Source organism: Lactuca saligna, chromosome 8, assembly GCF_052625555.1.
Source record: "Lactuca saligna cultivar CGN05327 chromosome 8, ASM5262555v1, whole genome shotgun sequence".
Lineage (NCBI taxonomy): Eukaryota > Viridiplantae > Streptophyta > Magnoliopsida > Asterales > Asteraceae > Lactuca > Lactuca saligna.
In genome coordinates, this window is record NC_136424.1 from 1664169 (window position 1) to 1736257 (window position 72089).

The 72089-nt window shown below is 38.2% G+C and overlaps 3 protein-coding genes and 1 long non-coding RNA gene across 4 annotated transcripts; all 4 read left to right on the plus strand.

The window, feature by feature from the left end:
• The first annotated feature begins 8746 nt into the window (after positions 1–8746).
• Positions 8747–12125, plus strand: TOC64-III (translocon at the outer membrane of chloroplasts 64-III). Its single transcript, XM_078970148.1, has 13 exons — positions 8747–9133; positions 9316–9468; positions 9547–9671; positions 9730–9855; positions 9960–10142; positions 10230–10374; positions 10527–10695; positions 10796–10930; positions 11029–11229; positions 11306–11433; positions 11539–11590; positions 11690–11759; positions 11830–12125. The coding sequence occupies exons 1-13, from the start codon at positions 8931–8933 to the stop codon at positions 11910–11912; spliced, it is 1773 nt and encodes a 590-aa protein (XP_078826274.1). The 5' UTR covers positions 8747–8930; the 3' UTR covers positions 11913–12125.
• A 2590-nt stretch (positions 12126–14715) lies between these two features.
• On the plus strand, positions 14716–15555 carry LOC145013031 (uncharacterized). Its single transcript, XR_013664799.1, has 3 exons — positions 14716–14896; positions 15163–15232; positions 15305–15555. It is a non-coding gene; the product is annotated as an uncharacterized LOC145013031 (long non-coding RNA).
• A 7172-nt stretch (positions 15556–22727) lies between these two features.
• LOC145012848 (putative inactive receptor kinase At1g48480) lies at positions 22728–25919 on the plus strand. Its single transcript, XM_078971650.1, has 2 exons — positions 22728–24361; positions 25090–25919. Exons 1-2 carry the CDS (start codon positions 22993–22995, stop codon positions 25725–25727), a joined length of 2007 nt encoding a protein of 668 aa, XP_078827776.1. The 5' UTR covers positions 22728–22992; the 3' UTR covers positions 25728–25919.
• A 26258-nt stretch (positions 25920–52177) lies between these two features.
• On the plus strand, positions 52178–57809 carry LOC145008583 (nuclear poly(A) polymerase 1-like). Its single transcript, XM_078967173.1, has 13 exons — positions 52178–52420; positions 52759–53356; positions 53456–53533; positions 53625–53732; positions 55118–55180; positions 55274–55435; positions 55513–55626; positions 55696–55758; positions 55838–56167; positions 56242–56406; positions 56477–57268; positions 57390–57463; positions 57554–57809. The coding sequence occupies exons 2-13, from the start codon at positions 53240–53242 to the stop codon at positions 57597–57599; spliced, it is 2112 nt and encodes a 703-aa protein (XP_078823299.1). The 5' UTR covers positions 52178–52420; positions 52759–53239; the 3' UTR covers positions 57600–57809.
• Positions 57810–72089: the final 14280 nt, after the last annotated feature.

Genomic DNA, 72089 nt, shown 5'->3' on the forward strand with positions numbered 1-72089 from the left:
ATTAAATACGGGATTTTATGTTTTATCAAGTAGGCAGAGAGATAAAAGGTTCTTCATTCTAAGAAGAAGAGAGAGTACCTTTTATGTTTTATGATAGGTCTTAATGATTAAGAACCATATCTCAAATGATCCTCTAAGTGAGTCTTAGTACAATTGTATGTTTAAGAAGAGGAATCAATAATTGAATAAATGGTTAAATCAAGAAGTCAATCATACTTCGTTCCAAAAACAAGTCTTAGAGTTGAGATTGTGACAATGAGTGACAAGTATTAAAAGGTTTATAACGTTCATCAAATGTGGAAAGTTGTGATGTCTTGGATAAGACAAAGACCAACTAGGACCAATTTATGAAGTGTTTTGATAAAAAATACACTAACTCTTGAATATTTGTTTGTCAAGAAATGTTTATTGACAAGAGAATCTTATATGTCAAGGAGTCAGTGGGAGTCTTAATGGTCTTGAAAGGTTTTAAGAACAAATCAAATAAACCTTATCGATCATCACTAGCACACGAGTTGAGGTTAACAACCTATCGCGTTGACATTATTTTGTTTATGTGTTGTTCCAATTGAGTTAATTATGCATGTGAGTTCTATGAGTTCTCATTTTGAACGAATAGAAGGCAAGGCACCTTAATCAATGAAAGGTACATTGATAGGAAAGGGTGAGCTGCTTAACTACTTGGAAGACATGGTGGGCAGCTATGCTACCATAAGGCAAGAAAGCAAGATTAAGAAAGTTCGGTCCATATGAGTTTGAATTTATCGTAAACTTTGGGTTTAACAAATTCACATGGATAGAAACACATACACCGTTTAAATCTAAGTGTTATAAGATTTCCTCCTTCATGAAAATGATTGTGAGGAAATGCTTTCACTAAGAAAGATTTTAAGAAGATAGTGATTGTAAAATTGCATTCTCGAATTCGATTATGGTTATGGTATCCCTTTCCATAATTTGAATTGTGAGGTTTGGCAAATAGTCTTAATTGTCTAGACACACATATGAACTGTCTAAGGCAAATGTGTATAAGTTCAAGAAGCCTTGATAAAAGATTATCAAAGCATTAAGTATTAGAAACATGGACTTAAGAAATTCAATATGTATTGTTTTTCTGAAAGTTAAGATGTTTATGAATACATTTCGAAGCTAGTGGGAGCATAAGTGTTATGTTTATAATAATCATCATGACAGTGGGAGCATAAATGTTGTGATTGTATGATTATTATGGAAAGTATTGCAAGTTAGCAATATTAATTATAGAAAACAAGAGTTATACATTACAAAGTCGTAAGGGTTATAAAGTTGTTTTGATATAATTAAGGGAGAGAATATTATGCTTCATTTCAAATCTAAAGGCTTAGGTTGAGAAATGTTGATAAATTTAGTCAAAGGTACATAGTGTGTTCTTAAAATTTCGATTATGATTACGCCATTCCTCTTCACAATTCGAATTTTGAGAACATAGCAAATAAAACATTATGCATCGTGTCCCATACGCTTCGGGTATAGGATCGATTGCAAATGCTTTAATATTTGACCATTCTAAAATTTTCCAAATGTCTAGCGCATTTGGAGGGAAAAGGGACTATAATCGGTTTTGACTAAAATAATTAAACAACTATCAAAGGACAATCTAAAGTTCGACGAGGATTGGTTGCTTGTGAGTAGTTGGAAGCATGGTATTGGATGGACCATATCGACATTATTATGAATAAAAAAGATTCTTTTAAAAATGAGTTGTCATATGGAAAATATGGAAATGTTTCCATATTGGATGGACCATGTCGACATTATTACGAATAGATAAGATTCTATTAAGAATAAGTTGTCATATAGAAAATATGGAAACGTGTCCATATTGGGAATTGAATATTGAAAATCTATGTCTTGATTATAAACTTTTATGCAAAAGGATGTTCAAAGGAATGTACTTTGAGTGAGAGACATCATATCTAAGGAATTGTCTTGTAACAATCTCCAATAGAAGATTTTGTAATATCATTGGCAATAGTCTTTGTGACTTTGGTGCAGTAACATTACGAAAGAATCATTGCATAGAATGTTAGAATCTAACATATTCTATAAGTAGTAAGAATTTGATATTCTTTCACTTATGAAAAAGGATTTGGAGTTGTGAAATGAGAATGACTGGAAATGTGTTCAATTTGATCTATTTCACAAAGTAAGAACCATAGGTAAACATTGTGTGCATCCTAGGAACATGGGACAAGTGTAATAATTCAAGTAAAAAGTTGATTACCCGAAACGACAAATAATGAGTGATCGATATGGTGATAAATAAAAGGAGTTTTATTTATACTCAAAGGTTTGAGGCCATATGGGATTAGTATTATTCTTGTGTTTCACTTTGCATGTTTTGACTTCCTGAATAATTTAATTGGTTAAGAACAGTCAAATTATTCGAACGGGCCACAGTCGTTCATATGTTGGAAGTAGGTATGAATAAAGACTATCATGAATTGGTGTGTGGATTATCTAAATAGTATTAGATATAAGCAAATGTTTGCTGCAACGTTCATGAGTGCTTATGAATATGATTTGATCATTGGATTAAACCTGCGCTCACTTGGATCACTCCATGGATTGTATCACGAGTGATTGGTAAGACGGTAACATCTTATATTCTTGAAACCGAGATGTGTGAGTTGTATCTTGCAAATCGGTTGCACATTGATAATATGTAAACGCACTAGTAACTTGGTGTTATAAAACATATTGTTGTGTGTGATTCGGTGAGTGAGTGCAAGCGAGCATTGTATCAAAGTTTATCCGTTTCTTTTATCCAAAGTAGGATAAAAGCGATATCTTTGGGCCCCTCGATGATTTAGTGATGACAAAAGTAAATGCTCGGCCGGGCTAGGGCTAATTTGATTTGTTCAATTAGTCAGTCGTCATAAATCGGAAGTTGAGAAATAGTACAAAGAGAATGATTAGAAATCATGTCTCATACGATATCTAGAATGGAGGAATATATGATCCCTTATCTAAAGGACATGCGTATCTGATAAGATCAGAGTTGGCAGCGGCTTTGGAAAGCTAGGACTGCAGATCAGGATCTGAAGTCATACGCATAATAGTTGTTAGACTTATCCCAGTGGAAGACTGTTGGATTAGTGTCTAAGTCCATAACTATTTTGGTATGTACTTGACCCGATGGTGCATGGTCCTTTTGGGTTGCCTTCACCAAAGCAACTTGATAGGATAAATTATGGAGAGAAAGGATTAAATATGATTTATTAATATATTATGAGAATAATATATTAAAGGAGAAATCATATTGTTAAATTAATATTAGTCAATAATTAATTGGTAATTAGTTTTGTGACTAAAAGATATTAATTAAACTTAAGGGACTGGAATTGTAATTATAAGATAGTTGCAATTTGGGCTATGGATTTCCTTATATTAAGGGGTGGATGAATTCTATGGGGAAACCCATGAGAAATCGTCCAAGGCCTTAAGGAAAAGGGGTCCATGGGTTGCTTAGGGCTTAAGCATCCAAATTAGGGTTTCCTTGTTAGATAACCCTAATAGCCTAACTATATATACATCCCTTATGACCCAAAAACGTGGCTAAGCATCCTTCTAGGGTTTCACACGTTTTTGGGTAGCCTCCATCCTCTCTCCTCTTCATCCTCTTGCTCTTGGTGTTTGTGAACCGTTAGAGGAGTGGCATTTGTGACTCTAAGCTTTCTAAAGTCAATACAAGGAGGAATTGAGATTGTTATTGCTACATAACAATCAAGGTATGACCTTAAACCTATTCTCATGTTAATATGATTACTTGAATGCTAGAATTAGGGTTTATAGTCTTGGATAACTTGCATGTATAATAGAGAAACCTAGATCCAAGCCTTAGGGTTTGTATGAGCACATAGGACGTTCTTATGACCAAAACCCATCAGTTAGTACAACAGTAGTCACTTATTATAATACTACAGTACTATATTATTTCCCTATTACATCCACTTCGTGAACATTCACACGATGCATGGTAATGTAAATACTATATTTTTGGTTAATGATAGTCAGATTTGGGAAAATACACACTCTTACAAGAGACACAGTCAGATACTAGATGTCTTAGTAGAAGGCTACTTTCAATAGGAAGCATAGGGTTTTCTAGGATATTCAAAACTTTTACATACTCATACTTACAAATACAGTCTTATAAATACATTCTTACAAATAATTTATTACAAATACAAACACTAAAATACTTATGATCTCACCAGCTTTAAAGCTGATACTCTCTTTCAAAATAACTTGTATCCTTAGGTCAACAGTAGACAAGTGCCGATGCAAGGTTTAGAGATGATGGAGCTCGTTCAAGACTCATCTCTCATTCTTGATTTATATTTTAGCGTCTATTAAACATGTCAGAACACTTGTATTAAAATTATATTATTAATGCAATGGATGATGTTGTTGCTTGTTTACTGCTATTCATTGTTGTGATACTGTACATGACGTCCTCCGCCCCAGAACGTTTCCGCCGTTCCTGGTTTTGGGTTGTGAAAGATTGGTATCAGAGCATTGTTTATAGTGAATTGAGTATATCAACCCATAAAAGATATACATGCTATAAATACAATAGGATTAAAATACTCTGACCAAGAGTTTGTACTTTAAATAATAAAATATTTAATTGAGTATACGTGTCTGCATTCATATTAAAATCAGTGTCATTAGGATAATACAAAAGAATTACGATTGTTGGGCAACACAAGTAGACTTAGAGATATATAATCAAAATTGGGAAGATACTGCATGATCAACTATTATCCGAGGGTTGAGTAGCATGTGCCTAAGTGTAGTTGTGAGGATGCAACAAGTCTAAAATCTTACCAACAATACCACAATGAGAACAATAGAACATAAACCTAAAATACTATAGGAGTATTTTGTGTTGCTATAATTACTTACTTGAGAACTAAAAGTAATCTTCATTACTAAGTTAATAGTTGCTAAGTGGATACATTAAGGTTATATGTAACTAGGATGTCATAGACTTAGAATCGGTGAAAATTTTGCTTTACCCCTATTCATTGTGAATTTGGAGTTAAGGTCACTTATTCAAAGGCCTATCCTGTTTTGCTTACATATAACTGCACTTTACAAATAGGATGTAACTAATGGAGATTACCTAATAATTATCTAGATAGTTCGTCTAATAATTATATTTCCCCCAATTCTCGCATAGATAACATGGCTGGACTCCATCCACACGGCAACCCGTACCTTCCGAACGAAGTCATTGCTGGATGGTTTGGAGAAGAACCAAAGAATGATCATCCGATCCATTTGAATGATCACCATGATGAAGACCTTTATTAGAAAAGGTGTCAGGGACTCAGTGAGTTTGGTCAACTGAAAGTTGACTTTTGACCAGGAAGTTGACTTTGACCAGGGGTTGATTTAGTGTTTATGGGATTGTAGCCGGGGAGTTCCGGAGCAGCAGTCAGCCAGTTCCAGATTTAGCATCTCAGCAGCGAGCATTACGAGGTAAGTTTCTTTCGAGTAGGAATGCATCTACAACCACAATGCCGACTCATTTATTCAGCAGTAGTTCCGGACTTCGGTCCGATGCAGTAGTTCAATGTGCTTGATGTCTTTATGATTCAAGCATGTCTTTGTGTTATGTGTTCCGGACTTCGGTCCGATGCAGTATGCAGTTTATGTGTTATGTTAGTAGATATGACTATGCTATGCTATGTCCAGTAAGTTTCTGGACTTTGGTTTGATGCAGAGGGCAAGGCCCTGGTTAGTTTCGGACTTCGGTCCGATGCAGTTTCCGGACTTCTGTCCGATGCAGAGGGTAAGGCTCTGGTTAGTTTTTGGACTTCGGTCCGATGCAGTTTCCGGACTTCTGTCCGGATGCAGTTTCCAGATTTCGGTCCGATGCAGTGGGTAAGGCCCAGTATGTGCTTTATATGTTATTGTATGGTATGTGGTAGTTTGGGGGAGCTCACCAAGCTTCGTGCTTACAGTTTTTAGTTTTGGTTCAGGTATTTACGCTAGCAAAGGGAAGAGCTCGGGATGATGGTATGGCACACACCATAGTTACATTTTTATCCTGGGAGTTTTATTCAAATATTTTGATATGATATTGACTTCAGTTTGATTTGATACATTTGTTATGGCATTTTGAGACATGCAATGCATGGTTTTAATATATAACATTTGATGTTGTGGTTTTAGTAATGTTAAAACAAAAATTTTGGGGTTGCATTTTGGTATGTTTCACCATATCTTATTTACTCTCCGTGTTCATACTACTTTGATTACATTTATACTCGATTCACTCATTACTACAGTTGCCACTTACCTATTCGGGCAATCTTGCTTGAAGTGTCCTTCTTTACCACACTTAAAGCAAACTTCTCTCTGGGTTGACTAGCCCGAATCTGCGAGCGTTACATTATCTAGCTGTGGCCCATCCCCATGCCTTAAACTTCTTTGAGACTAAGTTTTGGTGTTTTAAGCCTTTTGAGACCTTGCATGCACGTAAAGTTAGCAACTTTACATGTTAACTTTACCCTAGAAATCTTGATATGGAGTTTGGAGTTATGAACTCAACTGGAGTGAGTTAAATGCGAAATGGATGAAGGAACTCGACGATTCGCATAGTCAACTCGACGAGTTGGATGAGGGTTTCCCCGTTTTCTGGATTCTGCATGAACTCGGCGAGTTGATGACTTGGTTAGGATTTTCCCGATATTTTGGATGCTGCATGGACTCGATGAGTTACTTGGAAACTCGACGAGTCGATTGGGGTTTTCGCAACTTATTGAGTTCTAAAGGAACTCGACGAGTCTATAAGATGCACTCAACGAGTTGGGTCAACATAGACTGTTGACCTTTGTCGTTGACTTTGACTTTGACCAGGGGTAGACCAAGTTTGACTTATGAGGGTATTTTGGTAATTAGGGGATTTATGGAATTGGATCAATGGTTGTTTTAGGTGTTTGAGTTTGGAGTCGTGCTTCGGGAGTTTGATATTTTTCAGTTCAGTACAGTTTGACATTGTGAGGTGAGTATTTCTCACTATACTTAAGGGTCGAAGGCACCAAGGCCGACCCTTTGGATTGTTATCATGCTTTGTTGTTAGTGTGATCTGTTAGATCGGTATCCTGGTAAAGAAGATGGTTTATGTGGTTATGATCAGTTAGATCGGTATCCTGGTAGATAGGATGTTGCTATGCTTAGTGATCTGTAAATTGGGTTGTCTGCTTGTAGATTGTTATATGATTATCTGATATATGTGCACATGATTAATTGGTGGTTGAGGCTTATCTGTTTTGTGCGAGAGCCAACAGACCAGGGCATTCCAACCAGATGGTTGTGGGCCGAGAGTATTCCATCCCGAGGATGATTGGACTCATAGTATGTGGGCATTCCAACCCGATGGTTGAGGGCCGAGGGTATACCATCCAGATGATGATTGGACCCATAGTATGTTGGCATTCCAACCTAATGGTTGAGGGCCTGAGGCATTCCAACTTGATGGTTGATTGGGCCCATAATATGTTGTTATTATATGTGTGTTATTTATTATGCGGGTATTTTAGGAGAACTCACTAAGCTTTGAGCTTACAATTTGGATTTTGTTTCATGTACTTTGGATGATCGCGGGAAGGCGAAGGCGTGACCGTACACTTACTAGTTTTGGATGATTATGATTTATGGGAAAACTCTGATATTGATTTATTTTGAAAACAATTTGTGCACATTACTAGTTTTGGATGATTTTGCAAACAATTTATGAACTTGGGTTGATTTTGAAAAGTTTAATTTTTTGTGAATTTTATGGATGTTACATTAGCAAACAGTTTGATTGTATAACAATAACAAATCACCAAAAAAATTTCAAAATTGTATTGCTTTCTAAGATCTCACACGAAAACATTTGATAATCATAATTTGATATAACATTACCACAAAAAACAACAACAAAAAAAAGAAACAATTCATTGCATATGATAATAACTAAACAGTTTAGCATGTATAAGAACAGAAAAACATCAAACCACCAGGGCGGCAGAACCAAACTTCATCATCAAGAGGAGGATTATGATTGGAGAAATCAATCCTTTGAGGAGCGTTAATGTCTTCATAAAGTATGTCCTTTTTCGAACTTCGAATCCTTCCAATCGATCATAATTACATCCATTGATGGATTGAAGAGAGAAAGAGAAAAAGAAAAAGAAAATAAGTTCATGTAGACAATTTGTAACAACAGAGGAAGAACACATAGGATCGGTTCGATGTATATATGAAATGGATTTGATGTATATATGAAATCGATAGGTTACGTGTATCGATTGGAGGAAGGGATTAGGGATTATATCTATTGAGTCTTATAGGGATGTTGATATACACTTTTGACTGATTATGTGGAGAGGAAAACCTAGGAATGAAATTAGGAATGAAGTTACTATCTGAAGCGCGTGCATATTTTGGTCCACGATAATATCAACAAAACGATCCGAAAGTAGAGACCAAAGGAATGAAATGTAATCAATAGCCATTGTTTATTCATTTTAGAAATTAAGTTCGACTTTTAATAATTATTAGAGATTAGAGATTAGAGATTAAACTTTAATTATGTTATATGTTAGTAAAAATTTACATTATTAATTATTAATAAAATTATAAATCATGTAACGCGATGCAATGGAGTAGTCGAAAGCTTCGTGAGCTTAAAACCCTTTGAATTAGGTCTCTTTTTTCGTTCATACTCACCCATCTCTCTCTCTCTCTCTCTCTCTCTCTGTTATCTCTATCCTCTCTCTCTTATCATTCTTCCACAAACAAACCAACCTGCACTTCGATTTTTTTGGAGAATCCGCCATAAATATAAACCCCCTCTGGAGGTTGGTTCGATTAATCGACGTCAACAAAAGATGGCATCGTCATCACCTAATGTTTGGGTTTTGCTGGGTTTGAGTTTGGCCGGAATACTGTTAATGGCGAAGAAGCTTAAGAACGTTGTCAAAGTTGACTTTGGTGCATTCGTGGAGAGGTTTCAGATACTACCTCCGCCGCAGCCGGCTCCTCCGAAAGCGCCTCACCCGCTCACTGGCCTCTCCTTTGCCGTCTCCGACCTGTATGCCCCCTTTCCTTTTATCTACTTCCTTGTTCCATGGAAGGTCTACTTTTGATTTCTAAGTTATAACTATATTGAATTGAACGAAACAACTTTACTCTTTCAATAGTTTAACCTTATTATTGATATTTTGCTGAAGAGCGTATCTGATTTCTTGTTCATCCAATCACAATCCTGTACAGATTCGACATCAATGGGTTTGTAACCGGCTTCGGCAGTCCAGATTGGGAAAGCACACATGAAGCTGCTTCACAGACTTCTCCTGTTGTTTCAGCTCTTGTAGATGGAGGAGCCACATGCGTTGGAAAAACTGTGGTGGATGAACTGTCATTTGGGTTAGTAATCTATTAACGTTTGATTTCCATTGTTTAGAACTCTACCAGTCGTTAAATAACATACCATCTCTTGTGCAGTATCAGTGGAGAAAATAGACATTGTGGTACACCCACCAATCCTGTTGCTCCTTCAAGGATACCAGGAGGATCATGCAGTGGTGCTGCTGTAGCTGTTGCTGCAAAGCTTGTTGATTTCTCTTTGGGTATGCCATTCCCATTTGTTCCTCATGTGTTTGGTGTATGCTAACAATCTCTTAACAGGTGTTGATACTGTTGGTGGGGTGAGGCAACCTGCTGGACATTGTGGCATCCTTGGATTTCGGCCATCATATGGTTCTGTTCTTCATTCGGGGATCATTCCTATTTCCACAAGCTTTGACACTGTTGGTATGCAGTTATGCAAATGCAATGAATGAATACTGATCAGTGTTTAAATTTACTTCCATACATACACATTCTATATTTATGATTGTTTGAATAATGATTATCAGGATGGTTTGCCATGGATCCCAGTATATTACGCCGTGTAGGACAAGTCCTGCTACAAGTGCCATTAACAGTTCAACGTAATCCCAGAAATGTTATCATTGCTGATGATTGTTTTAGGTTATCAAAAATTCCCATTGACCGGTTGACCCAGGTGGTGATTAAATCAACAGAGACTCTATTTGGAAGTAAGCATACTTTTGTTCTTATTTTATCATCTTCAATTTCCATTATCATTTATGGATGGGAATGACCCGTTTTCTTATTATCTGCAGAACAAGTTTTGAAGCATGAGAATCTTGATAATTACATTGCTTCCAAAGTTCCAAGCTTGAAAGCACTTGATTCCAACAAGTCAAATGGTGATGTTAAGTTCTCTTCTCTAAGGTCGCTTGCCAACGTTATGCAGTTACTAAGAAGGTAATAGAATATAACACTTTTAACAATCACTACCTATCAATCTAACTTCTGGGTTCATTATTTAATTCTGCTTACCTCATCTGGGTTTCGTTAGTTACATAATTATTTCATTTTGCAACTTGTCTAATAAGTTTAAAATATCTTGAATACAGGCATGAATTCAGCCATACCCACTCTGAATGGATTAGCTCAGTGAAACCAGCTTTAGATCCTCTTATCTCAGCTCAGATACAGGGGAAGCATGAGTTACCAGAGAAAGATATTGAAATTTTCCGCACTGTTAGAAGTGAGCTCAGATCCGCCTTAAATGCCCTTTTAAAGGTATGTATATTCCTTTAATTCATACATTACAGTTTACACACATGATGATATCATACAATAAAAAAAACATTATTATTATTATTATTATAAACTTGTGTAGGACGATGGAGTTCTTGTGATCCCTACAGTTTGTAGCCCTCCTCCTAAACTCGGTGCCAAGGAGCTTTCATCTGAAGAATATCTCATGAATGAGTTTTCACTCACTGGTTTAGCAAGCATGTCAGGCTGCTGCCAGGTCATCACTATATATCTCTCTCACACACACACACTAACACACACAAAGAAAGAAAAGAAAAGAAGGAACTCATGATTATTATATCTGGTTGGTTGCAGGCCACTGTACCTTTGGGAATGTATGAAAAGTGCCCTGTTTCAGTGTCTTTGATAGCAAGATATGGAGGGGATCGTTTTCTACTGGATACCATTAACACCATGCATGCATCTTTAAAGCAGAAGGCTGATGAAGCTGGAAACTCAAAATCATCTGCTGATGTTGTCACCAAGGAAGCATCTGCTGAAATTGCTAAAGAAAAGGTAACATCGAGTGTTGAACCTTAGCTTTTTATTAAACAAAAATGTTTTAACTGAATTTGATTATAAATAATATTAGGGCAACGAAGCTTTCAAAGCAAAAAATTGGCAGAGGGCTGTTGGGTTTTATACTGATGCCATCAAACTCAACAGCAAAATTGCAACATATTTTAGTAACCGAGCTGCAGCATTTTTGGAATTGGGAAGGTATCATAATCATAATCATAATCATAATCATTTACGTTTAAGTTGTTTTTAAAAAAAAAAAAAAAAAAATCATTTATTATTATTTTTTCTTTTTCATACTTTCAGTTTCATTCAAGCTGAAGCAGATTGTACCAAAGCCATCGATCTAGATAAAAAGGTGACTTTTCTCTTGTTTTGTAGAAGGCGATAGGAGGGTAGTTTAGGTATGTAGAAATCCATGTGGTTGTGATTGTGATTGTGATTGTGTTACTTACAGAATGTAAAGGCGTATTTAAGGAGAGGCACAGCAAGGGAGATGCGTGGATATTATAAAGAGGCAATTGAAGGTAGATTTGTGTCAAGTTTTTTTTTTTTTTTTTAATCAGGGATCAAGTTGTAAAATTGTGTGGGTTGCAGATTTTAGGTATGCACTTGTTCTTGAGCCAACCAATAAAAGAGCGGCAATGTCTGCTGACAGGTTAAAGAAGTTCTTTCAGTAAGAGAGAGTGGATGTTGAAGATAAAAATTCAAAATCTTGAGGGAAATCCTTAGCTGAGCTGAGCTATCTTTTGCTGGGATTTGGTTGATTTGGGGGTCTGTGACTGTAATATATATACATTTTAGGTCAATTTTGGTCCAGTCTTAAGATATACAAATTCAGAGGAATGAATGACGTATTTTTTATAATCCAAAAATCGGCCCGAGTCACACGACATGATTTTCTTAAATCCGTACACAACCTATTCCGAAAGTTGGTTGCTATTTTTGGCAAACGTATGATAAGTTTTCTAAAATTTTGAAATATGGAAACATGTTTTTGAGTTCTGCTCGGTTGTTGTCTAGTAGTAGAATTGGAAAAATTTTGAATTCTGTCCCTAAATTTTGTTTGTTTTCTTTGGTTCACAGCATGCAAACAGTTTTTGATTTTTTTTGTTTTGGTTCCATAGAATTGGAAAAAATGACCAACAAATATGTTGTCTTGATGAAACCAAAATTCATAAAAGGACAAAAGTAGATATTTGTTGAATGTTATAATACAAGAAAATATCTTATCAAGCAAACATGTGAATTGTTTTTTTTAACAATCTCTCTCTCTCTCTCTCACACACACACAAAACCAAATTGTTTCCAAAACAGATTCTGGTCGGGTTACAAACCAGGCTTTTGAACCGATTTATTTATTTATTTTTGCCAAAACTGAATCGTCTTCAGTGGGAAACAAATCAAACTAATTTTGAAACCGAGAGGAAATAAAAACCATTTTCTACTCTCAAGTGTAGATCATATCATATTTGATCCAATGTCCATCCAACAATTTATATTGCTCTTATTTATGATTTATGTTATGGTTATCTTAAAGCTTATCTATATTGATCATAGATTTTTCAGTTTTGCTTTATTGTTAAGTATTTAATTTATATGAAAGAGTTTTTATTAAATTACAAAATTGTATTTATTTAAGAATTATCAGAGTTAAGAAACTTATGTCGTAAGATGGTTTGATGTCTTTGATTTTTTATTTAAATCTTTTATTTATACTGAAATATAGGTCGGATGAGTCATTAGCTGATAGACTCTTCATCACGACCTATGGAGTCAATCGTGCTATAGCTGTTAGCGGAGGTAAATAAATGCTATTTAAAAATAGTGGTGACGCTATTAGCGCCGCGATTTACCGCTATTATGGTCACCCCTATAACGACATTATAACCGCTACTTAAATAAATTCTATTTTTTGACTATTTTACAAAAACGTTTTTCGTGTCATTCCATTGAATAAAATTGTTTTTTCTTATCTCAAACCAAAACTTTTGTGACATTTTATTGAATAAAAATGTGATTTTGTGAATGTCATGATTTCCATTGAAACTATGAATGTGTTGTCTTACTAATTCTGATAAAAACTTAGGTGTTGTTTGATTTTCTGAAGCAAAAATTCATAAAGTCTGCAGACCACTTCTGAAACCCTTTTTAGTAGAAAAGGTGACCAAACGGCTGCAGACTGTAATAAAAATGTGTTTGTTTTTTTTAACATCTGTATACTGCTGCAGATATTAAAAAATTAAAATAAACTAATTTTATAAACCAAAAATACCTTTTTAATATGTAAAATTTAATAATGCATAACATTTCAGTAAAAATTAATGATAATTCAGTAAAAAATAATGATATTTCAATAAAAAATAAAAATATTTTAATAAGAAATAATGACATTTCATCAAGAAATTATCATTATTGAATATAAAAAAAACAAAAAATAAATTCAACAAGAATAAACAAAAAAAAAAATGAAAAAAACTAAAATTTTAACATATAATCAAAATTTCAGCAATAAAAAAAGAAGAAGAAAAAGTTGGAAGAGGCAGTACAAGTGTTGCGCCAAACAGAGCACACACAGAGTTTTTTTGACTCAGAAGACTTCTAAAAAACAAACAACTGCGAGATGAAAAGTGATGCGCGTGTGCTGCGCCGCGCAGCAATAAGAGGTTTTTTTTTTTTTTTTTCTTCCCAAAAAACAAACACGTTAAAGTACTACAATCTGATTAACTATCAAATTGCTTTATCATTTTATTTGGAGTAAATTACTGAAATCGTCCCTATGGTTTGGTCAAAATTGCATGTTTGGTTCATAACTTTCTTTTTGCACACGGATCGTCCCTGTGGTTTATTTTGTTGCGCTTTTCGTCCCTTACATACATAAACTGAGGGACCAAACATGTAATTTTGACCAAACCATAGGTACGAAAAACGCAACAAAATCAAACCACACAGAGAATCCGAGTGCAAAAAGAAAGTTAGAGACCAAACATGCAATTTTGATCAAACCATAGGGACGATTTCAGTAATTTACTCTTTTATTTGTTAACTATAATTGTGTTGAAGTGTGATAAAATACTACGTATTGCTTATGAATTCTTGTTGATTATGTTAAAATATGATTAACTATGACATTGGTAATCAGCCCGTAAAGTATGATTAACTAATTATGATATGTAAAACATGATTTATTGATAAACTAATTAACTGGAATGAGTTGAACTTTGAATTATGATTTATTGATTAATACTCTAACATACATAAATTCTACATAATATGATAAATGTTATACTACTGCTATACCACTGTGACAACTGTGATTTCAAATAGCGGCTAATGATAAATATTATATTTTTGACCTGATAACTGCTTAAATCACGACACATTCTTGTTTTCCATCATTGCTTTTATCCACAAAAACGATTGTTTTATATCATTGCTTTTATCCACATAACAAGACACTTGTTTTCCACCATATCCATCTACTTATCTCCATTCCCACCACCATTTCTGTCTTCTCTCATTCTCTCCTCGTACGTTTGGTTTATTGACAAATATTGTAAACGTCAATTTGACTGCCACCCTTCTTCTTTTCTATTATACCAACAACAACTGTGAGAGTTTTGGTGGTAGAAACTGAGGCCATCAAATTACTTCTTTCAAAAAGGTATTTTCATGTTTCTTGATATGTCGTCAAATGATCCATATTTTCTATTCAAACTAAACAATGGATTTGAAATGGATGGAATCCATCAAAGACCCCTATTGATTCTCTATTCACATGCCTCCCAAACACTAGTCATCGAAATTGTAAACAAGTAGTTAAATCTTGTATTTATCTCGTAATATATTTTTCTTCTTATATTTTTTATTATCTAATATATGTAGAAATCCATGTGATTGTGATTGTGATTGTGATTGTGTTACTTACAGAATGTAAAGGCGTATTTAAGGAGAGGCACATCAAGGGAGATGCGTGGATATTATAAAGAGGCAATTGAAGGTAGATTTTTGTCAAGTTTTTTTATAATTTTTTTTAATCAGGGATCAAGTTGTAAAATTGTGTGGGTTGCAGATTTTAGGTATGCACTTGTTCTTGAGCCAACCAATAAAAGAGCGGCAATGTCTGCTGATAGGTTAAAGAAGTTCTTTCAGTAAGAGAGAGTGGATGTTGAAGATAAAATCTTGAGGGAATTCCTGAGCTGAGCTGAGCTGAGCTGAGCTATCTTTTGCTGGGATTTGGTTGATTTGGGGGTCTGTGACTGTAATATATATACATTTTAGGTCAATTTTGGTCCAGTCTTAAGATATACAAATTCAGAGGAATGAATGAAGTATTTTTTATAATCCAAAAATCGGCCCGAGTCACACAACATGATTTTCTTAAATCCGTACACAACCTATTCTGAAAGTTGGTTGCTATTTTTGGCAAACGTATGATAAGTTTTCTAAAATTTTGAAATATGCAAACATGTTTTTGAGTTCTACTCGGTTGTTGTCTAGTAGTAGAATTGGAAAATTTTTGGATTCTGTCCCTAAATTTTGTTTGTTTTCTTTGGTTCACAGCATGCAAACAGTTTTTGATTTTTTTTGTTTTGGTTCCATAGAATTGGAAAAAATGACCAACAAATATGTTGTCTTGGTGAAACCAAAATTCATAAAAGGACAAAAGTAGATATTTGTTGAATGTTATAATACAAGAAAATATCTTATCAAGCAAACATGTGAATTGTTTTTTTTTTAACAATGTATTAAATTATTGTTTAATTCTACCAATGTTTACCACACTTGAATCTTCCACTTTAAGGTGGAGGGAAAAACCAAAAAGATTACATATGAGCTCTCTCTCTCTCACACATATGCTCTCTCTCTCTCTCTGAAAATATGGTGGCAAACGAGACGGACAAGATTTTGACTGATGTGGTTCACTACTCGACATCACTCCCACTAGATATGTCAATGGGCGGGTTTGGAGCGAATTGTACTAATTTGATCTGGTCTGTCTCGTTTGCCACCATATTTTTAGAGGGAGGGAGGGAGGGAGAGAGAGAGAGAGAGAGAGAGAGAGAGAGAGATCCCTCCGAAAATATGGTGGCAAACGAGACAGACAAGATTTTGACTGATGTGGTTCACTACTCGACACCACTCCCACTAAATATGTCGATGGGGCGGGTTTGGAGCGAATTGTACTAATTTGTGTTATAAAAATCCTACAACTTAGAGACCATTTATGTAAATTATTTGAAAACCTCTCTCTCTCTCCGCTCTATTTTTATTTCGAATTCTTTCTTGCTTTGTGTTTTTCCAATTCTTCGGCTGTTGACCTGTATTGAACAAACCCGATTATAGTGACCGATTAACAATAAATCTCATCGGTGGAGGTCCGATTAGCGATTAATCGCCGATTAGGCCGATTTCTACAACACTGATATATATATATATATATATATATATATATATATATATGTGTGTGTGTGTGTGTGTGTATGTACGTGTGTGTGTGTGTGTTGAGTTTGTTTCATATATAAAAGACAAACGTTTGTTTCATATAAAAGAATATACATATATATATATATATATATATATATATATATATATATATATAGAGAGAGAGAGAGAGAGAGATAAAAATATCCTTTTAAAAACCAAATAATTTGTGAGAACATGCAAACTCATAATCAATGCATCATCTTTTAACATAAAAAACGTCAATCTTCCCCAAATGGTACGTCTAAACTATATATTGGCTAAAAAAATGATATATTTTTTTTTTTTATGATTGTTGGTGAGTACAATCAACATTTGTATGGAATACTGATGAACATAATTAACAGTCATTTGGACTGCTGATGAGCGCAATTAACAATCGTATTGACTGTTGATTGCTTATCAGCAGTCTATATGGCTACTCATTATGCATATCCACAGTTCATATGACTGCTGGTTGTGCTCATCAGCAGTCCGTACAATTATTGATTATGCATAAATACAAATTTCGAAAATAAATAAATAAAAATTGTCAAATATTTTTTTTGAGCCTAGTATGGCTTAAGCGTATCATTTAGAGAATATTAATATTTTTAGTGTTGAAAAATAATGAGTTGATTATGAGTTCACAAATTCTCACAAAGCTTTTGGTTCGTCGGGCTATTGACTCGTCGAGTACCCCTTAAGAAATGTTAAATACTTTTATTTAGATCTCATACCAGAAATGGGGGGTTACACTTTTGATGGGATTCAGGACCCGATCATAGCCATGAGGTGGCAATCTGACGTGGAGGGATGTTTTTCACATGCTCATGTCCTACTGACCAGAAGGTCATCCAAAGTTGGGAGCCGGAGCGCGAGATGCGTGAGTAGCATCCAAAGTTGTTTGCAGAATGAGACTTCGAGGGCGAAGTCTGATTCTAGTGGGGGAGAATTGTAGCATCCGAAATCCCAGGTATATTATTTTAATATTTTATTTTTGGAATTTTAATATTTTAGTAAGGTTGTGGTTGATCATTCGGGTTCACGTTGGACTCGGCGAGTCCACGCTGTTTAATGAAACCCTAATCCTCTGGGGTTGGAGCCTATTTAAAGGCCCTTATGGCCGTCCATTGCGGCTACCACACCCCAGAGAGAGTCTTAGATTGCTTGTGAAGGGAAGAGAGGCCATTGTTGATCAATTGTTGGTAAAATTTGAAGGAAAAGGTGACCAAGGCAAAAGAAGGCTGAAGGAAGTGCAAAGCTAGTGTCTTCAGAGATCAAAGGCTTCATATTAAGGTATTCCTTCGGACCTTCTCCAGTTTTGGGTGTTGATTCATAGAGTTTGGGTTTTGTTATGCCCCTTTAGAAGAAGAATATGAAGGGTATTTAGTCCCCTCTCGAGTTTGTGTTTGGATCTGGACTCAAAGGGGTCCAGAGACTTCAACCCATGAAGCTTTATGAGTCTTTGTGGGGTGATTGGACTTAGGTTTCCATTTTGGGACTAAATCACCATTTGATGCCATTATGTGTGTGTATATATATATATATATATATATATATATATATATATATATATAAGCATCAAGTTTCGAGCTTTACGTGATTATATTGCTTGGGAAGGACATATCTATGGATTTGAGGAACAGATCTGGCCTCAGGAGGTCAATAGAACTTGTACATGGCATGTACTCGCCGAGTTGTTCTTGGGACTCGGCGAGTTGAGTCGGGGTAGCTCCGCGATTCTTGCCTGGGGACTCGTCGAGTAAAGGGAGGGATTCGATGTGCTATATGGAACTAAAGAGTTAAGTGGACACAGGTGGACTCGCCGAGTCGAGTCAAAGTTGACCGTTGACTTTGGTTGACTTTTTGGGGTTTGGTCAACAACGAGGGCCTTTGAGCCAAAGGAGGGGTAAAATGGTCTTTCACCCTTCTGAGGGAGCGTAGAGAAAGTAGAGTCTAGTTTTGGGAGTTATATTTATGAGAATATTACTTTATATGTTTAGGCGGAAACTAGATTGTATTTTTGCCGAGTCAGTGATTTACCGAGATATCAGAGGTGAGTCTTCTCACTATACTGTACCTGGAAGGGTACCTATGTGTGACCGGAAGGTCTGATATGCTATAAGATATATGCATTGTATGTGATTAGTTACCCATTTTGTATGTGCTATGTATCCTATGCTTGATATGGGCCGGAAGGTATTACAATGTAGACCGGAAGGTCAGGGAGTTACGGATCGGAAGGTTTATCGGGTTGGGACGGAAGTCCCCTGAGACACATGGACCGGAAAGTCATGGCCTGGAAGGGCGTATGCATGTAAGTGGTATTTTGGGGAACTCACTAAGTATTTATGCTTACAGTTGTTGTGTTATGTGTTTCAGGTACTAGCGAGGACCGTGGGAAGGCACCGACATGATCTGCACACACTGACGGAAGATTTATTTATGATCTTAGGATGTATTTTTTATTATGATGACATTGCTAAACATGAGATTTGAGAATATTGAATGATGATTTATGTTGTTTGAAAAATGAAAAATTGTTTTGAAAATTCACGTTGTTACCGTAATATATATATATATATATATATATATATATATATATATATATATATATATATATATATATATATATATATTGAAGATTTGTCTTTTATATATGAAACAAACGTAACATACACACGCAAAACACACACACACACACACACATATATATATATATATATATATATATATATATATATATATCATGGTTGCAGAAATCGCTAATCAGTTGCTAATCGGTGGACTAGCGACTAGGGATTAATCGGCTAGGCGGGGATTAATCGGGAGATTAATCGGGGACCATTAATTATTAAGAAAATTATTCAAAAATTTATAAATCTAATTTTAATACTACTAAAAAAAGTGATTAATCAGCGATTAGGGCCGATTAGGCCCGACTTTAACCTTCTTTGACCAAACCCTATTATGTCCGATTAAGTTTGATTAGGTCCGATTAGGCCCGATTTGGTCCGATTAATTCCGAATTTGACATGTATTGAACAAACCCGGTTATAGTGACCGATTAACAATAAATCTCATCGATGGAGGTCCGATTAGCGATTAATCGCCGATTATGCCGATTTCTGCAACACTGATATGTATATATATATATATATATATATGCGTGTGTGTGTGTGTTGAGTTTGTTTCATATATAAAAGATAAACGTTTGTTTCATATAAAAGAATATATATATATATATATATATATATATATATATATATATATATATATAGAGAGAGAGAGAGAGAGAGAGAAATATCCTTTTAAAAACCAAATAATTTGTGAGAACATGCGAACTCATAATCAATGCATCATCTTTTAACATAAAAAACGTCAATCTTCCCCAAATGGTACGTCTAAACTGATGGGTTTTGTACATAAGAACATTCCTATGTGCGCATACAAACCCTAATGCTTGGATCGAGGTTTCTCTAATTAAACATGCATTGAATCCAAGACTCCTAATGGCTAATTAGGTATAAGAACAATACAAAAACAGAGTTAGAAGCATACCTTGAAACACTTGTTTGATCTACTTGTTCTTGGAGCTTTAGAGTCACAATTGTCACTCCTCTAATGGTTTACAAACACCAACTAGCAAAGATAATGATTTGAGAGAGAGAAGAGAGGAGGAAATCGGCCAGGGTATCCTTGCTGTAGAGGAGGTGCCGATTTCCCTATCCCAAGGGGTTTATTTATACTTGTAAGGCTCCTAGGGTTTCACCCTTAAACCCTAATTGGATAACTTAAACTCTAAGCAATCCTAATCCTTTCCAAAGATAAGCCATTAACGAATTTGAGGCTATCCCAATCCCTAGAATTCGTCCAACCCATATCCTTTAAGGATTTACAGCCTAAAGTGTAACTATCAAACAATTGACAGTTTATATCCTCTTATTTAATTAATCTCTTTAAGTCACAAAATTAACACTAATTAATCTATGACTTATATTAATCAAATAACAATATTATTATTCATTATATTATTGTCATAATATATTAATAATATCTATTCTCTCATAATAAATCATCCTACCAAGTTGCTACGGTGAAGGCAACCCAAAATGACCATGCACAATCGGGTCAAATACTTGCCTAATATAATTGTAGCCTTAGACACTATTCCAACATAAACTATATATTGGCTAAAAAAAATGACGATTTTATTTTTTTTATTTTTTTGTATGATTGTTGGTGAGTACAATCAACATTTGTATGGAATATTGATGAACATAATTAACTGTCATTTGGACTGCTGATGAACGCAATTAACAATCATATTGACTGTTGATTGCTTATCAGCAGTCTATATGGCTACTCATTATGCACATCCACAGTTCATATGACTGCTGGTTGTGCTCATCAGCAGTCCGTACAATTATTGATTATGCATAAATGCAAATTTCGAAAATAAATAAATAAAAATTGTCAAATATTTTTTTTGAGCCTAATATAGCTTAGGCGTATCATTTAGAGAATATTAATATTTTTAGTGTTGAAAAATAATGAGTTGATTATGAGTTCAAAAATTCTCACAAAGCTTTTGGTTCGCACAATAACTCAGTTATATATATATATATATATATATATATATATATATATATATATATATATATATATATATATATATATATATATACATACATATACTAGGTGTGAGCCCCATGTATTACATGGGTGTATTTAAAACAATTAAATATGTATAAACATTTGAGAAATTTGAATTTATAAGAAAAATGAAAAAAATATTGAATTACTAAAATTAAAGGTTTTTTTTTTCTTTTAAATTTAAACAAATCATTTAGATAAAATAATCAAAACAAATTAATGAGATTTTATTTTAAAATTTTAAAATTTTAAGGAAAGTTCACTAATAAAATTGATATACATTTATTATTAAATTTAAATATCATATGGAATTTAATAAAATAGGAAAACCACAAAATTACATATAGAATAAAAAGTAATTTAAAATAACTAAAAAATGATATGTGGCAAAATAAATGAGAGTGTGCCAAGTGGCAAAAAAAACCTTCATTTATTAGAGAATATATATATATATATATATATATATATATATATATATATATATATATATATATATATATATATATATATATATATATATATATCTCTTTACTATCTTATAAAATAAATCTCACTATTTCTAAAAATAGATTGAATAAAATAATAATTTATTTTTAAGACGTCCAAATCATTAAGCTAATTGTACAACTAATCACTAATAAAATAATATTAAAATTTAAACAAACTCATATAAATCTTCTCTTCCAAGGTTTTGACTAAATTTTTTTTCATCCAAATAAATACTCAACACCCTATAATTTGGTCATTTCATGAATTTTCTTTATTTTTAATATGAAATGTTTCCTAAAACAAACTAATGATTAAATTAAAATTAATGATTCTCTATCGAAAAGAAATTAATTGTCGAAACAAACTATTTGTCGCCCGCCGCTTTGCGCGGGCAACGGCTAGTATATATATATATATATATATATATATATATATGATGTAATTTAATATATTTTTTTGAATTAATATATAATACCTAACTATTTAAATATTTATATCTAGTGATACTTTTTATTAAAATATTGATCTTTTTTAAAAAACGATGAGATGAATTTGATAGAACATTTTAAATTGATGATGACAACTTAGTTCGTTTATTATACAAATTATAAAAAAATGTCAAACATTTTCGATATGAATTAATTAAATTCAAAGTTAATAGACTGATAAAAAAAACAAATTAAGTCGTCACATGAGATGAGATGCTCAGAATTGAAAGATTTTCGAAATTAAGATTATACAACATGGCTAAAAAATTAAAAAAAAAAAAGCTCAAAAAACATCCCTATCCATTAATTTTAAGTGAGTTGTGCAGGACAGGAGGGTCAATCTTGTAATTCACTCAAAAGAATGAGATGAGCCTCCTCGAGATGAGACTATATTTGACTGAGTGAGGAGTATTATACACACAGCGTAGGGTTTACAGCCTGTCTCTCTCACTCTCTCTCTCTCCCCCTTGTTCTGCTGCTGCAGCTGCTGCTTTCCGGTGAGCAAACGATGATGATGAAAGCAGAGTAAAAGTCTTCTTTCCACCCAAGCCGCATGACGTCCAACGACACCTGTTTTTGAAGATTCACATATCCCATTCCAATTCACATCCACCATTATTACAATTTTGGGTTTGCATTTTCAAATTGTTCGTGTGAAAATATGGGGATTCACTCCGCAACCGCAATAATGTTGCTCCTTCTCTTCCACATTTTGGTCTTTCTGCCCGCCGGAATTATGACAGATCTGGCTTCCGACCGAGCTGCTCTCCTTTCTCTCCGCTCCGCCGTCGGCGGCCGTACCCTCTTCTGGACAACCACCCAACAAACCCCATGTAATTGGCCCGGCGTACAATGTGATAACACCACTAACCGCGTCACCGCCCTCCACCTCCCTGGTGTCTCACTCTCCGGCCGAATCCCGCTCGGCATTTTCGGAAACTTAACTAAACTTAAAACCCTCAGTCTCCGCTTTAATGCGCTCTCCGGCCCCCTCCCCTCCGATCTCTCTTCCTGTCTCGATTTACGCAATCTCTATCTCCAGGGTAATCGCTTTTCCGGCCTCTTCCCGGAGAACCTTTTTAGTAGTTTACGCGACCTTGTCAGGTTAAACCTTGCTGGAAACAATTTCTCCGGTGAGATTTCAAGTGGTTTCAACAATTTCACGCGGTTGAGAACGCTATATCTCGAGAACAACCAGTTTTCAGGTTCTTTACCGGACCTCAATATCCCCAATTTGGAGCAGTTTAATGTCTCATTCAACAACCTAAATGGCTCTGTTCCTAAAACACTCCAATCAAAACCAAAGGAATCGTTTATCGGAAATTCCTTCTGTGGTTCTCCCCTCGACGAAATTTGCCCTACCAAGGGAAATGTTCCTCCGGCGGTTTCTGTAGATCTGGACAGAAACAGGAAGAAGAAGAACCGCTTGTCCGGAGGCGCGATTGCCGGTATAGTAATTGGATCTGTACTGGGACTCGTCGTTCTCCTCCTCCTACTGTTTATCCTTTGTCGAAAGAGAACCACTAAGAAAACAAGCTCAATCGACATTGGTGCTTCCAAGTTAACAGATGCAGAGGTTTTAGGGGAGAAGCCATTGACAGGTTCCGGAACCGGTAGCAATGGATTCTCCGTTGCTGCCGCAGCTGCGGCGGCAATGACTACATCTTCTACGGCGGGTGTAAACACCGGTGGAGGCGCAGATGGCAGTGGTAATAAGAAGCTGGTGTTCTTCAGGAACTCCTCTACCATATTCGATTTGGAGGATTTGCTACGAGCTTCTGCGGAGGTGCTTGGTAAAGGGACGTTTGGGACGGCGTACAAGGCGGTGCTGGAGGCAGGAATGATGGTAGCAGTGAAGAGACTGAAGGATGTTACAGTATCGGAGCCAGAATTCAGGGAAAAGATTGAATTCGTTGGCGCAATGAATCATGAAAATTTGGTTCCACTCAGAGCCTACTATTACAGCAAAGAAGAGAAGCTTCTCGTCTATGATTACATGCCGATGGGCAGCCTTTCTGCACTTCTCCATGGTTTGCTTTTTTCTCCTTCATCCTTTATCCTTGGGTTCATACCATTTGTAGCCATTATGATTGTTTTCTGCAACTTAACGAACCATTAATACTCTGAAGATGACAAAATTGATGTCCAAAACTAAAAATAACCAGAGACGGGACTTGTTAACTTGTGTCAATTTCGGTGACCATAAATGGTTTTTTTTTTCTTACATCCTTTTCATAAATTTTGAAAGTATAATGGTATGGTAGCATGATTAGACTCTATAATACAATGGTTAGAGATGCTATTAACGCATATTTCTGATCTACTTGTCTTCTTCGCTAGCTTGTTCATAGGATTGAGTTAGATTCTCATTTGGACAATTTAAGTTGCATTCTCTTCCATGGAAAAAGTCAATCCTATTTGAGAAAATCACATAAGAGCCATGTAAAATTTCTAATAACTGAACTTGTCAAAACTTCGATCACAAACTCTATACTTTGCAAGAACTTTGGACAAAATATGTTTGTTTGTTTGTTTTTTTTTTTTTCACATGTGTAAAATCTGTTTGTTTTTTTATACAATGTCCTTTTTGTATTTTCATAGGAAGGCACAAAGGTCAAATTTGCAACGAAAAGCCAAACACAAAGTACCAAAAGTCGTCCATGAGAAATTTTAGATGTTTGAGTTGTTCTGTAGTTTGTAATTGGAAAAAGTTGTAATTAAATTAAAAAAGTGTGAGATGTTTTGTTTGTGGTTTCAGGAAACAAAGGAGGTGGAAGGACGCCATTGAACTGGGAAATCCGGTCAGGCATTGCTCTGGGGGCTGCCCGGGGCATCGAGTATTTACACAGTCACGGGCAGGAGATCTCCCATGGGAACATCAAATCATCAAACGTGATCCTCACCAAATCATTGGAGGCCCGAATATCGGATTTTGGTCTAGCCAATCTAGTGGGCGGCCTGCCTTCAACCCCTAACCGTGTGGCTGGCTATCGTGCACCGGAGGTGACGGACCCACGCAGAGTCTCCCAGAAGGCGGATGTCTACAGTTTCGGGGTGCTGCTGTTGGAGCTTCTGACCGGAAAGGCCCCGACCCACGCCCTTTTAAACGAAGAAGGAGTTGACCTCCCGAGATGGGTCCAGTCCACGGTCAAAGAAGAGTGGACCTCTGAGGTGTTTGACCTTGAGCTGCTCAGGTACCAGAACGTGGAGGAGGACATGGTCCAGCTGTTGCAGGTGGCCATCGATTGTGCCGCCCAGTACCCGGACAACCGCCCAACCATGGCGGAGGTTACCTCCCGGATCCAGGAGGTGCGCCGGGCAAGCCTCATCAGAGGAGGAGAGGTGGTGGATCAGGTTCAGGATGTGGATCCGGATCGGGTCCATGAGTCTGATTGAGTTGAGTTGAGTTGAGTTGAGAGACAGGGAGTGTGGTTGTATTAATGAGTTGGTTGGGGATTTGGGATGAGTGGTGGTGTTGTAATTATGATTGCTTTAGCTTTTTGCTTTTTTTCTTTTATTTTCTTTGAGAAGGAACTTTCATGTGTTTGAAGATAATGATGTTTTACCTGCCTTTTCAGTTTTCGCCAATGCAATTACAGCACCACTTTCGTTTCCTTATTAAATTTTATTATGCACCGCAATAGTCGCTGCCTCAATAATAATACTATTATATTTCTTTTTTTCTGTTTTTTTACTACCAAGATTGATTTGGTATGTGGTACTATAAACCACGTGGTCATCTTTTGGGTTTCAAATTCAATGCCATTTTTGGCCCAATACATGTAATTTACTTGGGATACAATACAAATACACCAGTATTTATATTGATAAAAAGGATGCAAGGGATTATTGAGGTGCTGTAGCAGATGAGTCATAATGTCTACAAGCCTTTACTTATTGTGTGTTGTTTTGCTTGGCCTTTCAGTTTCAGGTGAGCACAGGACCAAGTATTGTCTTTCAAACCCGAACAACTCAGTCTTTAGGGGCGGAACTATTTATGCCAAAGGTAGGAGACCTATCTAAATTTTCAATTTCATTTAAAATATATATAGTAGAAAAATTATGAACTATCTTAGAAAAATAAATGACCTACATTACAGTTTGTTTTTTTTTTTTTTTTAAATATCTCAAAAAACTATTTTAAAAGGAAAAATAATATGGCGATTTAAAATATATAGTAGAAAAATTCTAGAATTCGCTGCTAAGTGGGGATCGTGTTCTAAAAAGGAGGATTTTTATGGCCATTTGTTACTGTATGTTATGGTTTATTTGGAAAGCAAGAAACGCTAGAGTTTTCAATAACAACTGGCTGCCACCCGATAAAGTCATGGATATTGTCAAATCTATGAGCTTTCTTTCGGTGAAAAAGAGGGGTAAAAGAAAGGAGTTAGCCTGGACAAATTGGTCTCAATGCCCGTTTCTTAACCTGTAATTTCAGTTGTTTGTTGTCGTTTTATTTTCGTGTTGTTCGTGTTTCTGTGTTTTGCCACTAGCTTTATGTGGCTTGTACTGTTATTTTTCTTGTTTTCTCTTTTCTATATTAATCTATTGGTCGGTTCCAAAAAAAAAGGAAAAATAATAAGTTAGTAGAGGCAATTTATTATTTTAAATTTTAGAGCTTGATAACAAAAAGTTAACCGTACGATTCATTAAACTGTACGATTATTTTCACTTATATTTCACTCAGATTTAACCGGTTGGTCCAGTTTTTTTATGGTTCTGACACGACCCCTCATGTGTTATTGATTTTTTTATTGGCTTCATTTAATTTGGGAACTAAATGATTTTTTATTCTAGATTCGTCACTATGAGTCTGAATGGCCGAATACGAATACAATGCCCACAAAATCTATCCTGATTACAATGAACAATATCCATGATGTAACAAGGATGAAGACAATCCTTTAAAACTAGGTGCAAAGACAATTCCTCTAACTTAATAACAAACCTATAACACTCCTACTACCTTGGATATTGTTGGAAAATTAGTTTACTAATTTCCAAAAATGTGCCCCCCCACCCCTACCACACACACACACACATAGTTAAGCACAAACTTTGGACTCTAAATATAATCAAAACGGACTCATGATTATATATTCGTGTTCTCCTATGCGATACCTTCGTCTCGATATTTCACATGTCCAAAACAGATTAAAATTGAATGAGAAATTACTTGTCAAAGTAAGGTAGTTGGAAGAGAATAATATATGGGTTAAGTAGATTTTTAACTCACCAATAAAGAAAATGAGTTTATAACTACAAAGCCTAGCTAACTTTGTAAGACTTATATAGAACCAAGGCTCTCTCTCATCAATGGATCATTGCAAAACAAAGAGATCTAACCAGTAATACATATACACCTCACCATACACTAGTCGAAACCCTAGACAACCCGTTTCCAATGGTACTAATACTACCTACATTCAAACACAACCATACACCGGACCATTAATACAACCAGTTGCATGACAATCAACATTGGGAACCTACACACACCACATGTCCATATCCTATGATCGGACTAATCCATACTAATAAAATTTTCGTTTTTAAATTAATAAAACTATTATCCAAAACATCATCATATAAATCATGGTGAAACAAAGTGTATCAATAACATCCCACTACATAAGAGTAACATAAAATGCGGAACGAGGTGGTGTGTGCACTGTAATCATTTTGGGCTCTTCCCCTTTGAATTAGAAGTACCTGAAAACATAAACTAAAAAACGTAAACACAAAGCTTAGTGAGTTCCTCAAGATACCACATATCACACATAATAAACATATAATGGGCCCAGCCCGTCATTGGGCCCTGTCTGGTATTGAGCCCTACTCGATATACAAATATGTCAGTCATTTGGACCCACCCGGTATACATATAAACATATAGACATATAGACACATAACACATGCAATAATCACAAAGATAAATAGCATACATAATGGTCATTGGGCCCACCCAGCATCGGGCCTCGCCCAATAAACATATAAACACATAACATATGCAAGAGTCACATAGACATCTAGCATCCTAAACATAAAAAACCATAGACCGACATTGGTGACCTCGACTCACTAAACCTAGTTAGGAAACTCACCTCTAGTTACTAAAACACTCGAATGAATCTCGGTCTGTTGGTCTGGAAAATCCCCGTGCTAACATCATCAAATAATATCCAATTAATAAATGGATCTTGACCCATAATCAAGAATCTAAGCTACTTCACCCATATCCATGGTAAAAGACAAGGCCCAACCTAACTACTCGAAATGCCCAAATTCGTATATGGAAACCTGAAGCTCAATATGGCCCAATCTTCCAAATTAGGCCCAAAACCCATCATAGGCCTAAATCCAAGCGAGCCCAATATATTAGCAAAAGCCTAAAAATCGGAAGTATGATGGCCCAACAAGGCCTAACCTTAAAAGTCCAAAGCACGGCCCAATTTTGAAAATGTCAAGCCCAAAAGTCCTTCTACTGAGTACGCGGGGGGTGCTCAGCTTGTACACCCATCGTACTCCCCAAACTACCAATACACTCCATTGAGCACTTAATTAGTTAAGACCTCTTGCCAAAATCTCAGATCTGGTCCTAAAGGGTGACTTAACACGTAAAGTTGGCAACTTTACACCCATGCATGACTTAATGGGACCTAACACTCAAAAAGATCCTATAAAACAAGTAGTCAATCGCATAAAATAGTTGTCAAAAGCTACTAGACAGTAGTCAAAACCTATAATAAAAGCAGTCAAATTACAATCACGTGTTCGAAATTTACTGAATGATAAGACTACACATGAATTAGTAGTCAATGGCTAGTAGACAGTAATCAAATTCTATAAAGATATAGTCAAATTAAAATAATGTCTTGGCAAACCACCGTATGATATGACAACACATAATATAGTAGTCAAATGCTTTTTGATAGTAGTCAAAGCCTATAAAAAGTAGATAAAGTGTCAATTATATATAGAGACTTATATGTATGCATCTGAGATTTACAAATTGTATGATACTCGTTATTCTATAAACATGATACACATACAATCATGTCTACCTCTCAAGAAAAATGCTGGTTGATGCCACAAGAGAAGCGATTGCAACTATTAATAAAAGAAGAAGAGATTAAGAGCGAGATTAAAGGCATTAATAAAGATAGGAAACAGTTGGATGACTTACAAGCAGATTGAAGACATAGAACACGACATAAAAACTGCAAGGGTTTAGGTACGAGATGCAATAGAGAACGCCAACAAATAATATGTTAAAATGGAAAAGGTTCTAAAAAACATACAAAAAATTACGACTGGGTGCTTCAAGAAAAAGCAAAATATCCAACTGATTTTCCAAATCTTTAAATTTAATCATTTTTTATTAATCAACTAGTAAGTTTATGTATTATATATGAGTTTATCTATGTAATATGTTTTATATATTTATTTTCTTGTTTGTTATGATTAATCTATGTAGTATGTACTATTCTCTTGTTAATTTGTTATGTAATGCCCGTAGATCCGGGCTAGTCAATTTAGAGATAATAGGGGTCGAAAATGACTTTTCGACAAAAGATTATTTAGAATACATAATCTTAACTAAGCTATAGTATATGTTACAAGGATTCCGTACATATAAAGAACGCCAAAATCCGAGTTATAACGAAGAAGTTATGACCTGTCGAAGTTTCGCGACAGAACCGGCACGACGCTGAATGATGTAAAAAGTAAATTTATGTTAGAGCGATACTTAGCCTTAGAGATCTAAAAGAAAGTTGTAGAGTTCGTTAAACCGTGATCGTGCATAAAAAGAACGTCTAAATCTGACTTCGTATGAGGAAGTTATGATTTTTCTAAGTTTCGACTTAGCGGTATGCAACCCGAATACTCGATTTGAGATCGAGCGGTTTTTAGCCGAAATAATCTAAACGAGAATCGAAGATCTTGTTGATAGTAGTCCAACGGTAAAAAAGATAGACGAAAACAGACATCGAATGAAGAAGTTATGAATTTATATCGGAGTTTTCCTGTCCCGGCCTACTAAAAATAATATAATAAAAATAAAGTCAAAATTAGCCAATGTAGTCTAAATGAAAGTTGTAGAGCATAATCTCACCCACACGTGGATATAAAGAACGTCAAAAACAGAGATCGTATGCGAAAGTTATGAATTTTTGAAGATCGTGGCACGCATACCAAATCTTATCCGAAGATTACGCCCAGCGTACTCCAAAATTACGCCCAACGTAATTCCATACCCAGCAGCCTATAAATAGAAACCGAGATCAGCCATTTGTCTTTCCATTTTTCTTCCTTTCTCTCTAAGTTTTTCATCGTTTTGCGTGCCAATTATATCCCGAAGCCCCGATATCATTCCCGAGCCCCGAAGCAAGTTCCGAAGCCCCGAGGATCCCGAGAAATAAGATTCCTGAGCCGAAGCCCTGCCCGCGAGGAGCCCGGTTTTTGTGAAGATCTTCCAGATCTACCCAAGAATACTACTTCTACAATTCGTAGTGTTGTCCGATCATCTTCTGCTCAAGTGAGTGTATCGTCACTTTCTTCTTACACATAGATATGAAGTATTTTATAAAATACGTGTTATGTGTATATATATTGTTGTTTATATGTGTGAGTGTATAATTACTTTCTTCTACCGCATAGATATGAAGTATTTGCTATAAAACATGTGCTATGTGTTTACACGTTGTTTGTTTACTTGAGATGGATGTTGAACAAATGTTTTATACAAGTTTTTAAATAATTTAAATTATATATATGTAATTTATATCTACAAATATGTTGGGTAGAACATGGGTAGATAAAATAGTTAGTGTGTGATGAAAGATGAGTTTGAGGATGAGACGAAAGATGATATAGATCGTGAGATGAGGGTGACAGGTGAAAAATGAGTGAAACCTTTACCTAAACGATGGCCCCCGTCATTCAGCAGAGTAGGGATGACAACCACGGACTATTCTAGATAGTCCAGTGGAACACTAGCAAGCTCGCAACTTGTAGGTGTTGTGGACTTGATGTTCACCGGTGTACTCTAAAAACCCTGGCAACTATAGATTTAATGCCTCATAATAAAACAATGGTAGTTATGGATTTAGTACAGTGTACATGAACCATGGTAGCTATGGATTTAGTACGGTGTAAATGAACGATGGTAACTATGGATTTAGTGTTATGTAGATTAACCTTAGGCAACAATGGGCTTTGTGCCAATTCCTTAGGTCAATCCTTAGGAACGAATGAAGGAAGGATAGTCGATTCTTAGGATAAAACCTAAAAAAAAAAGAAGAAAATGAGGATGGGTAAATGGGTTGATTGTTTGATGATTGAATATAATAATTATATTATTGTGGGTTGAAAACCCTATATGCTCACCAGGCTCCCAAGCCTGACCCACTCAGTTTTCTTTGTATCAAAGGTATCAATACGAAGACATGTTTTACTGAGAGTTAAAGGAGATGTAAATCAATAGTGTAAATAAATGTAACTTCTGTTTATGCTTATGTGTCTGTATCGGAACATGACATCCCGATATTTTGTTATATAATGAAAATACTTTTCTTTAAGAAATGCTTTGATAAATTCTTATCATATTTTGTTTTGGGTAGAATTCCGCAACAATTTTCTTTAAACGATTACTCTGATTTAAAAAAAAAAACAAAGCATAAACAAATCGGTATTTTCTGGCCGTGAAATTGGGGATGTCACAGTTGGTATCAGAGCATTAGTTTAAGCGAACTAGGAATTTGTAGTAAATTTCTAGACTTAAACTTAGAATGCTAAGTGATGATCGTGAGATGAGTGTCTACCATATTTTAGACACGAGCACTAGTACATTTTAGGAAAGATGTCTAAAATGCTTTTATGTGCTAAATGTTATATGATTGTCATATGTGATATTATTTTGTCACACCCCAAAACCAAGAACGGCGGAAACGTTCTGGGCGGAGGACGTCATGTAGAGTATCACAACATAGTAAATGTAAATAAGCAAACAACATCATCCATTGCATTAAATATATAATTTTAATACAAGCGTGTTCTGTACAGTATAGACACCAAAAATAATGTATATCAAAATAATAAGATGAGTCTTGGATGCGCTCCATCTTCTCAAAAGCTGGCCTCGGTACCTGTCTACTGATGACCTAAGAATACAAGTTATTTTGAAAGAGTTTATCAGCATTAAGCTGGTGAGTTCATAAGTATTTTAGTGTCGGTATTTGTCATCCAAAAATGTTTGAACATGTATCAAGTATAAGTTTGTAAAATGTATGTAAAGGTTTGTAATTGTTTGTAAAAGTTTGAATCTCTCAGAAAAACCTATATTTTCTATTAAAGTAACCTTCTACCAAGGCCTAACTGTTTTGTATGCTCGTTTGATGTAAAAGTGTGTAATTTCCCAAGTGTAACTATCATTTAACAAAATATAGTTTGTACATTTACGTTTAAGTGAGGTTATCACTAAAATATGTAATGGGTAAATCATTGTAGTACTGTAGTTTTGTATTATAAGAACTACTGCTGTACTAACTACCTTAAACCGGATTTATATTAAGGTATAATGTGATAAATTGCACCATGATATCGACTGGTAACAACGACATAATGAATGGTCGTAATAACGGAATGACGTTTGGCACCCGCAGACCTGCAGGTCCGGCTGTAGCTAGCAGCAAGGTGTAGGATAGTCAATCCAGTATAGATCTATACGCAAACTCACGCTCTCCCTCCAAGAGAATTCTGGCTACAACTCGGGCCATGACATTTAAGGCATGCTCCGACACAGTGGATCACAATTGTTAACGTGTTCATGTATATGTAATGTTTCTCGTTCTAGTATAGTTGTATATGTCCTGTTTCTATTATAGTTGTATATGTACTGTTTCTAGTATAGTTGTATATGTACTGTTTCTAGTATAGTTGTATATGTTCTGTTTCTAGTATAGTTGTATATGTTCTGTGTTACCCCGATGGTAACTAGCTATTGATGTACTGATAAGTATGAATATGGAAGTACTTTTATGTCTATACATGTATATATGATATATCACTAATATTGAAACGACCCACGGATAGTCACCCGAAATCCCACCAGACCACATCCAAATCGAGGAAAAGGAAATAGGGCGAATGGCTTTCCTAAGCCCTTTAAATATTACTTATATATCTATACATATATGGGCATGCAATTTATAAGAAGTAAAACAAGGTTTAATAAAAGCATTTGATAAGTAAAAAGAGTTGTAAAACATTTTGAAGTGAAACAATTCGATAAACAGTTTGAACAGTGATAAAATCATTGGTTTTCTAGTTATTAATCACATGTGATTAATGTAATCACATGTGATTGATGTAATAACTGTAAGTGTTTAACTTTTATCCCCCCATAAAGTATTTAAAACATTTAAAAGCATTTCAAAGGTTGATTGAAGGGGTATAAACTCACTTGTGGTGAGTAGATTGGATTAATGTATCGGGTACCGTGCTAGGTGGCAAACGGAGACTTGTTCACACGTACGAGGCTAGTTATCATATAATGAGCATATATATAACTAATTAGCCAAATAATAACTTAACAAAATAAGTTGAGACACTTAGGAACATGTAAACACTTTATATAAGTGTTATAGGTCCTAATGGTTGCATCTAAGTTGATACGGGACAAGGCAAAAGGGGTTTAATGCACCAATGACCTTGTATATGAGTTCACTACCCAACAAACCCCACCTTTGGAGTTTACGGTCATAAACTCCTTGAGTTTACGGCCGTGAACTCCACACTTGGTGGTTTTGGGTGTTTTGAAGTGCTATATTGATCCTAGAATAAGCCTAGCCTTGTTGGAATAATCCTTGAAGTAGTTTAAGGCCTTGGAATGCTCCTTTGGGGAGTTTACGGCCAAAGGACCATATCCCCTAGAGTTTATGGCCGTAAACTCCTATGGGATGTTGGTTTTAATTCATGTAAGGCACTTGCACATGTAGGATAACTTCCATGTTTTTGCTTAAGGCTAAAAGGGACATTAGGCGCACCTATGTGCCTTTACTTGGAGTTTACGGCCCATGAGATGTTCCTTGGCCGTAAACTCCCTTTAAGGGATGATTTTGATGTCATTTTCTCCTCATTCAAGTTACAAGTATACAAGGTTAATTGTCTTAAGGCTTTAAGGGTGTTTAGGGCACCTTTAACCCTTGAAAAAGGGGTTTACGGCCCAAGAGCTTTTCTTGGTCGTAAACTCCTAAAACTCTATGATTTTGAAGTGTTTTGGTGTCCAAATTAGCTACAAGCATTAGAGGGTAAATGTCTTTAAGTTTTAGGGGTGATTTAGGGCACTTATAGCCCTTAAAAAGGGGTTTACGGCCCAAGAGATATCCTTGGCCGTAAACTCCTATAACTAGTGGTTCTTGATTGATTTCTAGCCTCTAATGTTTATACATTAAGTCCTTAACTAGTTGTCTAACAAGGAATCGGGACTAGGAAGCTTTTAGGCCTCGTTTTGGAGTTTACACCCCAAGAACGTTCTTGGGCCGTAAGCTCCCGGATCTTGTATTTTAGACATGTAAACAATGTTATAAAGCATATAACAAACATTAAAACACATTTAGGAAAGTAGACTCTCAATCCGGGATGAAAACCCGAAGATCCGTCAGAGAGAAAATGGCTTTTCTCTAGTTGGAATTGTGAATAATGAATTAATTAAATTCATAAATCTATTTATAGTCCTAAAATATTTTGATAGAAAATATTTTTATTCCGGAAGTTGGACTATAACATTATGAAACTTGGAATGTTCAAGTTTCACAAATCCAGGAGCATCCACTCTCCTAATATCTACAGAAACGTAAACCCTAATGTACACAAACTTGTTCGGAAAAGTCTGAAAATCACTGAAACTGGACTGGCTTCTATTGAATAGATATTGTTCGTACAAATGGAAATTTCGGGTTGTCACATCATCCCCCCGTTAGAAGGAATTTCGTCCCGAAATTAGAATTTAAGCAAATAAGAAGTTACAAATAATTAAGTGAAAAGATGAGGGTATTTCAATTTCATCTGATCCTCGCGTTCCCAAGTGATTTCCGGTCCTCGCTTGGCGTTCCAGCGAACCTTCACGATAGGGATACAGCTTTGTTTCGTCTGCTTGACCTCACGGTCCATGATCTCTACAGGTTCTTCCACGAAGTTGAGGTTCTCGTTGATCTCGATCTCATCGAGTGGGATTACGAGAGTCTCGTCGGACAGACACTTTTTCAAGTTAGATACGTGGAATGTAGAATGTACGTTACGAAGTGTGTCAGGTAGATCGAGTTTGTAAGCTACGGGGCCGACTCTTGCGAGAATCTCGAAAGGCTCTATGTACCTAGGATTAAGCTTCCCACGCTTACCGAAGCGTATCAAGCCCTACCAGGTGAGACTTTGAGAAGGACTTGGTCTCCCACCTGAAATTCCAAAGGTCTCCTTCGTTTATCAGCGTAGCTCTTGTGTCGGTCTCTAGAGGCTTTCAATCGTTCACGAATCTGAACGATCTTCTCTGTCGTTTCCCGAATGATTTCTGGACCGGTGAGAGTACTGTCGGAAGCTTGCCCCCTAGCTAATTGGGTATCACCCACCTCAGCCCAGCACAGAGGGGATCTGCACTTTCGGCCATAGAGGGCTTCAAATGGTGCTGCCTTTATGCTCGTGTGATAACTGTTGTTGTAGGAAAATTCGACGAGGGGTAAATGGGTATCCCACTCTTTTCCAAAGTCAATTACACAAGCACGCAACATATCTTCTAAAGTCTGGATCGTCCTCTCACTCTGTCCATCGGTCTGTGGATGGTAGGCTGTGCTCATGTCCAGCCTTGTTCCTAGGGAATGTTGCAGTGATTGCTAGAATCTTGAGGTGAACCTACTATCTCTATCGGAGATAATGGATATAGGTACACCATGTAGCCGTACGATTTCCCTAATGTATGTTCTCGTAAGTTTCTCCATCTTGTCGGTTCTTTGATTGGCAGGAAGTGTGCAGACTTGGTCAATCTATCGATGATGACCCATATGGTATCAAGTCCACCCGTTGTCTTGGGAAACTTGGTTATGAAATCCATAGTGATCCGCTCCCACTTCCATTCTGGAATCTCTGGTTGCTGCAGTAAACCGGAGGGCTTCTGGTACTCGACCTTAACCTTTGCGCAAGTAAGGTATTTACTTATGAAGGTAGCAATCTCTGCTTTCATATTAGGCCACCAGTATAGCTTTTTAAGATCCAGATACATCTTATCTGAACCTGGGTGGACGGAATACCGAGTGTTGTGCGCCTCGGTCATGACCAAGTCTCGGAAACCACCGTGTTTCGGTGTCCAGATTCGGTCCATGAAGTATAAGGCTCCGTCACCCTTGGCTTCTAAATTCTTGTCCATTCCTCTGCGGGATTCACTCGTCACATTTTCAGGCTTCATGGCTTCAAGTTGGGCTGCCTGAATTTGGTTAGACAAGTGTGAATGGATGGTTATTGACAATGACTTGACCCTGCGACCAGAATATTCCTTCCGACTTAGGGTGTCTGCTACTACGTTGGCTTTACCCGGATGATTACGAATATCGCATTCGTAATCACTGAGTAGTTCGACCCACCGTCGTTGTCTCATGTTGAGCTCTTTCTGATCGAATATGTGTTGTAAACTCTTGTGGTCGGTAAAGACAGTGCTTTTCGTTCCATACAAGTAATGTCTCCAGATCTTCAGAGCAAACACCACTGCTCCCAGTTCAAGATCGTGGGTCGTGTAGTTAACTTCGTGCGTCTTCAATTGTCTGGAGACGTAGGCGATGACCTTACCTCGCTGCATCAGAACACACCCGAGCCCTTGGTTCGATGCATCGCAATAGACTACGAAGTCTTCTATCCCTTCAGGGAGAGATAGTATTGGCGCGGTGCACAAGGCTCGCTTGAGCGTTTGGAACGCTTTCTCTTGTTTCTCTTCCCAGTCAAAGGCCACGCCTTTCTGGGTCAAGGTTTTAAGAGGTTTCGCTATTCGGGAGAAGTTCTGAATGAATCTGTGGTAGTAGCCAGCAAGACCTAGAAATTGACGAATTCCTGTCGGCGTCTTGGGTGCTGACCAGTTCTCAATGGCTTTAATTTTGGATGGGTCCACGTGGATTCCCTCTTCGCTCACCACGTGTCCTAAGAATTCGACTTTTCGGATCCAAAATTCACATTTCGAGAACTTTGCATAAAGTTTCTCCTTTCGTAGAGTTCCTAGAACTTGTCGCAAGTGATCGCCATGCTCTTCCTTACTTCGGGAGTAGATCAGGATGTCGTCAATGAAAACAATGACGAACTGATCCAAGTAAGGTCGACATACTCTATTCATCAGATCCATGAAAACTATTGGCGCATTGGTCAATCCGAATGGCATCACCACGAACTCGTAGTGTCCGTAACGAGTTCGGAAGGCTGTCTTTGGAACATCCTCCTCTAGTACCCGTAACTTGTGATATCCAGATCTTAGATCAATTTTGGAAAAATAGTTCACCCCTTGCAGTTGGTCAAATAGATCGTCTATGCGAGGCAGAGGGTAACGATTTTTGACCGTCAGTTTGTTGAGCTCTCTGGTCGATACACATACGGAATGATCCGTCTTTCTTCTTAACGAACAAGACCCATGCTCCCCAAGGTGAGAAGCTTGGTCTTATGAAGCCCTTGCTGAGTAGTTCGTTAAGTTGACCAGATAATTCTTGCATATTTGTTGGTGCTAAGCGGTAGGGCGACTTGGCTATTGGGGTAGCTCCTGGGACTAAGTTGATTCTGAACTCGACCTGTTGTTGCGGAGGTAATCCAGGTAGTTCTTCTGGGAAAATGTCGGGGAAGTCGCTCACTACTGGAATGTTCTTTAGTTCTTTCGTTTCGAGGCTCGTGTCGACAATGTGAGCAAGGAATGCGTGGTATTCTTTGCGCAGATATTTCTGTGCTTGAATACTTGATATAATGCGAAGACTCGCACCAGGTTTGTCACCGTAGACGATAAGAGTTTCGTTAGACGGGAGGTTTAAACGGACTGCTTTCACGAAGCACATGATGTCAGCGCGATGAAGACTCAACCAATCCATACCGATGATAATGTCGAAGCTTTTTATTGAGACCGACATGAGGTCGATTGGAAATGAATGGTTATCTAGAGTTAGGATACATCCTAAGTATATGCTACTGGTGTTTTCTGTTTTTCCATTAGCCATTTCTACTGTGAATTTTTCTTTAAGTGCGTGTGGTTGTTGTTTAAGCATGCGAGCAAATTTATGGTTCACGAAGCTTCGCTCCGCTCCACTATCGAACAGAATGCATGCATAGGAGTTATCGAGGAGGAACGAACCAGTCACCACTGTCGGGTCAGCAACTGCTTCCCTGTGGCCTATAGCTAGTACCCTCCCTGCTCCTCCAACATTTCTCGCTTTGGGGCAGTCCCTCTTATAGTGTCCTGTTTCGCCACATCCATAGCAAGTTGGGCTCGCGCTGGAGCCAGGGACTTGGGAGATCGGTTGTGCTGGGAACTTACAGAAACGGACGGTGTGTTATTTTCTGCTGCAGTTAGGGCACTGCATTTCACGGCAGGGGCCGTTGTGGTGGAAGTTGCATTTGTTGCACTTCAGAAAACTTCCAGCATACTGCTTCATTGGAGCAGTAGCAGCAGCAGGGGTTACCGCGTCATGTACTGCCACGATTTGCTGCTTCTTGGCAGCTCGCTGCTTCTTCTTGTCATCCCAGAACTTCCGCTTGGTGTCAGTGGGTTTGGAGGGTTCTGAGATGTCTAGGGTTGTTGTGGTTGCAGGGGTTTTGACACCATGGTCAATGAGTCACTGTGCCAATCGCTTGGCACTGTCGAAGGTAGCGGGGTTTGATGATAGGATATTCCCCTGATACGGAGGCACTAGCCCCCATATGTACCTTTCGATCTTTTTCCCTTCAGTGGGAACCATATTAGGGCAGAGGGCCACCAGTTCGCTAAATCGGGCCGTGTAAGCAACAATGTTGGTGCCCTTCATGGTCAGGCTTCAAAGCTCCTCCTCTAGTTTCTGGATCTCGCCCCTCGGACAGTATTCCTCAATCATGAGGTCTTTCATTGTTTCCCAGCCTATGTCGTTGGCTACGACGAGAGTTAGATATTTAACGTGGCCATTCCACCACGTCAGTGCCTTCCCTTCGAAGGTGCATGCAACATATTTGACTTTGCTCGCAGCAGGGCGTGAACAAATTTCGAAGACTGATTCAGTCTTCTCGAACCATTGCGAGAGAGCAATGACTCCGCCGGTCCCATGAAAGGACTTCGGCTTGCAGTTGGTGAAATCCTTGTAAGAGCACTCTCTCGAGCGCACAGGAGTTTCCACCGGAATGGAGTTAACCGGGGTTCCACCTCTGCTGGCATCAGTAGAGTAATACTGTGCCATGGCAGTTGCCACTGCTGCAGCTACGGCAGCATTTAGGGCTGCTGTATCGATGACCGGAGGTGGAGGAGGTGGTGTAGGTGTAGGGTTATTCCGGGGAGATTTACGAGGAGGCATCTTTCAGCTATAAGTTTATAAAGATGAGAAAAGTGGTAAGAATCAATTTGTAAGTACGGTGAGAATGACACATGGACTAACTAACCATAACCCAACAATTGAATGAGTGTTTGAGATCATAACAAGAAAGATGTGTAGGAAAACCCAAGTGTAAAGATTCTTCCTACAGAGTAGGTAGTTGTCAATAATACTAGTATTACTGATGTAACGAGTTCAATGAAAATTGACCTAACAGTAGGTCTTACATCATACCATACGGAAAGTTTGACAGTTCTTAGATTCCTAATTAGAGTACTGAAAGTTACGAATATTTTACAGATAAGTGCTACTTAGAGCACAGATGTTAAAGGCTAATCCTTAACCCAAAAGATAATGATGTACTAGACATCATCTAACGGCGATGAGTATTCCTCGGGAGAACCTTGAGGTCTCTCATTTGTCGGACCACCTCTTGAAGGTGTCGCTCATGAGCCCTTTGACGAGCTCAAAGTTCCATGACTTCTGCTTGAGAGGCTACCAGATGTTGCTGTAGGGTTTCATTGGTTCTCCGGGTCCGTTCCATGTCTTCTTCGAGACGGCGAATGCGGACTGTGTTGACACCAGAGTTGGCATCGATCTCCACGACCCGGTCGATGGCTGCTCGACCTTGCTCGACATTACGAGCTATTCTGCGGATAGTGACAGGTAGAGCTCGGTCAACAGAGCCACCATCGCTGACGTTGTAAAAGGTTCGGTCCCCAAAGTATGGTAAGGGTTGACCCTGTTCGTCACTCCAACGATTCAAGTTATCTACCCACAAGGGAGTGGGACCTGGAAAAGCTGGTCGGGGGTTGTTGTTCGGGGCTTGACCTACTGGAGGTAGGTTGTTGACTTCGGGCTCAGAGTCTGATCCATCCGAGAAGCCTTCAGCTTGATGATCATCCAACGGAATTTGGTGCTCATCATCAGACTCCGCTTCGAGCCATCCTGCGTTGCCTTCATTTGGAAAGTACAGGTCGCCGTGATGGAATCCAGCCATTTAAATCTACGCGAGAAGAGAGGTATAAAGATATAATATATATGTAGTTAGTAGTACAAAATACACCTATAGTATTTTAAGTTTAGGTTCTACTGATCTTCTTGTGGTATCGTTAGTAAGTTTTTAGACTTGTTAACACATCACAACTATTCTAGGGCATACGCTAATCACTCTTCGGACCAGCATAGTTGATCAGACTATGCCATTCCCAGGACTGACCATATATCCCCGAGCTTACCTGTGATATTTAACAATCGTAATACTTTTGTTCTTGTCGTTGTGACACTAGTTTTAGTATGAATGCAAACTATTATACTTAATTAAATATTTTAGTATTTAAAGTATAGACTCTTGGTCAAAGTGTTTTAATCCCAACTGGGTTTATAGTTTAGTATATCTTTTATGGGTTGATATACTTGATTCACTATAAACAATGCTCTGATACCAATCTGTCACACCCCAAAACCAAAAACGGCGGAAACGTTCTGGGGCGGAGGACGTCATGTAGAGTATCACAACATAGTAAATGTAAATAAGCAAACAACATCATCCATTGCATTAAATATATAATTTTAATACAAGCGTGTTCTGTACAGTATAGACACCAAAAATAATGTATATCAAAATAATAAGATGAGTCTTGGATGCGCTCCATCTTCTCAAAAGCTGGCCTCGGTACCTGTCTACTGATGACCTGAGAATACAAGTTATTTTGAAAGAGTTTATCAGCATTAAGCTGGTGAGTTCATAAGTATTTTAGTGTCGGTATTTGTCATCCAAAAATGTTTGAACATGTATCAAGTATAAGTTTGTAAAATGTATGTAAAGGTTTGTAATTGTTTGTAAAAGTTTGAATCTCTCAGAAAAACCTATATTTTCTATTAAAGTAACCTTCTACCAAGGCCTAACTGTTTTGTATGCTCGTTTGATGTAAAAGTGTGTAATTTCCCAAGTGTAACTATCATTTAACAAAATATAGTTTGTACATTTACGTTTAAGTGAGGTTATCACTAAAATATGTAATGGGTAAATCATTGTAGTACTGTAGTTTTGTATTATAAGAACTACTGCTGTACTAACTACCTTAAACCGGATTTATATTAAGGTATAATGTGATAAATTGCACCATGATATCGACTGGTAACAACGACATAATGAATGGTCGTAATAACGGAATGACGTTTGGCACCCGCAGACCTGCAGGTCCGGCTGTAGCTAGCAGCAAGGTGTAGGATAGTCAATCCAGTATAGATCTATACGCAAACTCACGCTCTCCCTCCAAGAGAATTCTGGCTACAACTCGGGCCATGACATTTAAGGCATGCTCCGACACAGTGGATCACAATTGTTAACGTGTTCATGTATATGTAATGTTTCTCGTTCTAGTATAGTTGTATATGTCCTGTTTCTATTATAGTTGTATATGTACTGTTTCTAGTATAGTTGTATATGTACTGTTTCTAGTATAGTTGTATATGTTCTGTTTCTAGTATAGTTGTATATGTTCTGTGTTACCCCGATGGTAACTAGCTATTGATGTACTGATAAGTATGAATATGGAAGTACTTTTATGTCTATACATGTATATATGATATATCACTAATATTGAAACGACCCACGGATAGTCACCCGAAATCCCACCAGACCACATCCAAATCGAGGAAAAGGAAATAGGGCGAATGGCTTTCCTAAGCCCTTTAAATATTACTTATATATCTATACATATATGGGCATGCAATTTATAAGAAGTAAAACAAGGTTTAATAAAAGCATTTGATAAGTAAAAAGAGTTGTAAAACATTTTGAAGTGAAACAATTCGATAAACAGTTTGAACAGTGATAAAATCATTGGTTTTCTAGTTATTAATCACATGTGATTAATGTAATCACATGTGATTGATGTAATAACTGTAAGTGTTTAACTTTTATCCCCCCATAAAGTATTTAAAACATTTAAAAGCATTTCAAAGGTTGATTGAAGGGGTATAAACTCACTTGTGGTGAGTAGATTGGATTAATGTATCGGGTACCGTGCTAGGTGGCAAACGGAGACTTGTTCACACGTACGAGGCTAGTTATCATATAATGAGCATATATATAACTAATTAGCCAAATAATAACTTAACAAAATAAGTTGAGACACTTAGGAACATGTAAACACTTTATATAAGTGTTATAGGTCCTAATGGTTGCATCTAAGTTGATACGGGACAAGGCAAAAGGGGTTTAATGCACCAATGACCTTGTATATGAGTTCACTACCCAACAAACCCCACCTTTGGAGTTTACGGTCATAAACTCCTTGAGTTTACGGCCGTGAACTCCACACTTGGTGGTTTTGGGTGTTTTGAAGTGCTATATTGATCCTAGAATAAGCCTAGCCTTGTTGGAATAATCCTTGAAGTAGTTTAAGGCCTTGGAATGCTCCTTTGGGGAGTTTACGGCCAAAGGACCATATCCCCTAGAGTTTATGGCCGTAAACTCCTATGGGATGTTGGTTTTAATTCATGTAAGGCACTTGCACATGTAGGATAACTTCCATGTTTTTGCTTAAGGCTAAAAGGGACATTAGGCGCACCTATGTGCCTTTACTTGGAGTTTACGGCCCATGAGATGTTCCTTGGCCGTAAAATCCCTTTAAGGGATGATTTTGATGTCATTTTCTCCTCATTCAAGTTACAAGTATACAAGGTTAATTGTCTTAAGGCTTTAAGGGTGTTTAGGGCACCTTTAACCCTTGAAAAAGGGGTTTACGGCCCAAGAGCTTTTCTTGGTCGTAAACTCCTAAAACTCTATGATTTTGAAGTGTTTTGGTGTCCAAATTAGCTACAAGCATTAGAGGGTAAATGTCTTTAAGTTTTAGGGGTGATTTAGGGCACTTATAGCCCTTAAAAAGGGGTTTACGGCCCAAGAGATATCCTTGGCCGTAAACTCCTATAACTAGTGGTTCTTGATTGATTTCTAGCCTCTAATGTTTATACATTAAGTCCTTAACTAGTTGTCTAACAAGGAATCGGGACTAGGAAGCTTTTAGGCCTCGTTTTGGAGTTTACACCCCAAGAACGTTCTTGGGCCGTAAGCTCCCGGATCTTGTATTTTAGACATGTAAACAATGTTATAAAGCATATAACAAACATTAAAACACATTTAGGAAAGTAGACTCTCAATCCGGGATGAAAACCCGAAGATCCGTCAGAGAGAAAATGGCTTTTCTCTAGTTGGAATTGTGAATAATGAATTAATTAAATTCAGAAATCTATTTATAGTCCTAAAATATTTTGACAGAAAATATTTTTATTCCGGAAGTTGGACTATAACATTATGAAACTTGGAATGTTCAAGTTTCACAAATCCAGGAGCATCCACTCTCCTAATATCTACAGAAACGTAAACCCTAATGTACACAAACTTGTTCGGAAAAGTCTGAAAATCACTGAAACTGGACTGGCTTCTATTGAATAGATATTGTTCGTACAAATGGAAATTTCGGGTTTTCACATATTTGTTCGGATCTATGGTCTGTTGCCGACCAGATCTGGAAATTTTACGTGCTCAGATTTCTAAACGTTTAATTACAATATTCAAACTGGCATGTAACTTTTCGGAGTAATAAGGAGTATTACACGTCTAAATCTTTTCTATCTCTATTCTCGTCTTGATGCGCTGGACGCATGCTTCCGTGAATGTAATGCCATGGTGAAGGCTCGTAGCAAAAACTGAGTAAACGGAGGAAATGAAAAAAGCTTATGATAGTGAATGACACCTATCGGAAGATATCGTAAGAGTGGTGTCTTGTCGTTAGTATATGTCAAGCAGTGCGTTTAGAAGAGTACGGTACGTCCGAAGTACACCTTCGATTGGCGGGATGATGGAATATTGGTGTTATTCATAAAGTTGTCCCATCGGATGAACTTTCCACCACCAACCAAGTTGAAGCAGGATTGATGACTGGAGATACACATGGAAGAAATCATAGTAGAGTCTAAGGAAACTTATATGATTATGCGGACACATTCATATGTGTTAAATTGTTTTCTGATTTTAGGACTTGGGGATTGAGAGACAATACTTGGGACGAGTATGAGTAGGTGTGAAAGGTAGTAGATGCATATACTACCGGAATCACAAGACTCACACTTGGATCAGGAAAAGTCATAAGGTTACCAAGAAGCTAGTGATTGATACCGTTTTATTCTGGTATGTCATTACCATTGTTTCGGTAATGACTAGTGAGATGATTTTTTTTTTTTTTTTTTGTTTCGACCCTAGTGGTCGTATCCAAATTGAGTCCGACTACGATGAGTTGGTTACATGGTCCAGAGGACCAAATTCGATGTAACATCTAACTTAAATCAGAAGATTGGAATCATTTTACAAGCCCTATTTCGTTGATGATTCTGGTACGTAATCATCCTAAAGGGGTGATAATTGTAACGCCCGTAGATCCGGGCTAGTCAATTTAGAGATAATAAGGGTCGAAAATGAATTTTCGACAAAAGATTATTTAGAATAAATAATCTTAACTAAGTTATAGTATATGTTACAAGGATTCCGTACATATAAAGAACGCTAAAAGTTGAGTTATAACGAAGAAGTTATGACCTATCGAAGTTTCGCGATAGAACCGACACGGCGCTGAATGACGTAAAAAGTGAATTTATGTTAGAGCGATACTTAGCCTTAGAGATCTAAACGAAAGTTTTAGAGTTCGTTAAACCGTGAACGTGCATAAAAAGAACGTCCAAATCTGACTTCGTATGAGGAAGTTATGATTTTTCTAAGTTTCGACTTAGCGGTATGCAGCCCGAATACTCGATTTGAGATCGAGCGGTTTTTAGCCGAAACAATCTAAACGAGAATTGAAGATCTTGTTGATAGTAGTCCAACGGTAAAAAATGACAGACGAAAACAGACATTGGATGAAGAAGTTATGAATTTATAACGGAGTTTTCCTGTCCCGGCCTACTAAAAATAATATAATAAAAATAAAGTCAAAATTAGCCAACGTAGTCTAAATGAACGTTGTCGAGCATAATCTCACCTACACGTGGATATAAAGAACGTCAAAAACGGAGGTTGTATGCGAAAATTATGAATTTTGAAGATCGTGGCACACATACCAAAGCTTATCCGAAGATTACGCCCAGCGTACTGATTATGCCCAACGTACTCCAAAATTACGCCTAGCGTAATCCCATACCCAACAGCCTATAAATAGAAACCGAGATCAGCCATTTGCCTTGCCATTTTTCTTCATTTCTCTCTAAGTTTTGCATCATTTTGCGTGCCAATTATATTCCGAAGCCCCGGTATCATTCCCGAGCCTTGAAGCAAGTTCCGAAGCCCCGAGGATCCCGAGAAATGAGATTCCTGAGCCGAAGCCCTGCCCGCGAGGAGCCCGGTTTTTGTGAAGATCTTCCAGATCTACCCAAGAATACTACTTCTACAATTCATAGTGTTGTCCGATCATCTTCTGCTCAAGTGAGTGTATAGTCACTTTCTTCTTACACATAGATATGAAGTATTTTATAAAATACGTGTTATGTGTATATATATTGTTGTTTATATGTGTGAGTGTATAATTACTTTCTTCTACCGCATAGATATGAAGTATTTGCTATCAAACATGTGCTATGTGTTTACACGTTGTTTGTTTACTTGAGATGGATGTTGAACAAATGTTTTATACAAGTTTTTAAATAATTTAAATTATATATATGTAATTTATATCTACAAATATGTTGGGTAGAACATGGGTAGATAAAATAGTTAGTGTGTGATGAAAGATGAGTTTGAGGATGAGACGAAAGATGATATAGATCGTGAGATGAGGGTGACAGGTGAAAAATGAGTGAAACCTTTACCTAAACGATGGCCCCCGTCATTCAGCAGAGTAGGGATGACAACCACGGACTATTCTAGATAGTCCAGTGGAACACTAGCAAGCTCGCAACTTGTAGGTGTTGTGGACTTGATGTTCACCGGTGTACTCTAAAAACCCTGGCAGCTATAGATTTAATGCCTCATAATAAAACAATGGTAGTTATGGATTTAGTACAGTGTACATGAACCATGGTAGCTATGGATTTAGTACGGTGTAAATGAACGATGGTAACTATGGATTTAGTGTTATGTAGATTAACCTTAGGCAACAATGGGCTTTGTGCCAATTCCTTAGGTCAATCCTTAGGAACGAATGAAGGAAGGATAGTCGATTCTTAGGATAAAACCTAAAAAAAAAAGAAGAAAATGAGGATGGGTAAATGGGTTGATTGTTTGATGATTGAATATAATAATTATATTATTGTGGGTTGAAAACCCTATATGCTCACCAGGCTCCCAAGCCTGACCCACTCAGTTTTCTTTGTATCAAAGGTATCAATACGAAGACATGTTTCACTGAGAGATTAAAAGAGATGTAAATCATTAGTATAAATAAATGTAAGTTCTGTATATGCTTATTGTCTGTATCGGAACATAATATCCCGAGATTTTGTTATATAATGAAAATATTTTTCTTTAAGAAATGCTTTGATAAATTCTTATCATATTTTGTTTTGGGGACGAATTTCGCAACAATTTTCTTTAAACGATTACTCTGATTAAAAAAAAAACAAAGAATAAAAAAATCGGTCTTTTCTGACCGTGAAATTGGGGATGTCATATGTTATGTAATAATGTTGAATGTTTTATAATTAGGGGACATTTTGTTAACACAAGCTAAAATAGAACGTTATCAATCGTGTTAAAATATTGTACATTAACTGTCACTAAAAACCTACTAATCAAACTAATTTAAAATCATCTTTCTAGAAGATCCATAATATATCATGTTCATCCTAGTGCGAAACTATGTAGCAGCAATAACAGGTGTCGCCAATATACCAATCGGATGACCTGAAACAAGCTGCTCCATGTACATCAACATAAATACACCTCCCTCTCCAAACATCCCTTCGTGTTGGGGCACGTCTATACCAGTCGTAACAGTAATGGATGCTTTCTGAACAGACAAATCCATGTGGTTCCAGTAGCCAATGTGCAGTAGAATGTGGTCCATAATCTATTCAAATTGGACAAAATCAATAATGTTCACGACGCCAAAAGATTGCAAGTTGTCGTACAAATTCAATGACAACGTGTCCATCTATAACTCGCCAAGTACCTAATGATGTGAGTTGATGCATATTGGAAAATAAACTTGTTTAAACACACAACCGTTGCAATTAATTAGAGTGTTTAATTAGTGTAATATGACAAATTAATTAACTCATATATATTAATTTTTTAGTCACATGGTCAACTTTTAGTCAATCGGATTTCCCATTGCACTTCCTGCCCACCATAACATCTCAAATGCACTGAAAAATGACGATGACATAATTGTCCATCGTGCATCGTTCGGTTTCCGCTCATTCAAAAGCCCTCCCCATATGTCAACATGCTGCAGTTAAATTTAATTTTAACATAAGGACCTTATAAATTATTTAAATTTTAAATATAAAAAATATCTTTATAGCGTTTCATCTAAAAATCCCAAGTCATTTGCATAAAAAAGCAGATCCTAAAACTTTGCTTCCATTTTTTCATTGTATAACCGATGTTTCATAAAAACAACCGGTTTATTTCCCACATATAGAGAAGGGGCGTTACAACCCGACTCACATACAACTCCAATAAAAGTGTCGGGGGATCGCTGACAGATACCGGGGGGGGGGGGGGGGGGAGATGGTTCGTTGCATATTACCCCATCTGTACGATATCAAGGGCATTTTGAACCTACATTATATACGTAATTAATAACTATCCATATACTAATAAAATTATAGTAAATATAATTTTTAACATACTTACCGAAAAATGTATGGAGAGCTAAGATATTCTGAAGGTTTTCATAACCTAGCCAGACGACTTGGTTTTGCAATAGGAGGCCCGATATATGATTATCCGCATCCACAATGTCACCATCAACAACTTTTTTTTTCTTCTTCTACAAAATCATATTATTTTTTTAATATACTTTGTTTTTGTTTTCAACAACCTTCATTCACGATTTGTTTTTGTTTTCTACAATCAAACTCTGGTGGATTATCCACATCATCATCCTCGTTTAATCAATTTGATTTCCGTGGACTACCGAATTGTTGGCTCACCGGGCTTGGCATCATCCACATTCTCATTCACCTACATTTAATGAAAAAATAATTAATAAAAAGAAAAACAAATTTAACAATTAACTGACCTAATTTTTTTTTTCTATACAAAGAATATACTAAATATAACATTGTACTTTGAAAACGGGGTGACAATAACATATTTTATGACAAAGCGGAAACTACCAAAACACAAGGTTATTTTATCAAGACATTATATCAAAGTATCTATCAATTATAAACATAGAAAATTATTCAAATGGATAGTACATTGCTATAATTAATACATCATACTATACTTAAGACATTATACTTCAATTTTTTTTCAAATTGATAGTAAATTTCTAAAATTAATTATTTTACCTCAAAAGCTTCGTTAAAAAAAATTCTTCCAAGCCATCATCTTCTCGAAATCCCCTTTATTTTTCATTCATTGGATTTCTTCCTCCAAAGACTGAAGTCTTGCCATTATTTCTCGCGCGATTCTTTTGTTAATTCCCGCCGTATGAGTTCGTTCAGTGGACTGGGTAGATTGGCTGTTACCATAGGATGGATCAGATGAAGATGCCCCCTACACAAATTATTTGATATATAAATAATAGTTGAAAAATATTAATATACTAGATTCTACTTTTAGCATTTTACTTACATCTTTTCTAAAGTTGTAGCATACAGAAGAAGGGACTTCATACGATTCACACTTAAAGCTAGTAATATATGACAAATAATGTGCAGTAGAGGACTCGACATCTGAGACAATCATCTTTTTTTTGGATTGGTGCGCCTTGTCCTGGTCAACATCGTAAACATCGCAAACTTCCTCCCAAGTCAACCTCCTAATATGAAACCGCCGCAAGATACGAAGATATAAATTATTTCGTTGTATCGCAACACTTCCCCGAACTATTGAGAACATCTCCCATATCCATATACTGTAATAAATATACATTAATTTATAAGTGTTAGTACTAACTAAAATTATCAAAAAATAAAGACTGAAAATTTTATAAATATATTTTTTAATTACTTAAATATATCTTCAAAGGATTAACAAAACCCGATAGTGTATACACATACGACTTTGTTGGATGATTGCACATATGACCCTCAAATTTTTTAAACATACCCGACAATCTAGGGTATGTTTTAGACTATAGATAACTCCTCCAAGAGAACCTATATTATATACAAAAGTATTATTTAAATCGTATAAAAAATAGTATTTTATTAAAAATATTAGAATGACAAATACCTATTCCATTGATCTAAGTTCCCCACCACCCACAAAAATTCATTGTTGACTTTATCATTGGGTTCTTTTCCCAAAAAACATTGATTGAGAATATATAGCAAAATGGCACGGACATCATCGTGAGTCGATATATCATTGAACCGTTGATTTATGATAAGGAGCTCTAAATCTTCTACAAGTAAACTAGTGTCCGTGTGATATGGAAAGACTCTTGACCGAAATGTATTTTCACCATATCTATGTTTATACATAGTAGAAATTTCGATCCTTGATATAGGACACTGGCCCATGTGAAGTCCGGACACAATACAAAACTCATCGGGCCCAAATGACAATGTACATCTAGAAAACTTAAAATGTAGACGCTCAACTACGTCTGTTTCAACAGTAGCACAACATATGCAGTAACAACCCATGAATAAGAAGTCCGTCTCCGAACTGAGCTGATAGGTCCAACAAGTAACCGAAGCTAGTTGTTCAAAAAATCTCTCACACTAGTCCGTTCAAGCCACTCAAAACTTCATGTAACTTATGACATGAAGGTTTGACAGATATGTTACATATCATCTTTTTGTTTGGAAGCTACAAAATTAAATAAACATTAATGTTAAATAAGGTTTTATAAAAAGAAAAACAGTGTTAAAGAAGTAGAGAAAGCACACAATATAACACTTAATCATTTCATATATTCAATTTACTTTGTATAAAAAACCAAAGGAAATTAATTGGCAACATTTTTTTTGGTTTTTTATACTAATAGTATACCAAATATAGCATTGTACTTTGAAAATGGTGTGACAATAACATATTTTATAACAAATCAGAAACTACCAAAACACAATGTTATTTTATCAATACATTATACTTCAAAGTATTTATCAATTATAAACATAGAAAATTCTTCAAACGGATAGTACATTGCTATTGTTTGCTATAATCAAGACATAGAAAACAACATACTTTATCACAAAATGGAAACATGGAATCACAACATATATACAATCATTAAAATTTCGTAGAACCATTTTTTTTGGAAAAAAAACGAAAAAAATAAAAAATAAAAAATAAAAAAACTGTAGGTTTAAGGAAACCTACGGTTTCATTTTTTTTCAAAAAAAAAAAAAAAAAAAAAATCACGGAATCGACAATATATACAAGTGTTTATTGGTTATAACCTTTAAAAAAAAACCCGTAGGTTTTTGGAAACCTACGGTTTCTTAATTTTTAAAAAAGTTTTATGAAAAAAATCATGAGATCATAACATATATATATAATTTCTTATATGTTGCATCAAATAAAAAAAAATCCGTACAGTTCGTATGAAACCTACGTTTTTTTTTTCGGTCTTTAAAAAAAAAAACTTAACCTCATATACAAAACTACTCCTAATAAAGAACACAGTAAAATTTTGATGAAAATAAACAAACCTCGTTGTGCTTCGGGTGCTCCATTCAAAGAAAAAAAATAGACAAACAAACAAAACAATTTTGAAAAATACATTAATATGAATAATTAAACATTATATATTTTGGACTAATGAGCTATGAAAAAGTAAACAGATCGAGAAACAGTAGCCTATTGCCATAAAATAGTAGGTTTCAGGCGTTGACCGTAATCAACCGTGTCCAAATTACTCTTTCGTGGGCTAGTTTTAGCTAATATGTTTTTTTGGCTAATTTTGGATAGATAATTAGTGATTTTGGCTAGATTAGTATTTTGACCGTTAAACAAATATGATATGATTTAGATAATTAAATTATCAAAGATTTTGCTCATTTAAAAAATTCAAGTATCAAACTTATGAAGTATAGTCCAACTCCAGAGTCCAAAGTCCAAAAAAGTTAAAGAAAGCCAGCCCATTATCTGATTCCGAATTCTCGAATCTCTATCCCTCACTAAAAGGGTCGTCCGTCAGGCCATTGTTTTGGAATTGAAACTGAAATCGCCACAGGAAGAGAAGAGAAGAAAGTAGAAATCGAGAGAGGAGAAGAAATTGAAATCAGAAATCGCCGGCACGTTGGCACCGGTATCGCTCCTCACGGTCACGTTTTGACGGTCTCACGCTCACCTCACCTGTTGTGACGTGTTGGAGCAGGAAGCGAGCAAGAATTAAACAAGTAAGGCTAAAAACAAATTTTTATTTGATATTCTGACTACTGTTGAATTGAAATTAGGTTTATATGTTTGTGTTAATAGGTTTAGCTGTTGAAAACTTGAAATTAGCCAATTAGGTTTAGGTGTTGAAAGTTGAAATTAGCTGCTGTTGAAATTGGGTATAGCTGTGTATTTGATTAACCGTTGAAAATTGAAATTAGGATGGGCTTTGCTTTGTAGCGTAGATAAGGAAGATGTTTCCGCAATGAAAATCGTACTTTCTATTTTTTTTTTTTAATCTTATCTGAGTCCGCTCAAGGCCTGAACGTTATCTGACTTTCTTTGGTGTATGAATTCACAGAATTTTGTTGTCGAAAATTGAGGCTCCTTTCTTGTGTGGAAGAGCTACAACAGATTGCTCGAAAAGGAGGCGGCTTTTCACTTGTAGTGCTCTGTTGATCACTTGGAATCGAAGGGTTCAGTTGATCACGATCTCCTGTAGCTGTTTGTTGGATATCGTATATAGCTAGGGTTTGTTGGATATCTCGATTTGGATAGGTTTCTGCTAGTTAGCATCTGATAATCAGCTGTTGAGAGTTTTTTTCTTCTGTTCCTTTTCTGATTGTACCATTGGGCTCAATTATTATGGCCTGGGACATGCTGTACCAAAAAAATGATTTATAGTGACGTTTTGCTTATTTGTTTTCTTATTTCTTATATGTTCCTGGTTTTCTGATGAAAATCTAGGGAAAAGTTCAAGTAGTTCTAAAATTTTGTTCATAGCAGACTCAACTTGTTTGAGAAAATTTTGTTTTTTTTATTTTTATTTTTTTTACTGGGGTATGGGTAGCCAAGGTTTTAATAGTCAAACAAATGGGCCAAGATTGGGCATCACAGAGCCAATATCTTTGGGGGGGCCAAGCGAGTATGATGTAACAAAGACCAATGAGCTTGAAAAGGTTTTATGTTACTTTCACTTTTATTTATTTATTTATTTATTTATATAACTGGTGGCATAGTTTAAGCTGTCAGACATTTATTTGTTTTACTTTGCTTAGTTCTTGGCTGATGCTGGACTGTATGAGAGTCAGGAAGAGGCCATAAGCAGGGAAGAGGTTTTGGGACGGCTGGATCAGGTTGAATAACATTTCCAAATTTGGATTTCCTGGTTAGATTATTTTCATTGTATGTTTTACTTTTGCTGTGAATGTTTCTAAAAATGAGCAGATTGTGAAAATCTGGGTGAAAAAAGTTAGCCGGGCCAGGGGGTTAAATGAACAGCTGGTACAGGAAGCTAATGCCAAAATTTTCACCTTTGGGTCCTACCGTCTTGGGGTATGACATTATTCCTAATATTTCCTTTTGGTGAAAGATAAAAGTGGTTTTCATGTGCAGTTGTTATTCTCTTTAGTGTTTATACCATTTTCGTAACAAATGTTGTTAGTTTTCATGTGTCTGATACACTTGCCATCACATGGAATTAAGAATAAGTGGTTTTGAGTTTTGGCAGTTACATCGGTTTATGTTACTGTAATATACGTGATAATGTTGCTGCATTTGACTTCCATCTCGTTTCTCCAAACTTAGCATAGTCTTATCATCCGCCAAAAGTTTACATCTTTTATATTTTCTTGTCTGTTCTTTTAGAGTTCGTGTATAACTAAATATTGGTTTACTACATGATGCTCTACACCGTATATTAGTATGGAAGACAGTTGTTTCTCTGTCACATGCTATTGTGCTTGTTAGGCTAGCATTATACATACCTCTTATTACTCTTGGTAGCACCTTATAACATATACCTTTCTAAAACAATGAAAACTGTACACAACCCTTTTAATATACTTAATGGTTATTTGGTTACCTTTTATAGGGTTCTTCTTGACATTTTATGGGAGACACGTTATCTTTTTAAGTTTTACGTACTCTCATCCTTGGTCTTAAGCAACAAAAAACTTCTATTAATGTCTTCATCTTATCACTCGTACTTGCAACGCTGTACATTTGACAATGTTTGTTGTTTGTAATACATAGTATCCATCCTATGCATTTAATGTCACTAGCTCTCTAGCTTCTGTTGTATTTAGCTTAGCAACCTTATTTACATAAGCTTCTATCTAGCTCATAGTTTTTTTGTTAGCTCCTCACATGCTTAAGCTTTGCCCCTCATATTGCTTGCTAGGTTTTTCCCTTGGCCAGTTGATTGTTTTAAGTAGTGTATAAGCCTGTAAGAGTTTATGGCATCTTATTTATAACTATGGGAAGGAGTGCTGGAGACAAAGAAAAAAAATCATTCTCATGCTTGGGAAGTCAACGACTAAATATAGAGAAATAAGTAGGGGACCTTTATATGGCCTGCATCGACCTAGAGAAGGCATACCATGAGAGAGGAAAGAGGGTTTTAGGGCGATATGTCTGGTATTGGTAGTCAAGGACCTGTGTTTGTAGGTGAGAAAGAGTCTTTGAGAGTGAAAATAGAGGTCCATTAGAGAAATCTGTTGCTAAGTGGTACCCCTGCCCCAAATGTGTTTCTTGAGAAGTTGCATTTTGATATATTATTATTCATTGAAGCCTAGATGAGTAGGTGTAGTATGCATAGTCATTCCCCTTGTATACAATATACATAGAAGTTGTATTTTGATATATATATACTTGTGGCCTCACCTCGTCTTGTTTCTATATCATCATAATATTATTATTATTATTATTATTATTATTAGGTGCATGGTCCTGGTGCTGATATCGACACACTCTGTGTTGGACCCAGACATGCATCACGGGATGTAAGATCTACTCTGTCTCTACCCACTTTTGGCTCTTATAATCCTAATGTTCAGTTCACTCAACTAACTCACTCATGCTTGTATCATTTACAGGAAGATTTCTTTGGTGAGCTTAAAAAAATGCTCTCAGATATGCCTGATGTCACAGAATTGCATCCTGTACCTGAGGCTCATGTTCCTGTGATGAAATTCAAGTTGAACGGTGTTTCCATAGATCTTCTCTATGCAAAACTTTCACTTTGGGTCATACCTGAAGTAACTAGACTTTCCTATCTTTCTTTCATCTCCATCTGTTGTACTTGGTTACTCTACTCATGAGCTCCGTTTTACAGGATTTGGATATTTCTCAGGACTCAATACTGCAAAATGCAGACGAACAGACGGTTCGGAGTCTTAATGGATGCAGAGTTACTGACCAGATCCTGCGCTTAGTGCCTAATATTCAGGTTCGCCTATTTATAATTATAATAATCTCATTAGATTAGATATCCTTGTAATTTCTTTCTGTGTTGCAGAGTTTTCGCACGACATTAAGATGCATGAGGTTTTGGGCCAAGCGAAGGGGCGTTTATTCAAATGTAATGTTGAAGATTTCATTTTTAATTGGTAAATAAAATATGATTTTGTCACCTGTTTAATGTGTGTTTTGGTGGTCAGGTTGCAGGATTCCTAGGTGGCATAAACTGGGCTTTGCTGGTTGCACGGATCTGCCAGCTGTACCCTAACGCCCTACCGAATATGCTGGTTTCTCGGTTCTTCAGGGTGTACACTCAATGGCGATGGCCAAATCCAGTAATGCTTTGTGCTATTGAAGAAGGATCACTTGGATTGCAGATTTGGGATCCTAGAAGAAACCACAAAGACAAATACCACTTGATGCCAATCATCACTCCAGCTTATCCTAGCATGAACTCCAGCTACAATGTGTCTTCAAGCACTTTACGTATAATGACGGAAGAATTTAAAAGAGGCCACGATATTTGTGAGGTATGTTGTTAATGTATATGGAAAACTGAGAAATCAATAGAAACGGAATTACAGGTTAGTTTTTGTTGGTGTAGGCGATGGAGTTGAACAATGGTGGTTGGGTTGAACTTTTTGAACCGTATCGTTTCTTTGAAGCATACAGGAATTATCTCCAGATAGATATAGGTGCGGATAATGATGAAGATATGAGGAACTGGAAAGGCTGGGTGGAATCTCGCGTGCGCTACCTCATACTAAAGGTGATGCTCATACCACCACTTTTAAATTATTATTATTATTTTGAAATTGAAGTTGTATGTATGTGAATAGATCGAGAGGGACACGTTCAAAATGCTGCAGTGCCACCCACATCCAGGGGACTTCTCAGACGGGTCAAATCCTTACCGCTGCAGTTACTTTTTAGGTCTTCAAAGGAAAGAAGGCGTTCCTGTGAATGAAGCCAAGAAGTTTGATATTCGGTTGACAGTCGATGAATTTAAAGCAAATGTTGGTTCATATTCATCCTGGAAGCCCGGAATGGAGATAAATGTAACACATATAAAGCGTCGTGACATTCCCGCTTTCGTTTTTCCTGGTGGTGTTCGACCTGCCAGACCCCCTTCTGCAACTACAAGACGCCCTCCTACTTCAGAAACACACACCACCACCACCACTACCAACACCAGTAGTGGTGTTGGTATGATTGATAGGGAAGATGATGCAAGGAAACGGAAGCGGGAGGATGATGACATGGAAGCTTCTACCAAGTTGCTCATAGATGAAGGCAGCGGATTTACTACTGCCAATGCTACTCTTGGTCCATCTACTGCTACTGCTACTGAGACTAATCACGTAGTGGGTCTGTTGACCTCTAAAGAAGCAGAGGCCGAGAAGATTGCGATTGAGAAGTTGATGTCTGATCCGTATCAGACTTCCCCACAACAACCACCACCACCACCACCACCACAACTTGAGGAGTTAGAGGAGCTTGATGATAATTGTCACATGGAAATGGAATCTTCAACTTCAACCAATAAGGAATTCGCTGTTCCTGTCACAATCAGCAATGCAACAGGCGCCTCTTCCAGTCTGCAGTTGAATGGGAGCTTAGAAGAGCTTGAGGTCAGTTGCTAATACTTTCCCTTCCATTTTTAGTTATCACTCCTTTGATTTTCTGGAATCTCTCACACACACACTCTCTCTCTCTCTCTCTCTCTCTCTCTCTCTGTATATATTTATATAGGCCCCTGAACTTGTTGTGCCCTTGCCGACTGCATCTCATGCTACACCTGCTTCACAGAAAAAGCCAATTATCAGGTAGGTAAATGTAATTGAATTGATTTCATTGGACATCACCCGGGACCCAATGATGAATGCTAACTGAGAGAGGATTCTCTTATCTGACAGGTTCAGTTTTACCTCGTTGGCCAAGGCTACTGGCAACAGCACTTGAAACTTTTACTGTCTTCATTTGATGATGATATCATGTAATCCCCTACCCATAAAGTATATCTACTTTTATGTTCTGTTTGTTGTATAGTGGTCAGTGGTAAATTCTTGAGATCAAGTAACGAATGTTTCTGTCATTTGGATTCCCGTGTTCATGTTTAATAAGAACCTCAACCTCAAGTATGAGATTATATATTATATTATATTTTTTTTCCTGGCTATCTAAAATACTGATTCATATCATTAAGGCAAAGGAATGAATCATTTTAATGGTTCAGAACAACTCAAGTAAACTGCTTGTGCTAATATGCTAGGAAAAAACGTTGAATGTTAGACACCAAATTCTGCAAACTAGGAAAAAAGTTAGCATAAATATAAGGGTCGTAACGCCCACCAATTAGTTAGGGTTGAAGAAGGGGACCATACCATTCCTGGTGGTGTGGCATCCCAAGCCAGGCCTCTCTCTCTCTCTCTCTCTCTCTCTCTCTCTCTCTCTCTCTCCCTCCCTCCCTCCCTCGCTCGCTCTCCCTCCCTCCCTCCCTCCCTCCCTTTCTCTCTCTCTCTCTCTCTCTCTCTCTCTCTCTCACAAAAAAGACCAATGTGCCTATAATAAGAACACATCTCTTCTTCTATTGTTGTTCTCCCTTCGTTCTTCTTTCCACACAAGCTTCTTGATGCAGCTCCTTTCTCCTACCACTCCTAAGCCACCGTCTGAAGCAGATCCGTCGGACTCCGCTCTCGCCAACGCTGACATCCGCCTGTCTCCAGCGCCGATCAACCTTCATACCCTTTCTCATTCTCTCTTGTCTGATACATCCCCTCTCGATTCAGGTAAATAGCATTTTTTTGCTGCTTTTTGTTTTGATCGAGTTTTTTGTGCTCGATTATTAATGGTTCAGAACAACTCAAGTAAACTGCTTGTGCTAATATGCTAGGAAAAAAACGTTGAATGTTAGACACCAAATTCTGCAAACTAGGAAAAAAGTTAGCATAAATATAAGGGTCGTAACGACCACCAATTACTTAGGGTTGAAGAAGGGGACCATACCATTCCTGGTGGTGTGGCATGTGGCATCCCAAGCCAGGCGTCTCTCTCTCTCTCTCTCTCTCTCTCTCTCTCTCTCTCTCTCCCTCTCTCTCGTAGCTGACCCAAAAAAGACCAATGTGCCCTAATAAAAAGAACACATCTCTTCTTCTATTGTTGTTCTCCCTTCGTTCTTCTTTCCACACAAGCTTCTTGATGCAACTCCTTTCTCCTACCACTCCAAAACCACCGTCTGAAGCAGATCCGTCGGACTCCGCTTCTCGCTAACGCTGACATCCGCCTGTCTCCAGCGCCGATCAACCTTCATACCCTTTCTCATTCTCTCTTGTCTGATACATCCCCTCTCGATTCAGGTAAATAGCATTTTTTTGCTGCTTTTTGTTTTGATTGAGTTTCTTGTGCTCGATTATTAGTTTGTTGTTTTATGATTTCAGTTGGATATTTTTCATATTATCGTTTATTATTGTAACGACCCGTTCCCGGTATGTTGATTTATTGGTAATTATAGTGAGTTTTCTAGAGGGACTCGGCGAGTTCTAGCCTGACTCGCCGAGTCGGGTCGCGTCTGAGGGCACGCGTGAGCCGGGGACTCGACGAGTCCATGTCCCCGACTCGGCGAGTCCACCTGTCTGGGTGAAACCCTAAAATCCCCGGGTTGCCCACTATTTATACCACCTTATAGCCCCATTCTCGCCTCCCTCACCCTGAGAACACAGTGTTAGAGCCCCAAACCTCCATTGAAGAGCTTATTTGTGAAGGTGTGAAGAAGGAGAAGAAGGAAGAAGCAAGGAGAAGGGTTGGAGTGCAAAGATCCAAGGCCAAATCAGAGTTTATTGAGGTATTTTCGGAGTCCCATCTTATTATATGCTTTAAACTTCCATTAGGGCTCTCCTAAGAGCTAGTTGGTGCTTGTTTCAAGCCTTTCTCTTGCATGAACGTCTTATTAAGTCGAAATATCTATGGATCTGAATGTTGGGGTGTTGTAGAGCCCAGATCTACTGTCTTTTTGGGGTTGTATTGCATGTTAGCCATAGATTTACTCATTTTATGCATCTTTTAGCCTTATTTCCCTTATTCATGAGGTTGTGCACGTAAAGTTGGAAACTTTACGTGGTAAAACAGCTTATTGGACTCAGATCTATCAATTGTATGCATTGGATTCAAACAAAATCAAGTAAAAATCTGTTGCATGGCGGCGACTCGCCGAGTCGGAAGAACGACTCGACGAGTTGGGTCGCGAGTCCCGAGTTCTTCAGTTTAATCAGTGTTGAGTGGACGAGGTGAGTTAGGGAGTGGACTCAGCGAGTTGAGAGTAGACTCAGTGATGAAGGGACTCGGCGAGTTTGTTCATACAACTCGGCGAGTCCAAGGCAATCTTCTTGGGGATCAAGAACAACTCGTCGAGTCTGTTCATACGACTCGGCGAGTTGGGGATCAAGATTGTCTGAGTTCTTGGATCCAGAGGGTACTCGTCGATTCGATGCCACACTCGACGAGTAGCAGCGTGAAGAGCTGAGAGATGAGACTAGGACTTGGCGAGTTGGGTAGCCCGACTCGGTGAGTCAGCCCAGAGTGAGTTGACTTTGACCAAGGGTAAAAGAGTCATTTTACCCCCAAGTGTAGTGTTAGTATTTGATTGAGTGTGTTTATGGATTTGTAGCCGAGGAGATTCAGGAGCAGCAGCCGTTAGCTTTCCGAGCCACACACTCATCAGCTAGCTTACGAGGTGAGTTTCCCTCCAGTAAGGACGGGTCTAAGGCCACAATGCCGGCCCGTCCAGTTAGCAGTAGTTTCCGGACTTCGGTCCGATGTAGTAGTTAGTATGTTTGATGCCTTCGTGGTTCAGACAGGATTTATGCGCTATGTGTTATGTGTTTTATGTTATGTGTTCCGGGCTACGGCCCGATGCAGTATGCAGTATATTTGTTCATGCTAGATGATATGCTATGCTATGCTCAGACAGTTCCGGACTTCGGTCCGATGCAGGGGACACGGTCCCAGTCAGTTCCGGACTTCGGTCCGATGCAGTCAGTTCCGGACTTTGGTCCGATGCAGGGGACAAGGTCCCAGTCAGTTCCGGACTTCGGTCCGATGCAGTTTCCGGGCTTCGGCCCGATGCAGTGGGCAAGGCCCAATATGTGTTTATATGTTATTGTATGGTATGTGGTATTTTGGGGGAGCTCACTAAGCTTCGTGCTTACAGTTTCAGTTTTGGTTTCAGGTACTTCCGCAAGCAAAGGGAAGAGCTCGGGGTGACAGCATCGCACACACACTACAACACAGCTTTTGTCCTGGGGATAACTTTTTGATATTTTGGAATTGATGTAGTATGATACAATCTTCTGCACCGTATTTTATTATGTTTTAAGGATACACGCGTATGATTTACGTTATGACACTTATATTATGGTTTGATTATATTGAAAAAAGAAAATTTTTGGGTCGTATTTTTGGGTCGTTTCAAGTTGGTATCAGAGCCCTGGTTTGAGGGATTCGGATACACTTCCGGGTGTATCTGAACTCAAACTAAGGGAAATAAAAGATTTTAATAAAATAAAAATGTTTTACAAACAGAATTTTGAAAACACTTAGAAAGAAAGAATTGTTTTAACAAGATAGAGGTGTGTGCATGTGGTCAGCCGAGCTCAAGTAAGTACTCCCAAATTACCCATACAAATTATTTGTTCAGTTTCAGTTTCAGTAGAACAGCATGCTAGTGTAGGACTAAGGATCTAGGGTATGCCTTATGTGCCTGCTTATGTGTTACAGCTTTATGAATATTGCATGCTAGAATTGGGTAGACAGTAGTAGGATAGCCTGTTTAGGTTATGCCTGATAGTATGAGCTTAGCATCCTATGCTAGTACAGTTTCTTGTTATAAGAATAGTGTTGCTGGAGTCTGTTTCCCTTATCCGAATGCTGCTTGCTTCGTGCTTGGTGGGGTTCCGAGTAATGGGAGTTAGCCATTAGGTGGACACGTTACACCACATGTAATCAGGTTTGAATAATCCCAGAGTGCTGGAACTGGCCCTACTGCGCAGCTCTTGTTTGAGTCCAACCGTTGTAGGGACGGATCTTTTACTTGAAGGATTATCCGATCCTCATCACATGTGATGGTGTTCACGTGGTGGCTAACTGGCAGTACGAGGAGACCTACAGCAGCTGAGGACCAGTCGTATTGAGCTTGAGTTTTCTCTAGGGCAAGCCTAGGATGAGAGTAGCAGAGAATAGCAGCGGTAGAAGTGACTTGGGGAAGTCAAGGCAGTTCTTGAGGAAAGTACGGATAGATGTGGAAGGTAGTAGGGGCCCATACTACTGAAAGCAGAGGATCCGTACTCGAATCAAGGAAGGCCAAGACAAGACCAGGAAGCTAGTAGTCGTATCATGATCCCTTGAAAAATTTCAGTGTTCTGATGTTGTTATGATATGTTTCAGAATGGTAGTTTTGCGTCCGAGGCCAGCAGCCGGCAGTTCAGATGCCGGAGGGGGATCAGGATCGGGATCAGACCCGGAGGTCGGACAGATGGATGAGCAGACTAGAGAGTTTCTTTCTTCTGAGGTTACTCGCATCATACTAGAGCAGACTCCTGTGATCTTCGGTTCGATCAAGGAGGGCATTTTGGAGATGATGGATGAGAGACTGAGTACTTTCCGTACTGAGATGGCGGCCGTGATGGGGTCGCGCACACTCACTTTCAGGGAGTTCAGGGCATGCGGGGCTCCTGACTATCATGGGGCACGGGACCCCATAGCGAGTACCAGGTGGTTGGTAGATGTGGCCAACGCATTCCGCACCAGCAGATGTCCCGAGGGGGACAAGGTCAGATTGGCATCCTATCTTCTGAAGGACAGGGCACGAGACTGGTGGGAGGAGGTCGGACATGCCATCGGGGATGATGCGGCACTGGATGCCATGACCTGGGCTGATTTCTCTACCAGGTTCAGAGCGGAGTTTGCACCGGTCATTGAGGTGCAACAGTTAGCTAGGGAGTTCCAGGATCTTACCCAGACTACCGAGACAGTGGCGGAGATCACCGCCAAGTTCAGGGAAAGGGCCCTTCTTGTTCCACAGTATGCAGCCGATGAGGAGATGAAGAAGGCCCGTTATCATGAGATGTTGCGGAGTGACATTCGTATGTTTGTGAGCCGGTCCAGTTGCAAAACACTGGACGACATGATTGCTAGAGCCAGAGAGAGGGAGATTGATCTCGAGATGGAGAAGAAGAGGAAACCGGAGGCGGTTTCGGGTGCAGGCAGTGTGGGCAAAAAGCCCAAGGTTTCAGATCACAGGTCCAGGGGTCAGCAGAGCCACGGTCGGTGTGGCAAGTGTGGGAGGTTGCACGAGGGGGCGTGCAAGGCAGGGAGTTCCGGCTGCTATAAGTGCGGTCGGACCGGGCATATGAGTAGGGATTGTACGGCCCCTGCCACTACGGTTACAGCATCGGATCTGATTTGCTTTCAGTGCAATCAGAGGGGACACAAAAGGTCCCAGTGTCCCAGTTTATCTGCAGCAGGGAAGGTGCTTGCACCCGCCCCTGCCACCTTGAGGATCACGGATGGCCGGCAGGGCCGAGCTGATGCGCCAGTGGCGAAGAGCAGGGCATTTCAGATGACAGCAGAGGAGGCGCGAGCGACTCCTGATGTGGTGACGGGTATGTATATTTCTTTCATCTTTTAATTATTAGTATATCGTTTGAATATTATTTGATGGTACGTTTTATTTAGGGTCGTTCTCGGTGAACGGCATCCCTGCTTTGGTATTTTTCGATTCGGGGGCCACCCGATCATTTGTATCGCTTGCGCTTAGCAAGAGATTTAGCAGAGCTCCAGGGGAGCTGGATTGTCCATTAGAGGTTGAGATAGCAGACGATAGGACCGTGAGGGTCGACAGAGTACATAGAGGGTGTTCCCTTCAGATATTTGAGGAGCAGTTTTCAGTGGATCTGGTTCCTATTCCCCTGCGCGGGAATAAAGTTATTGTGGGCATGGATTAGCTAAGCCCCAATGGGGCGGTGATTGATTGTGAGCTACAGCTAGTGAGGGTTCGCACCCCCAGTGGGGGAGAGATAGTGATTCAGGGCGAGAGGCCCCAACGAGGACCGATGTTTTGTTCCGCCGCGAGGGCGAGGCGCTATGTTCAGCAGGGTTGCGTCGGTTTTGTAGCTTACGTCTTGGATGCCCGGGAGAAGGGCAAGACGGCGATTGATGATGTTCCTGTTGTTCGTGACTACCCGGATGTGTTTCCCGAGGATTTGCCGGGGATACCTCCAGAGAGGCAGGTTGAGTTCAGGATCGACCTAGTTCCTGGTGCGGCTCCGATAGCCAAAGCACCGTATCGACTTGCTCCCCCTGAGATGCAGGAGTTGTCTACACAGCTTCAGGAGCTGTTAGACAAGGGTTTCATTCGGCCGAGCAGTTCGCCTTGGGGAGCGCCGATCTTATTTGTGAGGAAGAAGGATGGGTCGCATCGTATGTGCATTGATTATCGGGAGTTGAACAAAGTAACGGTGAAGAACCGTTACCCACTTCCGAGGATAGATGACTTGTTTGATCAGCTTCAGGGAGCGTCTTGGTTCTCCAAGATCGACCTACGCTCCGGTTACCACCAGATGAGGGTCAGGGATGAGGATGTACAGAAGACTGCTTTCAGGACCCGGTATGGTCATTATGAGTTCGTGGTGATGCCATTTGGGCTCACCAATGCCCCAGCCGCGTTCATGGATCTCATGAACCGCGTGTGCAGATCGATGCTGGATCGGTCGGTGATCGTGTTCATAGATGACATCTTGGTATATTCCAAGACACAGGGGCAGCACGAGGAGCACCTGCGGGAGGTGTTGGAGACTTTGAGGAGGGAGAGACTTTTCGCTAAGTTCTCCAAGTGCGAATTCTGGTTGCGCGAGGTGCAGTTTCTTGGGCATCTCGTTAACCAGAAGGGCATTTTGGTTGATCCGGCCAAGATTGAGGCCGTGATGCAGTGGGAGGTCCCGAGGTCTCCATCTGAGATTCGGAGCTTCCTAGGATTGGCAGGGTATTATCGGAGATTTATCCAGGACTTCTCCAAGATAGCGGTGCCGCTCACCCGACTAACCAAGAAGTCGGTGGTTTTTCGTTGGGGGCCTGAGCAGCAGGCGGCGTTCGAGACTCTCAGGCAGAGATTGTGCGAGGCTCCGATCCTTACCTTGCCAGAGGGTGTAGAGGATTTCGTAGTCTATTATGATGCTTCGATCACAGGTATGGGAGCAGTATTGATGCAGCGAGGCCATGTGGTAGCTTATGCCTCGAGACAGTTGAAGCCTCACGAGGCTAATTATCCTACCCACGATTTGGAGCTGGGGGCAGTTGTGTTTGCCCTCAAGATTTGGAGACATTACCTTTATGGGGTCCGCTGTACTATTTACACGGATCACAAGAGTTTGCGATATCTTATGGATCAGCCGAGTTTGAACATGAGACAGAGGAGATGGTTAGACGTGCTGAAGGACTATGACTGTGAGATCCTTTATCATCCAGGGAAGGCCAATGTGGTGGCCGACGCCCTGAGCCGCAAGGTGTCGACGGCCCCTATCAGAGGTCTGTGTATGAGGATGACAGTGATCACTCCCTTGTTGGAGCGGATCAAGGAGGCACAGATGGAGGGTCTCAAGGAGGAGAGGCAGAAGTGTGAGAGGATAGTGGGCCGAGTAGCTTCATTTGATTACGACAGTCGTGGTTTGTTGACACTCCATGGTAGGATATGGGTACCGTACTGGGGTGGGGTACGGCAAGTATTGATGGACGAGGCTCATAAGTCTCGGTTTTCTATCCACCCAGGGGCGACGAAGATGTATCGAGATCTTCGATCAGATTATTGGTGGCCCTGCATGAAGCGAGATGTCGCTTGGTATGTGGAGAGATGTTTGACCTGTCGGAAGGTCAAGGCGGAGCACCAGAGACCTCACGGCAAGATGCAACCGTTAGACATTCCCGTGTGGAAATGGGAGGATATCACCATGGATTTCGTCACCAAACTCACCAGGACCGCACGTGGAGTGGACTCGATATGGGTAGTAGTGGATCGGCTGACGAAGAGTGCCCATTTTATTCCGATTCAGGAAAGTATATCGGCGGAAAAGTTAGCCGATATCTATGTGCGAGAGATTGTGGCACGTCATGGGGTGCCGGTATCGGTGGTGTCAGACCGAGATGTTCATTTCACGTCCAGATTCTGGAAGCGATTCCACGACGAGATGGGTACTCGTCTCCATTTCAGTACCGCTTTTCATCCTCAGACTGACGGGCAGAGCGAGAGGACGATTCAGACTCTCGAGGACATGCTTAGGGCATGTGTTCTAGATTTTGGGGGCAGTTGGGATACGTATCTTCCGTTAGCGGAATTCTCGTATAACAACAGTTATCACGCGAGCATTGATCGAACTCCTTTTGTGATGTTATACGGCAGGAAGTGCAGGACCCCGATTTGTTGGGGCGAGGTCGGTCAGCGAGTCATAGGGAGCACCGAAGTGGTGCTCAAGACGACGGAATTGATCCAGCAGGTCCGTAGTAGGCTGCAGACTGCGCAGAGTCGGCAGAAGAGCTACGCCGACAGGAGGCGTTCGGACTTGGAGTTCCAGGTGGGAGATATGGTTCTTCTGAAAGTCTCACCTTGGAAAGGTGTCATCAGGTTCCGGAAGAGGGGCAAATTGGGCCCCAGATTTATTGGTCCTTTCAGGGTTTTGGCCCGGGTGGGTCGGGTTGCTTACCGGTTAGATCTTCCTGAGGAGCTTAGTTTGATACACAACACCTTCCACGTGTCGCAGTTGAGGAAGTGTTTGGTGGATGAGACAGCAGTCGTTCCCTTAGAGGACATTCAGGTTGATAGCAGCCTAAATTATATCGAGAAGCCGGTCGCGATTCTGGAACGGAAGACCAAGACCTTGAGGAACAAGGTAATTCAGCTAGTAAAGGTGCAGTGGCAGCACCGGAAGGGGTCTGAATGGACGTGGAAGGCCGAGGAGGAGATGAGAGCGCACTACCCGAAGTTGTTTGCAGATCCAGCCATAGCAGACTTCGAGGACGAAGTCTGAGACAAGTGGGGGAGAATTGTAACGACCCGTTCCCGGTATGTTGATTTATTGGTAATTATAGTGAGTTTTCTAGAGGGACTCGGCGAGTTCTAGCCTGACTCGCCGAGTCGGGTCGCGTCTGAGGGCACGCGTGAACCGGGGACTCGACGAGTCCATGTCCCCGACTCGGCGAGTCCACCTGTCTGGGTGAAACCCTAAAATCCCCGGGTTGCCCACTATTTATACCACCTTATAGCCCCATTCTCGCCTCCCTCACCCTGAGAACACAGTGTTAGAGCCCCAAACCTCCATTGAAGAGCTTATTTGTGAAGGTGTGAAGAAGGAGAAGAAGGAAGAAGCAAGGAGAAGGGTTGGAGTGCAAAGATCCAAGGCCAAATCAGAGTTTATTGAGGTATTTTCGGAGTCCCATCTTATTATATGCTTTAAACTTCCATTAGGGCTCTCCTAAGAGCTAGTTGGTGCTTGTTTCAAGCCTTTCTCTTGCATGAACGTCTTATTAAGTCGAAATATCTATGGATCTGAATGTTGGGGTGTTGTAGAGCCCAGATCTACTGTCTTTTTGGGGTTGTATTGCATGTTAGCCATAGATTTACTCATTTTATGCATCTTTTAGCCTTATTTCCCTTATTCATGAGGTTGTGCACGTAAAGTTGGAAACTTTACGTGGTAAAACAGCTTATTGGACTCAGATCTATCAATTGTATGCATTGGATTCAAACAAAATCAAGTAAAAATCTGTTGCATGGCGGCGACTCGCCGAGTCGGAAGAACGACTCGACGAGTTGGGTCGCGAGTCCCGAGTTCTTCAGTTTAATCAGTGTTGAGTGGACGAGGTGAGTTAGGGAGTGGACTCAGCGAGTTGAGAGTAGACTCAGTGATGAAGGGACTCGGCGAGTTTGTTCATACAACTCGGCGAGTCCAAGGCAATCTTCTTGGGGATCAAGAACAACTCGTCGAGTCTGTTCATACGACTCGGCGAGTTGGGGATCAAGATTGTCTGAGTTCTTGGATCCAGAGGGTACTCGTCGAGTCGATGCCACACTCGACGAGTAGCAGCGTGAAGAGCTGAGAGATGAGACTAGGACTCGGCGAGTTGGGTAGCCCGACTCGGTGAGTCAGCCCAGAGTGAGTTGACTTTGACCAAGGGTAAAAGAGTCATTTTACCCCCAAGTGTAGTGTTAGTATTTGATTGAGTGTGTTTATGGATTTGTAGCCGAGGAGATTCAGGAGCAGCAGCCATTAGCTTTCCGAGCCACACACTCATCAGCTAGCTTACGAGGTGAGTTTCCCTCCAGTAAGGACGGGTCTAAGGCCACAATGCCGGCCCGTCCAGTTAGCAGTAGTTTCCGGACTTCGATCCGATGTAGTAGTTAGTATGTTTGATGCCTTCGTGGTTCAGACAGGATTTATGCGCTATGTGTTATGTGTTTTATGTTATGTGTTCCGGGCTACGGCCCGATGCAGTATGCAGTATATTTGTTCATGCTAGATGATATGCTATGCTATGCTCAGACAGTTCCGGACTTCGGTCCGATGCAGGGGACACGGTCCCAGTCAGTTCCGGACTTCGGTCCGATGCAGTCAGTTCCGGACTTTGGTCCGATGCAGTTAGTTCCGGACCTTGGTCCGATGCAGGGGACAAGGTCCCAGTCAGTTCCGGACTTCGGTCTGATGCAGTTTCCGGGCTTCGGCCCGATGCAGTGGGCAAGGCCCAATATGTGTTTATATGTTATTGTATAGTATGTGGTATTTTGGGGGAGCTCACTAAGCTTCGTGCTTACAGTTTCAGTTTTGGTTTCAGGTACTTCCGCAAGCAAAGGGAAGAGCTCGGGGTGACAGCATCGCACACACACTACAACACAACTTTTGTCCTGGGGATAACTTTTTGATATTTTGGAATTGATGTAGTATGATACAATCTTCCGCACCGTATTTTATTATGTTTTAAGGATACACGCGTATGATTTACGTTATGACACTTATATTATGGTTTGATTATATTGAAAAACGAAAATTTTTGGGTCGTATTTTTGGGTCGTTTCAATTATCAATGAAACTCTTGGGGTTTTGGGGTTGGTGAACACAATTGCTTCAAGTATGAAAGCCAAAACAAGAATTTGACTTGTTTTATGATTTCAGTTGGATATTCAAGTATGAAGCCAAAACAAGAATTTGATGAAAATGAATGATTATTTGCATATTTTGCTTATAAAAGTTTCAATACCAAGATATGTGAAGTCACAATTGCTTCATTTAATTTAACATAACACTAGATTCATCGCATTTTGGTGTCATATAGTTCTATATAAGGCCTCCAAGTTGATGAAACTTTTAGGACCTTTTCATACACAATGTACTGAATTGTTTTGTGGCCCTGTGAGTATATCTCATGGCTATACTTTGATGTAATCATAAATTGCATGTATTTTTTATTATAAAACATGTCACATAACATTTTTTTTTTATCATAATAGGTTCTGATGGTGCAAGAGAAGGGTGGAAAAGACTGTTAAAGATGGAATTGTGATGCAAGTATGAAATATGACAAAAAAAGAAGTTAAAATGGAATTACGATGTATTTTAGTTTTTTGCAAAGACATTGGTGAAAAATACTCTTAAAGATGCAATGTATTTTTTTTTCTTTTTTCATACATGCACTACATAGCAATGTACTTTAGTTTTTTGGTTAGTTTCTTTTTAAAACCTACATTAGATGGCAATGTACTTTTTTGGGTTTTTTGTTCTTTTTTAAACAAATAAATATCATTGTACTTTATGTTTTTTTTTTCTTCTTTTTTTTTAGAATTTTTATTACAATAGAAAATTAAATGTTACTTAACAAAAAAAAGTTATCTCACAATAAATAAAACAGAAAAATAAAACAGAAGGGTAAAATTATCATTTTTACCAGTCAGACGTATAATCAAACAATATAGTTCCAGTTAGATGTAGATTCAACCAGACTTCCGACCCAGTCAGGCTTTGACTCAGTCAAATCTTACTCAGTCAGTAACTATCAAACAACCCTTTAATTGGTAGGGATACCACCCGCTACCCCTCAATATATATATATATATATATATATATATATATATATATATATATATATATATATATATATATATATATATATATATATATATATATATATATATATATATATATATACACACACTTAATGCAACTGTGAAAAAAACTCAATTGCTATTATATTTAAAAAAAAATAATCCAATCAATGAGTTAGCCTATTAAATGTAAAGAAAGGCATGCGACTTTTTTTATTATTTTTTTTTGTGTGTGCGTGTAATTGTGTAGCACATTACCTAGACAGAAAAAAGAAATGGACTTTCTTCTGTGAAATTGTAATTTTTTTTTTAAATATTATCTTATTACCCCTTGCAAAAGTTTATGGTTCTACTATTGCTTTTACTTTTATAAAACCAAAGGCTTTCAACAATGTTACTGAAGATGAAAGACTTTCAATGAACAAAATATAAAATGTAGATTTCATTATTTAGTAAATTGCAACAAGAGACTTTCATTAAACCAAAGGCTTGCACCATTCTACATACGTCAATTGATATATCGTCTAAAAACCTACATAGACAATGTATAGTTTTCACAATGACAAGTTATACATATTTTGTGGCTAATTTTAATATATTTTTTGGATGTTATATATCCATAAGCCTTGCAAATTTTGTACTGACTTTTTTCATTCGTTAGACGTTTAGCAATCGTGATAATTTAATGCAGTGAGTACAAAATATGACACTTTCTTGGGTAAGTGGTTGTTATTAAAAAAACAAAGACAAAACCAAGTGGCTGTGTGTCGAACATTATTTTAAAGTGTGATGGGGTGGTGTGTATAGAGTTATGAAGAACTCATCTAGAATATGGGGAGAAAGAAAAAAAATTGTCCATCCAAATTGTTTGCTTCTGTAAGTTGCATGATGTGTGAATGTTGAAGGTTAACAATGATCAACCTAATCATGAACCCACAATGTATACGGTGGTCATTCATTAGCAATGTAGTTAGTCTAGAATAAATTACAAATGGTTGTAGAAATAAGAATGAACAATGCCCCCCCCCCCCCCCCCCCCCCCCCCCCTCTTACACACATCGACGTTGAAGAGTCAAAATGAGAATACAATATCTACGATAAAACAACAATATACAATGAGGATAACAAAGTTCGAAAGTATGAGCATACAAGATGAAGTCAAATCTAGGTTGTATTTGGATATTTCTATTCAAGGGGATATGAATTTTGATATCATACCGATGATACAACCAGTGTTGGAAAATTTATTATTTGTTCACCCAACATTGTAACGCCCGTGTTTTTAGGCTAAGTATTAGTATGATGATGTAATAGTTACGATCAACAATTGTAACCTATTTTGAAGTAATAAAGAGGAATTATTTGAATATATGTGCATTATGTGATTTTATGTGCATTATACTTATTTATAAGATGTAATAAATTAAGAATGAAAATAAGCATTAAAAAATAAAATAATAGATATACATAATATCTATGAGGAATGTTGTAGTGGTCGTGACAAAGATTCTAGAGATATAACGAACGCCGAAATCTGAGTTATAACGAAGAAGTTATGACTTGTCGAAGTTTCGTGACAAAACCGACACGACGTTGTGTGACGTAAAAAGTGAGTTTACAATAAAGTACCTTTTAGCCTTAGCGATCTAAACGAAAGTCGTAGTATACGTTAAACCGAGAGCGTGCATAAAAAGAACGCCCAAATCTGACTTCGTATGAGGAAGTTATGATTTTTCTAAGATTTAGCATAACAATATGCAGCTCGGAATTCGAATATTAGATCGACCGATTTTTAGCCGACCCAACCTAAACGAGAATCGAAGATCTTGTTAATAGAAGATCTTGTATTTTTGACATTTTGGGCCCAAAAATGGGTTTTGTGTCCAAAAATGTTCATCCTAACTAAATAAATCATTTTTATTGACTTGATTAGTGTAGAATGGTATAAGCTATGTTTATTTCATTCTTCATATTGTATATCTCGGTTTTTAGGTATTTTTAGCTAGCATAATCATCACATACATGCATAAAATCACACAAGACATACATGAACTCATAGATCTACACATTTGCTTGTATTCTCCCCTACAAAAACTTATAAAAACAGAAAAATAGGGGGTATGAAGCTCACCTTTGGGTGTGGTTTCGGTTTTTGGAAGAAAATGAGAAGAAAATTCGGCCTTAGTACCCTTCCTTGGAAGATCTCGAACTTAGAGGGTCTCTAAGAGAGTGATCATGATTTTTACATGGATTAGAAGGAGATTTTGATAAAACAAAGAACCTATATCATAGATCCAAACTTTATCTTACCTTAGATG

What these genes read in the sequence shown, in the direction of transcription:
- TOC64-III (XM_078970148.1), top strand. Translation starts at nt 8,931, where the DNA reads ATGGCATCGTCATCACCTAATGTTTGGGTTTTGCTGGGTTTGAGTTTG. An exon ending in GCATGTCAGGCTGCTGCCAG is followed by an intron (nt 10,931 to 11,028) that starts GTCATCACTATA and finishes GGTTGGTTGCAG; the next exon opens with GCCACTGTACCTTTGGGAAT. An exon ending in CTGAAATTGCTAAAGAAAAG is followed by an intron (nt 11,230 to 11,305) that starts GTAACATCGAGT and finishes AAATAATATTAG; the next exon opens with GGCAACGAAGCTTTCAAAGC.
- LOC145012848 (XM_078971650.1), top strand. Translation starts at nt 22,993, where the DNA reads ATGGGGATTCACTCCGCAACCGCAATAATGTTGCTCCTTCTCTTCCAC. An exon ending in CCTTTCTGCACTTCTCCATG is followed by an intron (nt 24,362 to 25,089) that starts GTTTGCTTTTTT and finishes TTGTGGTTTCAG; the next exon opens with GAAACAAAGGAGGTGGAAGG.
- LOC145008583 (XM_078967173.1), top strand. Translation starts at nt 53,240, where the DNA reads ATGGGTAGCCAAGGTTTTAATAGTCAAACAAATGGGCCAAGATTGGGC. An exon ending in AGACCAATGAGCTTGAAAAG is followed by an intron (nt 53,357 to 53,455) that starts GTTTTATGTTAC and finishes TACTTTGCTTAG; the next exon opens with TTCTTGGCTGATGCTGGACT. An exon ending in CACTTTGGGTCATACCTGAA is followed by an intron (nt 55,436 to 55,512) that starts GTAACTAGACTT and finishes TCCGTTTTACAG; the next exon opens with GATTTGGATATTTCTCAGGA.